Source organism: Triticum urartu, chromosome 6 (assembly GCF_003073215.2).
Source record: "Triticum urartu cultivar G1812 chromosome 6, Tu2.1, whole genome shotgun sequence".
In the NCBI taxonomy this organism is placed as follows: Eukaryota; Viridiplantae; Streptophyta; class Magnoliopsida; order Poales; family Poaceae; genus Triticum; species Triticum urartu.
In genome coordinates, this window is record NC_053027.1 from 540,707,387 (window position 1) to 540,779,475 (window position 72,089).

Below are 72,089 nucleotides of genomic sequence, written 5' to 3' on the forward strand. Positions count from 1 at the left end.
GAGCCCCGGCTACGTCTTCACCGGCGCGAGCCCCGGCTCCGTCTTTGGCTTGACGAAGCGCGGAGGAGGAGCCGATGAGTAGGCGCGCCGGCCGCCCTCGTTGATGACGATGCCGGCGCTGCGAGTGCGCCGGCCGAGCGGCGTCTCTGCCGCGGGCTCGGCCTTGACGCCGAGCAGGGCCGGAGTGCCGGAGGAGTGCGATGAAGATCGGGAGGAGGAAGAAGAGGAGGAGGACCCGAACCTCCTTGGCGCCCATGGCCCGGCGCGTCGGTGCTGCGCCGGGGCGGCCGCCCTCGCCGGGTACGCCAACGGCGGGTCGTTGCCTCCCTCGAGGTACGTCAGCACGCCCTCGAGTGTGCGGCCGGGGACGCCCCACCACAGGTGGCGCCCCTCGCTGCTCTGCCGGCCGCCGGCCACCGGCGCGCCGTTGGTGGACGCCAAGCGCTGCTGCTGGCGGCGCTCGAAATACGCCGCCCAAGCCGCGTGGTTGTCGGCGGCGTACTGGGGGAGGAAGAGTTGGGCGTCGGTGAGGGAGGCGCGCACGACCTCGACTTTCTCGGCGAAGTACTTCGGCTTCGCCACGGCGTCGGGCAACGGGGGAATGGGCACTCCCCCGGCGCTGAGCCTCCACCCCGTCGGCCCGGCGCGCATGTCCGACGGCGCCGGGATGTTCGCCTGGAACAGGAGTCAGGACTCCTGCTCGCGGAGCGAACGACGACCGAAGCCGTTGGCCGCCGCCTCGTCTCCGGGGTAGCGTTCCGCCATGGCGACGGGCTCGGGAGAGGTAGAGAGATAGAGGGAGGGGCTGGGCGGCGGCGCTCGGGAGAGGTAGGGAGATGGAGGAGCTGGGCGGCGGCGAGGGGCGGGGCTGGTGTGGGCACAGGCGAGTGCAGACCACCGGCTATATAGCCGCGCCGCATCCGTGTGTACGCGTGCGAGGGAGTGGAGGCGTCGGCGCGTCGTCCCGTGACGCGCCGCCCGTGAGGAATCAATGGCAAGGCTGACCGGCGGCAGCCTTGCCATTGATTCCTCGCGGGAACCGAGGCCGTTGGGGAAAGACGAGGCGCCGTGTTGCTGACGCGACGGGCCCGCGGCTATTTCGCGCCAAAACAGTTCGCCCCGGCGGGCGCCCCCAGCACGCCGGGTTCGGTCTGGGTCCGCCGGCGCTGTTTTCGGTTCAAGTCGGCGAAAATCGGACTCCTAGGGGTACGATTGAGCCGTTTTTTTTACGCCAGCCCGAAAAAATCGTCTGAAAAGACGTTTCTAAAGGCGCCGCTGGAGATGCCGTCACCCGCCGCATGACGTCCCTGCCACCCTGGTGCTGGTGGGGCAGCAGTGTCGCATCCAACTCGTCCGTGGCGTTGCGTCTAGCACTCCGGCGTACGTGGCGCGTCTAACGGTCTAAGGACGACAAAGTGGTCTGCGGTATCCTCCAATGGTTGTTGTTGACTACCCAAGAGTCAGGCGCCCTCCACCGCCACCAGAAGAACGGGAAGGCACTCCCGAAGGGATTGAAGTTGCCACCGCCGCCCAAGCAAAAGCCCTCGCCGAATAGCAGGAGGAAGACGACGAGTCCGGCATGACTTTGAGCCTTTAACATACACGTCCACTTTGGGGGACGCCGGTGATGTTTCTAGGTTTTAATAAATATCCTAGTGCTATCCTAGTATGTATGTCTGTATGATCTACCCCCTCAGTCAAATCTCTAAAGGGACTTATATTTAAAAACGGAGAAAGTATGTCATGGACGATGTGTATAAACTATTCCCTCCGTATCAAAATATAATATGTTCTACAGTTCAATTGAAATGCATAAGCGAATTATATTTTGGTACGAAGGTAGTATGTACTATGTTCTAGCTGTGTTTTGTATGAACTATGTCCTAGGGTGTGTTTTTGTATGAACTATGTCCTAGGGTGTGTTTTTGTATGAACTATGTCGTTCGTGTGATGGATGTATATTATGTATGTTGTAGATCTCTCTCTGATGCCCATGCAAGATGTCTCCTCTCTCCACTTACGAGGAGAGGAATGAAGCAAAGGGTGTCCATGTTTGCGGACGACGTGATGATTTTTATCAAGACAAAAGACATTGAATTGCGGACCTGCTCGAGAGTATTGCACCTGTTTGGAGAAGCATCAGGTCTCAAGGTAAATTTACTGAAGAACGCGACAATCCCAATCCGCTGCTCTAACGTGGATATGGAGGTGGTGAGTACCACACTGGGCAGCCCGGCGGGATCCTTCCCATGCAAGTACCTAGGGCTACCGCTCACAATCCGAAAGCAATCCGCATCGCAGCTCCAAGGACTGGTGGACCAACTAGCTTCTCATCTTCCCACCTGACGGGCCACCTTTCTGCCGAAGAGTGGTCACCTCCTCCTGGTACAATCGGTTCTTTGTGCAATCCCAATTCACGCAATGATGGCTCTGGATGTCCCGCCAAAAACGATCAAGGCAATGACAAAATTCTGTAGGGGTTTCTTGTAGTGCGGCAAGGCCCAAGCTAACGGTGGAAATTGTGCAATGGCGTGGGAAACAGTTTGCATCCCTAAATGGGCTGGAGGTCTTGATATTCCCAACCTTGGATGGTTAAACTGTGCAATGCAGGCGAGATGGACATGGTTACAGCGAGCCGACCCTACAAGATCCTGGTGCGAGTTTCAGATAAAGGTACCTAAGGAATCCCTGGCTCTCTTTTGAGCGGCAGCGAGAACTACGATTGGAGATGGGAGATCCTCCCTGTTTTGGGAGGACCGATGGCTGAACGGCTACCGGCTACAAGATATCACACCAATGATCTATGATGCGGTGCCGGGCAGGGTTAAGAAGGATAGGACAATGCACTACGCAATTAGGGAGGACTCTTGGGCGCGTGTAACGCCCTCGATGCGGTTATATCTCCCACGTGTCGAAGCACGACTTAGAGGCATAACCGCATTGAAAGCAATGTCGCAAGTGAGGTAATCTTCACACAACCCATGTAATACATAAGGAAAAGAGATACATACTTGGCTTACAATCGCCACTTCACACAATTACATGAATAAAACATTACATCAACCAGATACAATCAAGGTCCGACTACGGAACCAAAATAAAAGAAGACTATCCCAAATGCTACACAGATCCCCGATCGACCCCAACTGGGCTCCACTACTGATCAACTAGAATGAAACAACACAAAGGACAAGATCTTATCGAGCTCCTCCTTGAGCTTGGTTGCGTCACCTGCTCAGTAACATCGGCACCTGCAAACTGGTTTTGGAAGTATCTGTGAGTCACGGGGACTCAGCAATCTCACACCCTCGCGATCAAGACTATTTAAGCTTATAGGTAGGGTAAAAGGTATGATGTGGAGCTGCAGCAAACGACTAGCATATATGGTGGCTAACATACGCAAATGAGAGCGAGAAGAGAAGGCAAAGCACGGTCGAGAAACTATGATCAAGAAGTGATCCTAGAACAACCTACGTCAAGCATTACTCCAACACCGTGTTCACTTACCGGACTCCGCCGGAAAGAGACCATCACGGTTACACACGCGGTTGATGTATTTTAATTAAGGTCCACTTCAGGTTTTCTACAACCGGACATTAACAAATTCCCATCTGCCCACAACCGCGGGCACGGCTTTTGAAAGTTCAAATCCCTGCAGGGGTGTCCCAACTTAGCCCATCACAAGCTCTCACGGTCAACGAAGGATATTCCTTCTCCCAAGACAATCCGATCAGACTCGGCATCCCGGTTACAAGACATCCTCGACAATGGTAAAAAAAGTCCAGCAAAGCCACTCGAATGTGCCGACAAATCCCGATAGGAGCTGCACATATCTCGTTCTCAGGGCACACCGGATAGGTCAAGCTATGAGTAAAACCAGCCCTTGAGTTGCCCCGAGGTGGCCCCGCAGGCTGCCCATTTCGGACCAACACTCAGAGGAGCACTGACCCGGGGGAGGGGGGTGTTAAATAAAGATGACCCTTGAGTTTGCAGAACCCAAGGGAAAGAAAAAGGCTAGGTGGCAAATGGTAAAACCAATGTTGGGCATTGCTGGAGGAGTTTTATTCAAGGTGAACTGTCAAGGGGTTCCCATTATAACCCAACCGTGTAAGGAACGCAAAATCCGGGAACATAACACCGATATGACGGAAACTAGGGCGGCAAGAGTGGAACAAAACACCAGGCATAAGGCCGAGCCTTCCACCCTTTACCAAGCATATAGATGCATTAATTAAATAAAAGATATTGCGATATCCCAACAAAATATCCATGTTCCAACAAGGAACAAACTCCAATCTTCACCTGCAACTAACAACGCTATAAGAGGGGCTGAGCAAAGCGGTAACATAGCCAAATAATGGTTTGCTAGGACAAGGTGGGTTAGAGGCTTGGCTTAACAATATGGGAGGCATGATAAGCAAGTGGTAGGTATCGTAGCATAGGCATAGCAATAGAGCGAGCATCTAGCAAGCAAAGGTAGAAGTGATTTCGAGGGTATGGTCATCTTGCCTGAAATCCCGCAAGGAAGAAGAACGAGTCTATGAAGAAGATAAACGGACGTAGCCAACGGATCCTCACAAACGCAACGTTACCGGAATACCGAGAAGAAGTACACTAGAAAGAAAGCAAACAACATAGTAAACAATCATCACATAAGCATGGCACGATGCGCAAACAAGCATGATGCATGTCCGGTTTAAAGAGGCATGGCATGGCAAAATGCACAAACAATCCTACAAATTAAGTGAAGTTCAACATGCAACGAGTTGCATATTAAATGTTGGTTAACATGGCAAGAGGTGAAGCATAACAAAACTATACTATCTAAACAATTTAAATGGGGCCGGATATAACAAATAACGAATCCGGTAAATCCCCATATGTCTTAGTAATTTATTGCAACAACAATCTAAACATTTAAATGTTATTATCATGATGCGAATGACATATGCAAGTTTATGCAAGTTTTAAGGCAATGTTGACATGAGCATTATGAAGCATTTGTCGCCATGGCGGAAGGAAAAAGGGGTGCCACAGCGGCGAAATGGAAATGTTACCATGGCAACATTCCGGTTCTGGTAATTCGATTGAGATACCGATGCAAAGGAGAAGTGTGCGGATGCGTGCAAAAGATGGTGGGGCACTCCCAGATACCGGGTGTCCCATGAGTCGACGATGGTGACAAGGCAAAAGAGGGTCAACGTGCACCGAAAATTCGAGCACGAAGCAAGCACGAGCATCTCATACATCACACATGCATTCATTCTCGGAAGGTCGTCTCGGCGGTTATACCTTTGAAGCGTGCGTTATCGGAGGGGTTCAGGTTCGATGCGGACGTAGTGGAAGTAGGCGTTCTCGCGACGGTAGAGGAAGTAGGGGTACATGACGGCGGTAGAGGTACTCGTGATCTTGGCGGCGGTAGTTGTTCACGTTCTTAGTTGCACAATTTTCCGTAGATGTTCGGGATCACGGCGAGGGACTTGTCGAATCTAGGGTCTCAGTCGTCGGTAGTGGTACACGTTTCGAAGGTGAACTTGACGAACTCGACTCCCTTCGGGGTTGTCGTGGTACTTGGCGTCTTCGGACCCGCCAGTCTCGTTCTTGCGACAATAATTGAACTTGAAGTTATTGGTTCATGGGTCTTCGGCGTCGGTAGCCGTACACATATCGTAGAGGAACTTGGTCTTGCGAAGAGGTACTTGACGGTAGTGGTACTTGACGCGTTCGAGGGTCGTTCATGTCATGGTACTTGGCAAAATCCTCGGAGAAGGTGCTTGACGGTCCGGGTACGGTTCTTGGTGTCTCATCCTTGCTGATCCAAAACAAACGCGAGACGGAAGGCCTCTGGTGGGCAGCAGCAAGGCAGGGACGGGAGGATCCGACCCAACGCGACCGGATCTGGCGATCTCCGGTGACGAATGTAGCAGGGCGGCGACGTGAGGCTTGACAGCATGGACTTGAAGTGAGGAGGAGGCCACGACAGGAGGTCGGCGACGTGGTGGAGCAAGGTAGGGGCTCCGGTCCACTGCTGTTGCTGATGCCGGCACCGCGGACGAGGCAGGGAGACGGCGCGACGCTCGCCGGAGATAGAGCCGGCGGTGGAGGGCGGTCCTGGTGCGGGCACCATGGCCGGAGGCGGGGAGGTACTTGGGCGGTGGGAGGAGCAGCTCCGGCAGGACGAGGGACTCGGCGACGCGGACTTGGGGCGCCGGCGACGGCGACGTCTGCGGGTGCAGAGGACGACGGCTGCAGGCGCGGGTGCTCGAGGAGCTCCTCTCCTCGAGCGCTCGGCGACGGGGACTTTGCGAGGAGGAGGCGCCGGCGACGGGCGACGTCTTGTGCTACAGAGGGAGGCGCGCGGGAGGCTGCGAGAGGCGGGAGAGAGAGACTGCGAGAGGATGAGGATCGATCGGAGGGAGAGGAAAACGGGGACGAGGCGATGCTCTCTGGCGGCGGAGGGAGAGGGGATCGGGAGAGGTGGCTCGGGCGCCTAGGGTTAGTTGTAGGTGGGCTGGCGCTGCCGGGCCTTAGAGGCCACTGGAGACTGGGCCTAGGCGGCTGCGGGAGAACTTAGAGGAGGCCGGCCTGGGTCGGGTCAGAGAGGCCCAGTTGGGCTGGCTCTCTTCTCTCCATCTTATTTTCTTTAACAGAAAACAAGAGAAGAAAAAAAAGAAAGAAAGAGGGAGGTTAGGGAATGGAGTTGGACTCGCGGATAAATTTCCCGGACTCACAAAAATGAGTTTGACCCAAGAAAAATAGAAACGGCAAGATTGAAAGATACAAATTCAAACTCATTTGAATTTAATTCAAATGGGTTTGAACTAGGACTTGGTTATAGAAGTGTCTAAAAATGTTAAGGTTTTTGGTGGAACTCCGGAAAACGAAGAAAAGATATATGACAAGGTTAGAGACCAAGAGTTGAGAAGGAAAAGGCATGGGATATTTGCAAGTGTGTTATGGTTAATTCCAAATAAATGGAATAATTTATCATAGCTCCCTAATATTGGGATATATGTTGTAAAGAGAATCACCACGTGAATTCCCTCGGTTTAAATGGACCGAAGATCCATGCAATTTATTTAGTTGAGATGCAAAAGATTTATGACATGATGACATGATGCAATGCACACGATGCAAAGATGAATGCAACAGACGAAACAAAACACCCAACGAAACCTGAAAACCCTGGAAGGCATCTACAACTCCGGTCTTGGGGCGTTACATCGCGTAACTTTGGTTTGGAGCCGAGTGAGGACCAATTGTTGGAGTTCCTGACCCTATGGGATCGAATGGCCGAGGTGGAGCTAAAGGGGGGCGCCATGGATACGGTACGTGGACTTGGGAGAAGAACGGGTGGTTCTCGACAAGGTCAGTGTATGCCGCCAAGTTCTATGGCAGAGAAGTCTCTCGACGGCCAATTTCATATGGAAATCAAAAGCGCCACTTCAATGCAAGTTCTTCACCTGGCTGGCTATCAAGGATAGGTGTCGGACGTCCGACTGTCTAGCTAGAAGGGGGCTGCCGCACCAAGATAAATGTCCGTTATGTGACCAATAGGAAGAAACGATTAACCACATCCTCCTTTGGTGCGTTTTTGGGAGGCAGGTTCGGGCGGTCATTGGCGCGGCTCTTGACTCATTGGATTGGACGCCCACAAATGAGGGTGTACTCGCAGACTGGTGCATCAACAAGGCATACAGACAACAAAAAGTAAAAGACATCAGGACGATCATTATACTCTTTTCGTCCGGAATTACTTGTCATCAAAATGAATGAAAATGGATGTATCTATAACTAAAATACATTTAGATACATCCATTTCAATGACAAGTATTTCCGAACGAAGGGAGTACTAGGTATATGGATTTTGTGGAAACATTGGAACACCATCGTGGTTGACGGAGCAACGCCATCCTTAGACTGGCCACAGTGGGAGTAACTTGAGCAGTAACATCGAGTCCAACTCAGCAAATTTACTTATGTGGCAATGAGTTAATGACGAGAGAGGTAGTTAGAGTAACTTAGCTAGTTACTGTAACATCACGTGTCCCAATGCAATATGAGTCGATAACCTAATAAATGAACCTTTGCATGACACTACACTTATATTACTATCCACTATGAAGGTAGTACTCCCTCTGTTTTTATTTAGTTCGCATATTAGTTTTGGTCAAAGTCAAGCTTTACAAACTTTGACCAAGTTTATATACAAAAATATTAAGATATACAATAACAAATCAACAACATTAGATTTATTATTAAATGTACTTTCACATCGTATAGATTTATTATGAGAAATGTCTATATTATTTTTTATAAACTTGGTCAACTTTACGAAGTTTGACTTCAGTCAACTCTAATATGCAGAGTAACTAAAAACAGAGAGAGTAACATAGTATAAAATATGTGTATGTTACTAGTATACGTTACTCTCCATTGTGGCTAGTCTTAGACCTCATTATCGCTGCTATTGAGAAGGAGAGCAGAAGTTGGTGCCACGCGGGTCTGATAAAGGGCGACCTCGGCGCCTTCTTGGGCAGCCTAGCTAGGTGGGTGAGAGTAGCTAGTTTTCAGGCCGCTTGTGGTGGAGTAGTGCTTGCATGTAACATATAACTAACTTGTAACACTACTTGTGCTCTTTAATTACCCCCCTCCTCTCTCTCTCTCTTATTAAGATGATACATATACTCGTGTGTATTTTAGAAAAAATAATAATGCCACTAATAGCACGCTATAGCGTGTAGAGAATTATTTTGTTAAATTAATGAGTGTATAATATCTCGCTAATAGCACGATATAGCATGCTATATCATGCTGATAGCATATTTTAAGGTGCGGCGCTATTTTATATAGCATGCTATTTTTTTCCTTGATGAAAGTTAGGGGAGGACAAATCCCGTCCGTGGACATGTCCGACTCGGATTTCGTGTTTGAGATGCCTTTAGGGCATCTTCAATGGCAATTCACAAATTTTCTCCCGCATCCGTCCACAGACACGGACGCGGGGAGGCCGGCATTCAACCATAGCCGTAAATGTCCTTCTCTGTTAAAATTTAATCGCCAAATTACTACGTGATTTCCTTTAAAAATCTGTGATTAGTAGCTTTTTGTTTGGCAGAAGGCTATTAATCTACGTGCCAGTAGTTTCCGCCAAAGCTAGCTGCTTCCGCCACTGAGCTAGCTTCCTTTTGCCAAATGAGCTTGGTCATTTTCAAACCTTCCACAAAAGGCCAAATCTATTTACAAAGCTTCTGCCATTTCGTCAACGTGTGATAAAGAATCTTAATAGAAAACAAATCATCTTGCCAAATGCTAATCATATGACAAGAAGTAACCTTTCCCCAAATGCCTAAATATATTTGCAAAGCTTTCGCCAAATGCTCATATACTAATCACCTTGTCAAATTCTAATCATATGGCAAAAAATAACCTTCCGTCAAATGCCAAAATATATTTGCAAAGCTTTCCACAAATGCTCATATACTAATCACCTTGCCAAATGCTAATCATATAACAATTATATAGCAAGAAGTAACCTTCTGTCAAATACTCAACTATATTTGCAAAGCTTTCGTCAAATGCCCAAACACTAATCACCTAAACATGCTAGCCTTCCACTAATCAGCGGCCTTCCGCCATCCGGACAAAGAGGTGGGGTACGTGGTGTCTTTTGGTTTGTCATGAGGATGTCTGGACTCCCGCAAAACTCTTCATGTTTGTCTCCGTTTTGCGGAAGAAAGTACGTCCGGACTGCTGAGTATAATGATTAGATTGGAAACATAGGATAGACTAGGATGTATTCCGACTTGTCTTGTACTTCGAGTAGATTATGTACTCCTATATATATGCCGATGAGGCTCAAGCAAAGAACATCTATCGATTCCACCAACCCCTCTCTCTTCATTCTAACATGGTATCAGCCTAACCGATCCAACCCTAGCTGCCGTCCGCTGCTTCCGCTCTGTGCTGCCTCCGGACCGATACAAGACCGCGTTAGATGGCTTCCGTGGTCTGGACAACGCGGGCCGGACGGTTGCGGGAGGTTTGTGGGTCCGCCTTGAAGATGCCCCTTATGCTGATTCAGAGAAATATCACTATGATTTTCCTCTTTGGACAAATATCACTGTAATTTTACCGCACCTCTAAATGCCATTCGTAGAATTTCAAACCGAAAGAGAAACCGGGAAGCTACGGCTGGGGTGGAGAAGCAATCTTGCTACATACAGTATTTTTTTATGGTTAATTTTCTCTTCAAGGGGAAGACCTCGGAGAGCTATCACCTGCACTTCCTAGTTTCGTAATGACAGTTTTATAGTTGCCACACTGTTATCAGTCTTGGTTCTACACACACAGACATTATTTCTTAGTATTTGTTTGTTATAAAGTTCTACTCTAATGTTTTCCCCTTCCTCCTGGGCACTTCTTCTTTTGCATTTAAAAATGTAATATTTCACCAAAAAGTACCAGGTCATAAATGGTAAATATCGTTTGTAGGTATGAATTATTTGGGAACTTTCTGCGAAGAAAATATATTTTGCTGTTTGTTTTTCCATGCCAGCAGCATTGGGTTTGGGATTAAGGAGTTACGAGTTATGCTACGTCGCATCTAAGTTGCTCACAAACATTCTTAGTACAAACTGTTCAGAACAGTAGCTGCGAGATGAAATTCAGCTGGCTAATATTCACTCGAGTGTTGATTCAGTATATATTACTTTTTTTTGCGGGACAGTTTATATTACTTCATGTGAGATAACAACTAATTCAAAAATAAAGAGGACATCAGAATTCTGGAAAGCAACTGCAGTGACAACCGAATTAAATGTCTTACACATCACATGATACTTATATTTACCCCTTCGCTCCTCCTCCTAGCCAACAACAGTGAACATGCGTCTAGGGTTTTGCCTCCCGTCGGCGACGCCGCCAATCCACCTCGTCTTCTGTGGCCTTAGGCCATCTCCAGCCGCGTCCCCAACAGGGCCCCCCAGGCCACTTTTTCAGCACCGGTGCCGAAAAAACGGCCCAGTCGCGCCCCCAGGACGCCGAAAATCGCCGGTTCGGACCTTTTTTCCGCCCGGCGGTCACAGGCCGAACCCGGCGCGCTGGGGAGCCGTTGGGGGCTCCGGCGCTAGGGAAAAGCACACCTGGCCCACACCGCCAGGGGAAAAGTCAAGGTTTTCTTCCCCGACTCGCCTCGCACCCCCCGCGCCCTCGGCCACCACTAGCTGTATCCCGGCGACGGCCGCCGCCCGACTCCGGTAGATAGCCATTCCCCGCCGGAAAATAGCAACGCTTCGCCGCGGCAGCCCCTCCCGCAACAGCTGGGCGTTTCCGGTCGCAGTTTCCGGCCGCGGAGGCGCGGTTTAACGGCGGGTTCACGGCCACCGAGCGCAAGGTGTTCGGCGATTTGCCCGTCTCGGCGATGGACTCGGATGAGGAGGAAGAGCTCGCCGCGCTGCTGGAGGAGGAAGCCGCGGCCGACGTCCAGGAAGAAGAGCATCTGATGGTGCTCGCCGCCCTCGCCCAGCTGCTGGCGAGCAGTGAAAAGCCGCGGCGAGGTGGCTCGGCGCCGGGGCGGGTGAAAGCAAAGAACCGGCATCGTCTGCAAGGCTACTGCATGCTCTACTCCGACTACTTCGCCGATGCTCCACTTCATGGCGAGAGAACATTTCGGCGCCGTTATCGGATGAGCCGAAAGCTCTTCCTCAGGATTGTGAATTCCATCCGGGAGTTCGACAACTACTTCAAGTGCAAGATGGATTGCACTGGCGCTCTTGGATTCACCTCCATCCAGAAGTGCACGACAGCGATGAGGATGCTTGCATATGGAGCTCCCAGTGATTCACTCGACGACTATGGGCGCATGGCCGAGTCCACCAGCATAGAGTGTTTCTACAAGTTCTGTCGGGCAGTGGTGGCAGTGTTTGGGCCACAATACTAGAGAACACCCAATGCGGAAGACACTGCTCGGATCCTAGCCCAGAATGCAGGAAGAGGATTTCCTGGGATGCTTGGAAGCATCGACTGCATGCATTGGAAATGGAAGAACTGCCCATTTGGTTGGCAGGGGATGTACAAAGGCGCCAAAGGCGGTTGCAGTGTGGTGCTTGAGGCGGTAGCCACACAGGACCTCTGGATTTGGCACTCCTTCTTTGGTATGCCAGGAACTCACAATGACATCAACGTGCTGCAGTGCTTTCCTGTTTTTGCCAAGATCGTTGAGGGCCATTCTCCTCCGGTGAATTTCGAGATCAATGGGCACCAATACAACAAGGGGTACTATCTAGCTGACGGCATCTATCCGAGATGGTCGACATTTGTGAAGACGATCTCAAACCCTGTGGCAGGAGGCAAGAACGCCTGGTTTGCGAAGGTTCAGGAGGCTTGCAGGAAGGATGTCGAGCGAGCATTTGGTGTGCTCCAATCTCGATTCGCTGTTGTTCGGTACCCTGCTCAGACCTGGTCGAAAGATCAAATGTGGGAGATCATGACTTGCTGTGTCATCTTGCACAACATGATCATCGAGAGCGAGCAAGAAGACCCAGTGTTTGACACTGAACCATACTACAGGTAGGGTCCTCTAGCCGAAGTTGATCACCAGCTACCGGCAACTTGGACTGCCTATCTCAGTATGCGTCAGGAGATCCGAGACCCACAGGTGCATCATCAACCGCAGAAAGATCTGATTGAGCACCTATGGAGGCTCAAGGGGGACACCGTGTGATGAAATACGAGTTTTTATTTGTTGAACTATATAATTTGTATTGAACTATTTGTTGTTGTAGTATTTTGTTGAAGTATTTGATTTTTCTGTGATGAAATATGTGATAAGAAATAATTATGTTGATAATTGAACACCGAGACACGACGAAACCACGCCGAATATGGGCCTATTCTCGCCCATATGGGCCGTTTATTCGTCGAAATTGGGCTGCAAAGTGGGCCAATTTCGGTGCCTGGGGGCGAGCTGGGGGCGACGACTGGGCGCAAAACCGTCCCCAGCGCCGATTGTATCGCCGGCTCGCCCCCAGGAGGCGATTTTTATGCGTCCTGGGGGGGCCAACGGCTGGAGATGCCCTTAGGGCCATGGAGACATGATGGATCCTGACTCTTGCCGATGAGAGGCCTCCGTTTTTATTTGTTTATTTGAGTTTTGCTAGGATTTATTTTTTGTTCTGAAAGACAAGACAACGACGATGAAAGAAGGAATAAGGGTTTCCTCATCTAGCCCCCGTTCCGGTGGTGGATCTAGCATCGTTGGAGAGCGTGTGAAGATATGTCTCTGACGGATCTCGCATGATTCGGTCGGTGGTCATCTTTGGTGGATCCACCCGGATCCAGTCTTCATTCGCCTACGTCAGTGTGTCCTCAAGTTAGATCCTTTCATTCTACGCATCTTTATCGGCGACGGTTGTTGTTCTGGTCAGCTGGTCCTACAGGGTCTTAGGGCATCTCTAGCCGTTGGCCCCCCAGGACGCATAAAAATCGCCCCCTGGGGGCGAGCCGGCGATGTACTCGGCGCTGGGGGCGGTTTTGCGCCCAGTCGTCGCCCCCAGGCGCCGAAATTGGCCCACTTTGCAGCCCAATTTCGGCGAATAAACGGCCCATATGGGCGAGAATAGGCCCATATTCGGCGTGGTTTCGCCGTGTCTCGGCGTTCAATTATCAACACAATTATTTCTTATCACATATTTCATCACAGAAAAATCAAATACTTCAACAAAATACTACAACAACAAATAGTTCAATACAAATTATATTATTCAACAAATAAAAACTCGTATTTCATCACGAGGCGTCCCCCTTGAGCCTCCATAGGTGATCAATCAGATCTTTCTGCAGTTGATGATGCACCTGTGGGTCTCGGATCTCCTGACGCATACTGAGATAGGCAGTCCAAGTTGCCGGTAGCTGGTGATCAACTTCGGCTAGAGGACCCTGCCTGTAGTATGGTTCAGTGTCAAACACTGGGTCTTCTTGCTCGCTCTCGATGATCATGTTGTGCAAGATGACACAGCAAGTCATGATCTCCCACATTTGATCTTTCGACCAGGTCTGAGCGGGGTACCGAACAACAGTGAATCGAGATTGGAGCACACCAAATGCCCGCTCGACATCCTTCCTGCAAGCCTCCTGAACCTTCGCAAACCAGGCGTTCTTGCCTCCTGCCACAGGGTTTGAGATCGTCTTCACAAATGTCGACCATCTCGGATAGATGCCGTCAGCTAGATAGTACCCCTTGTTGTATTGGTGCCCATTGATCTCGAAGTTCACCGGAGGAGAATGGCCCTCAACGATCTTGGCAAAAACAGGAAAGCACTGCAGCACGTTGATGTCATTGTGAGTTCCTGGCATACCAAAGAAGGAGTGCCAAATCCAGAGGTCCTGTGTGGCTACCGCCTCAAGCACCACACTGCAACCGCCTTTGGCGCCTTTGTACATCCCCTGCCAACCAAATGGGCAGTTCTTCCATTTCCAATGCATGCAGTCGATGCTTCCAAGCATCCCAGGAAATCCTCTTCCTGCATTCTGGGCTAGGATCCGAGCAGTGTCTTCCGCATTGGGTGTTCTCTAGTATTGTGGCCCAAACACTGCCACCACTGCCCGACAGAACTTGTAGAAACACTCTATGCTGGTGGACTCGGCCATGCGCCCATAGTCGTCGAGTGAATCACTGGGAGCTCCATATGCAAGCATCCTCATCGCTGTCGTGCACTTCTGGATGGAGGTGAATCCAAGAGCGCCAGTGCAATCCATCTTGCACTTGAAGTAGTTGTCGAACTCCCGGATGGAATTCACAATCCTGAGGAAGAGCTTTCGGCTCATCCGATAACGGCGCCGAAATGTTCTCTCGCCATGAAGTGGAGCATCGGCGAAGTAGTCGGAGTAGAGCATGCAGTAGCCTTGCAGACGATGCCGGTTCTTTGCTTTCACCCGCCCCGGCGCCGAGCCACCTCGCCGCGGCTTTTCACTGCTTGCCAGCAGCTGGGCGAGGGCGGCGAGCACCATCAGATGCTCTTCTTCCTGGACGTCGGCCGCGGCTTCCTCCTCCAGCAGCGCGGCGAGCTCTTCCTCCTCATCCGAGTCCATCGCCGAGACGGGCAAATCGCCGAACACCTTGCGCTCGGTGGCCGTGAACCCGCCGTTAAACCGCGCCTCCGCGGCCGGAAACTGCGACCGGAAACGCCCAGCTGTTGCGGGAGGGGCTGCCGCGGCGAAGCGCTGCTATTTTCCGACGGGGAATGGCTATCTACCGGAGTCGGGCGGCGGCCGTCGCCGGGATACAGCTAGTGGTGGCCAAGGGCGCGGGGGGTGCGAGGCGAGTCGGGGAAGAAAACCTTGACTTTTCCTCTGGCGGTGTGGGCCAGGCGTGCTTTTCCCTAGCGCCGGAGCCCCCAACGGCTCCCCAGCACGCCGGGTTCGGCCTGTGACCGCCGGGCGGAAAAAAGGTCCGAACCGGCGATTTTCGGCGTCCTGGGGGCGCGACTGGGCCGTTTTTCCGGCGCCAGCGCCGAAAAAGTGGCCTGGAGGGGCCTGTTGGGGGCGCGGCTGGAGATGCCCTTAGGATGATGACTTCCCGACTAACTATTACAAAAAAATTTGTCCGGCTTTAGTAAGGAAGGGGTGATGATGGCGGCGCCTTCAGCTCGCTTTACTGCTTGTAGTCGTCGCTAGGCGATCTACTGATCTAAATGTAATTTTTATTATTTCTGATGTTCTTTATACTACCATGATTGACAATGAATACATAAAAAAATTCCAAAAAGAATCATATAGAGTATATTTTAGTGGACTTACTAATATTTTTATTACTCTATTAGTAGCGGAGAAACTATAGACAAGTACTAGTACAACGTTTGAGGTGACGCAGATCCGTAACCCACGGTATTAACGATGGGTAGGCCCAATAGCATTCTACTTAGAACACAACGTACAGTTGAGGAAATATGTTAGCATACGCAACCTCTGCCTCCACTCCAAAAAAGTTAAGGGCTTTGTTTTAAAAAAAAGAGTTAAGGGTTCCTCTTCCTCGGGCCGGCGCCACCGCTAGTCTGCCTCATGTTCGGTGGTCTTAGGACCATAGGGCGTGGTGGATCTCGGCCCTTACCGATGGGAAGGCTTTGTTTTTAGACGTTTCCTTGAGTTTTATTAAGGTTAAGCCCAATCACATTCTACTTACAATACAAAGTACAGTTGAGGAAATCTGTTAGCATATGCAGCCGTCACCTTCTCTCAAAAAAAGTTTAGGATTTCCTCCTGACGGCGCCGGTGCCAGTCCACCTCATCTCCAGTGGCCTTAGGGCCAGGGGGTGGTAGATGTCTTCCCTTGCTTGCTGGTGGGAGATCTCAGTTTTTAGATGTTTTTTTTGAGTTTTTTAGGGTTTGTGTCCTACTCAGGAAAAGAGATGGCGGCGGCTCTCTAAAGATGGAATCATGTTCTTCCCGCCTAGCCCCCGCCCTAATGGTGCGTCTAGCACCGTCAGAGGGCGTGTGAAGGTGTGTCTGACGGATCACGGAGGATTCGGTCGATGGTTGTCTTTGGTGGATCTACTCAGATCCGGTCTTCATTCGTCTAGGTTCGTGTGTCTTCAGGTTGGATCCTCCTGATCTATGCATCTCTTCATCGGTGGCGGTTGCTGTTCTGGTGCGCTGGTCCTATGGGGCCTTATCACGATGACTTCTCGGCTGTCTACTACAACAAGTTTTTTCCGACTCCGGCAAGGGAGGGGCGATGACAGCGGCCTGCGTTCGGCTCAGTTCAGTACTTATAGTTGTCACTAGATGGTCTAGAGATCTGAATGCAATGTTTACTAATTCTGGTATTCGTTATACTGCCATGATTGAAGGAAATATGTTAGGCATACGTGAATTTATATTCAACGATTAGAGTAGGCTGCTTTTTTTAATGTTTGAATGGACGAAAGATGGATGATACGCTTTGAATTAGACTAATGACTTTATGGAGGATAATATTTTATATTTTAAGAAGTATTTTTTTTCTCGTTTTGTAATGGAAATATTAAAATTCAACCGTAAGATATTGCCAGTTTCTAACAAGATGACGTGGAAAATTTGTGTGGAGGCAATACTGTTCTGTAGGGCTTTCGATAACACATTTCCAAGATGTATTTTCTTACAAAAGCACAGATAGATAATGATCACCTTATGCATAACTACCAATACTTCTAGACAACCATAGGTGTAGAATGTTAAATTGCTGTCAGACAGTCCATCTTTAGGTGTAGCTGTTCCCCCTTTTTTTTTACTATAAATGAGGGTAGAAAAGTTGATTAAGATCATCTACCATTGCTGTAACGGCATAAGAAATTTCAACCGAAAAGAAGAAGATTATGAAGGTAAAAGGAGATCCTCTGGACCTGCCACTCTATGGTGTGAGCTGCCCCGTTCCCATCATCCCAATGTAGTCACCAAAAGTCACAGTCGGTGCATTCAAGCATGACACTATGCATCAAGTTTCTTTTCCAGTTCTTGTTCATCTTTAAATTCGACGGTATACTTTATTTCCAGCTGACCCAGTTTATACGTCTGAAGACTACAGGAAGGTTCACCGAGATGCTGTGCCGTTGCTGCAACGGCACGTCAATTTTGAAATTAATGGCTGTAATGTAAGTAAATAGTACGTTGCTAGTGGCACCCTAAAAAATATACCCTGCTAGTGGTAGATAGATAAAGCTGGATCAAAGCTCTGTTCTGGATACACCTGCTTATGCCACTTTTCATGCCCATGACCAGCATGAAGCCTGTCTCCTTTTTGCTACTCATCAAACTACTCTTTCTTGGCCTTAGTGTGGCACCCTTCATTGCCGGCGATGAGCATCAGTTCAGCTTCTCCGGCTTTTCCAACACCAACCTCACCCTTGACGGTGCGGCCTCGGTCACGCCCAATGGATTACTTATGCTCACCAATGGCTCGGCCCTGAGCATGGGCCATGCCTTCTATCCGAGTCCGCTGCACTTCCACAATTTGTCCGATGGGACTGTACAGACCTTCTGCATCTCGTTTGTCTTCGCCATCGTCCCCACCTACAAGGACTTGAGCAGCAATGGCCTCACCATGTTCATTGCACCGAGCAAGAATTTGCCAGCAGCGATGCCAATACAGTTCTTGGGTCTTCTCAACGACCAGAATAATGGCAATGAAACAAACCACATCTTCGCAATCGAGCTAGACACCTTTCAGAACTTGGAGTTCGAGGACATCAACGACAACCATATCGGTATTGACATCAACAGTCTCTATTCCATAAAATCCCACAATGCTGGCTTCTACCACGACGAGAGTGGCACCTTCCAGAGCTTGGGTCTCGATAGCCAAGAGGCCATGCAAGTGTGGGTGGACTACCACAGAGAGAAGACACAGATCGATGCCACCATGGCTCCTCTCGGCATGGTCAAACCTACAAGACCAACGGTTTCGGCCAACTACAACCTCTCAAGTGTGCTCACAGATGTGGCATACATTGGCTTCTCATCTGCACAAGGCAAGATAAACACGAAGCACTATGTGCTGGGTTGGAGTTTTGGCATGAACAGTCCTGCTCCAGCTATCAATCTCACCATCCTGCCAACACTACCTTCTGATCCTCATACCAAGTATCGACACCGTCTCTGGCTATTGGAGATCATTCTACCACTAGCAACGGCAGCACTCATCCTGTCTGTGGCTGCCGTTGTTTCCCTACTTGTGCGGAGGCATTTCAGGTATGCAGAGTTACGTGATGACTGGGAGGTCGAATTCGGTCCACACCGCTTCTCGTACAAGGATTTGTTCCATGCAACAGAGGGATTTGACGACAAAAACCTCCTAGGGGCCGGAGGATTTGGACGAGTATACAGAGGGGAGCTGCCAAGGTCCAAACTCAGGGTGGCTGTGAAGAGGGTGTCGCATGACTCGAAGCAAGGCATGAAGGAATTCATCGCCGAAATTGTTAGCATTGGCCGCCTTCAAAATCCAAATCTCGTACACTTACTTGGCTATTGCAGGCGTCAAGGTGAGCTCCTGTTAGTGTATGAGTACATGCCCAAAGGAAGCCTCGATAAGTACTTGTATGGTGAAGTGAACAACTCCACATTAAGTTGGGATCAGAGGTTTTGGATCATCAGGGGCATCGCGTCTGCACTGATTTATCTCCACGAGGAGTGGGAGAAAGTAGTTGTCCACCGAGACATCAAGGCAAGCAATGTGCTCCTTGATGATGAGTTGAACGCACGGTTGGGTGATTTCGGTCTAGCAAGGCTGTATGATCATGGTGTTGAGCAAGAAACTACTCGTGTTGTCGGCACCATCGGATACCTTGCTCCAGAGCTAGCACGGACGGCCAAGGGTACTCCTCTTACCGATGTATTTGCCTTTGGTGTATTTATTCTAGAGGTCACTTGTGGACAAAGACCTATCATGCAAAGCACACAAGATGAGCTGGTCATGTTGGTTGATTGGGTGCTTGAGCATGTGCAACAAGGATCACTCGAAGATGCAATAGATGTGAGGCTTAAAGGGCACTACAATGTCGGTGAGGCATATTTGGCGCTGAAGCTAGGACTACTGTGCTCACATCCGTTTGTGTGTGCAAGGCCTAGCATGCGGCAAGTGATCCAATACCTAGATGGGCATATTGAACCACCAGAGCTACCAGCACACCAGAGCTTCCAAGCGCTGGCCTTGATGCAAAATGAAGGGTTTGATCCATACATCATGTCATATCCTTCATCAACGAATGTTGGCACAATATCAAGCATTTCAGGAGGAAGATGAGCACTATGTTTGATGGCATTGATAGTGCTTACTCATCAATGATGTACCCTATAGAACATACAGTGTCTGTAATAAGGCTAATAACAGTATGTAAGGTTTGTTGCGTCATCAACAAGATTGATAGGTCTGGTAGAATGATAAGTACCATCTAAATAAACAGTTTGTAATAGGAGGCTCAACCTCAGGTGCCCAGCTATCAACTCTGTAATATAAATTTCATAGTTTTCTGATTTCTTCATAAAAATGTTTTGTGATTGCCTATTCTTTGTGAATTTTAATATTTACTCATTTGTTTCTCATGCACATCTTTATTTCTGGCGGGGGGATTCTGTATCACCTGGTGATTTGTCAGTGTGCTTCAGCAAAATGACCTTGTTAGCTCGTCCTCCTACCCCCAGAACTGGCAAGCGCCAGGAACGGCTGAACCGGAACCAGAAGGCTGGTGGGGCGTTGCCAAGGACAGAGAATTCTCTTTTACGCTAGTCCAACCTAAACTCGAGTCACCACCCAATGGCCAGCAGAAGAAGCTTCTTCCAATTGCTTGTGATTTTTATAAGAGTTTGTCTACACTGCAGTCAGATACTTCTAGATCATCAGATCCAAATACAATGGCACCTGTATCTTCTTCCTCCTCTGGACATTAGCTCAGTCCAAGCCTAGGAATGGTTAAGGGGAATGGGAGCAGCTCCACGTTGTCGACAAGGTAACTCTCCTTGTACTGGGAACAACACTCGCACCACCTACTTCTATCCGGCCCCTTTCTTTTCCTCCCCGGCCCTTGACGCGCACGCTAAGGTCGCCCGCAGCAAAATTAACCCATACTAGCAAAGAAAAGTTCAATAGTAACTAATTTAAGGAAACAGCTGGGTGTGCAATACTCCATGTATTATTGGTTGCAGCATCAGAAGAGGAACATAATTTTTACCAATGGATAAGAGCATGGAAGATGAAATGAAGTGACATTAGCATTCCATAAAGTATATGCACTTACTAAACAGGCACTAAAACAAACTGCAATATTTTTTGAAAAAATAAAATAAGCTGTAATTGAACTACAGTGCAACAGTATCATCAAACCTTAATGTCACCACTGTATCCAGCACTAACCAGAGAGCCATTTGTAGCATCACAACATAATCCAACTTCTTCTTTCACGTGTACAGTGCATTGCCAGTGAGCTATCAATGTAACTGCCACGACTAATCCCAGACTGAAGATTAAAATTTTCAAGCCAGCCACCTTCAGTGCCTAAAACAGTAAAATTACCACGCCCTGTTTATTGCACAAGACTGTCAGAAAAGAAAATGAATCATTAAGAATTTTAACCTCTGAGTCTTGGTAGTCCCAAGAAAGGTTGGTCTGATCTGGAGCCTACAAAGGAACTCAATACATCCAGATTAGAAAAACAAGCGTTACCTTATTGACTCAGTGCCTGAAGATGGTATCTGAACATGTTAACCAATAACAAAGTTCTGAAGAAGCCATACATGCTGTATATGGCATGTAATAATATTATACCAATCACGTGCACGCATCTCAGCTGAAAACATAGGATTTCATCAACTTAAAGGTCATACTTTTGTAAAGGTAAACATGTAAATAGAAAAAGGAATGCCAATCTGCCAAATAGCAAATGAGTAACAGATACAGTGCTACCACACCTATCATCTACAATTCTACCAACCCATTTAGGCACTAGTTGGTAATTTGGTGCGAAACTGCAGTGAGGGCTGCTGCAATTATGATAGACAATAGCCACATTAGTAAGATTCAATCGGTAAGAAAATGACAAGATAAAAACTTGGTATGTGAAACAGAGTTTTCTTGCATGCACTGCAATGTACCAGCATTGCAATATTCAACTTCCAAGTCTATGAACAGCACAATAGGTAACACCGGAAGGCTCCAATTGAAAAATCATCAGAGGTCCTGGATGTGGCAACATACATGATCAGAACAATTCAAAGGGACCTAATAATTTCTGACATCCATGAGAAGGTACCGGGTCGATGACAAAACAAAAGTACTGGGTCATGCAAGTCACGGACAGCGCCATGAGAATCCTGATCTGTGATCTCAAATCATGTCCGAGACGCTACCAGAGTCATTCATTGCATCAAACAAAATTCTACAAGGAACATCTACTCCATGTTAAAAAAAATCAAGAGCACCTATGTATAGACAGAAGTAAACGATGTCCTACTGTGGAACAATATCATTCCAAGCAGAGTAACGGTGGTCATCTCAAATTCTACAAATTGTTAACAAAAGAACCTGCAGGTCAAGATGTTGTTGGTAATTCTAAGTTTAAAGAGCAAAATTTTGTTGGTAATTCTAAGTTTAAAGAGTAAACTGTGGTTCTACCAAGAACAGTACTTGGGCTGCTGCTGCGCAGCAACATTTATATTCCCCCCCTTCACCCCCAGTGATGTGGGACTAAATATTCTCAGTCTAGTACATATTGTACAGTAGAGGCTGTTCTTACCCGAGCCCGAGCGGCCACGGCCGCCTGCCGCCCTGTCCCCGCCGCGCGCGCTGTCCACCACCACGCCGCCGACGCTGCGCTGGGTCCTCCTGCTCCACAACGCCGTCCGCCGGCGCCGGTGCTCGCCGGCCACCATCGATCTGCTTGACCTATCTAGAGCTGATCCACTCCACTCGCTCCGGCGCGCGAGAGGTCACTGCGGAAGAAGCGGAGGAAGGACGGCGGCGTGGAAGACGACGACGCATGGCTTGGGCCCCGGACCCTCGGTGAGGCGCTCACTTGGGCTTAGCTTGATGCGGCCCATTTCCTGCCATAGAAACTTCGTTTTACTGATGACACCCCGCACTTTGCTATTACTCAAAAAAAAAAACCCGCACTTTGCTCAGAAAAGAAAAGATGACACCCCGCACTTTGTCGCGGAAATTAATTGCTATATACTTGATGAAGTTACGATATGAATATTTCATTATGTAGTCCAGAAAATATAATGCTTAATCATTTCATCTGATAAAGAGCTTTGCTAATTTTGTCTTTATCCAAATGAATATGTACTAAGACTTTTATAATAGACAAATAAAACACCATTCTGGTTTTCATGTAAAATAACAAAAATGTTAACTGGCCAACCACAATTTTTTTTACAATAGCACTAGTGTCTCTGGAACCGTTTCCTCCTTGCGCCAATTACTGGTGGGACATCACCAACGCCCAATCGTCGCCATATTGCCCCCTAATTTAATTTCATATGATGCATTCATCTTAGGGCAGACCTCAATGTAGTTAATATTATGTTTGAAGTGCTTTGTACTTCCGATGATCTGTGTCTTTTCTTAAAGGGCAGTGCTAGGCACTGGTCGACCGACACCAGCACCCCTCTCGCATCACACCTGTTCAATATGATGCCTTCTAGTGGTCAGATCACTTCGTCCTTCCCCGACCCCAAAAAATCACACCAGATGCGCATGAGGAGAGAGCGCCAGGGAATACCGCCGGTTGCCGCCATGGACAGGCGAGGCGACTGCCCTTGAAGCATCGCCATCTCGCTGCCCTCGCACCGCCGCCGCTGGTCCCTGTTGTTGTCGTCGTCTCGCCTCGGTCCATGTTGTCCTTGTCGTCGCCCACATCAATAGCACCAGTGGTCACCAACACAAAAAATCATGTTGTCGATCCTAGCAACTCCGCCGCCGGTTGTAGCATCAACATCACATGTAATGCCTATGCATCAAGACCAAGTACCGATTCAGGAAAACGTGTAGCTGGTCCCAGCAACTCACCTCGCCGGTTGCAACATTGGTGGTCGCGTGGGCCACCTACGCAACATCTCGTGGCATGGTTCCAGCTCGCCGTAGTCATCGTTGTAGCATCCCGAGGTGACAGTTCTAGTGCGAGTGGTCACCAGTTCCAACTCACTACTGTCGTCGTTGCAGCATCCGCGGTCGCGGTTCCAACTTTCTACGGCCATGGTTGCAGCTTCTTGCAATCATGTTTCTTCGTCAGAGGGAAAGGGTGAGGTGGGCGACAGCCACCGGCACCCAAAGGAAAGACGTGCAAAGGTGGGCGGAGGCCATGGCCGGTCGGCACCGTAGCGGTAGTGGCCACGACAACTGCTGGGGAGAAGAGGAGAAGGTGAGCGTGTGGAGGAGAGATTTGGCTGCATGGATGAGATAAGGGAGAGAAAAGAGAGAAGAGGATCCGAGGAATATGAGTGGCTCGCGCTGTTACAAAGAGATAAAGGAGAGGGAGGGCGGTGTGTGAGCCTCATGTGAGACGTGTGTGCGTGATGTGGGCACACGACTGACGTAGTTTTCAGCCTGTCGAAATGTTTACTTTTCTTGAAAGTACTGTGATATTATGTACTGGGAGTGGGTCTTTTGCTCTTGGGCTCCATGGAGACTTATATTTTCAAACATTAAAAAATCAACTATTTAAATATAAAAAAATCTGAAAAAGATACACAAGTAATTATAGATGTATATTAAATGTGTGTGAAATTTCATCACGAAATACGTTTTTACGTGGTCTATAAAAACATCATGTGATTTAAAGTGAATAGTACATTTGCTAGAAATACCTGATTTTTTTAATTTCTGTGTAGCTCGCCTAGAAAGATATTTAATCATCAAACTTCACAGACAACATATATATCGATATGTATATGTATATGTATATTTTTTTCAGAATTTTTTGGAAAACTTTAAAATTTGAATTTTGAAGTTTTCAAATAGAGGGCTCCACGGAGCTCGAGCTCCATTAGGCAATTCCGAGTATGTAGTGCTCAAATAAAAATCCATGTCCATCCTCTTTTTGAAAACATCTTTATCTCTATCTCCACTACTTAAAAAGAATTTAAGATTTCATGTTTCATTTTTTCCCACCAGCTTTTCCTCCAACCTATTCTGTATGATAATCAACCACTTTAATTTATTTACTTCCTGAATCAATTTTACTTTAATTTACTTATCAAACTTCTGATCAAACAATAAGATAAATCACGAGCAGCATTTAATAAACATTTATTTATACAATTATATTAATATAGACAGATAAATCGCAAGCTAACTTACTAGGAGTACAATATTTATATCTCGGCAACGCACGTGCATGATGACACGACATGGGCGGCATCAAACCAAAGGCCGAGTGAGTTCATGTAAAAAGAAGGCCGAGTGAGCCCATCACTGGGAGAACACAGCCACACACAACGCCGACGGCCATCCCAGCTCGGCACCTCCGCCGCCGTACTCCCTCCATCTCCCCAATCTCGTATTTGCTTTCTCTGCACTCCCCAACCTCTCGTGCGCCGAAGCGGACAGGGGACCAGCTCGAGATCGGGCCGAGGAGACCGGTGACCGTTGAGCACCACCGGCGGCAACCGGCGTGGTGGTGGCGGAGGAGGAGGAACATGGGCAGCGTCGGCGGCGCCGGTGGTGAACAGAGCGCGAGCGGCGGAGCGGGCGGGGGCAGGCGGCGGCGGCCTCTCGCTCTCGGGCTTGGGTAAGAGCAACCTGAACTGTCTTACAGTCTGTACTACCCAGAGATACAATAGTAAGCCTGTACTCTGTACCACACTCAGATATAAGTCTGTACTATTATGCTGTCCATAGACATACAAGTAGAATGTTGCAATGCTTGGCGCATTGCGGTGCATCCCAGTAAACTCTGATTCAGACACCAAGTTTTTCTCCGGCCATTTGCTTATTGATTGTGTAAAGAAAAATCTTACTAATGTGGCTATTGTATACCATAGATGTCACGGCCTGCATTGCAGTTTCACACCACAATCCCAACCAGTGCGTAAATGAGTTTGTTGAATTTGTAGATGATATCTGATAGCACTACATCTGTTACCCAATATCTATAGTATTTTGACAGATTGGCATGCCCTTTTCTGTTTACATATTTGCTTGTACAATAATATAACCTTTAAGCTGATGAATAGCCGGTTCGGCCGTTCCTGGTGCTTGCTTATCCTGGGGTTAGGAGGAAGAGGAAGAGCTCATCTCATGCAAGGTCATCTCGCCGAAGCACACTTACAACTTACAAGCTGTGGCCGTAGCCACACCTGTTCTACAGCGCCAGTAATGGAAAGGCCATTCCCAAATTCTGACACCTCAATCTCAATATGTGTACATATCACCAGGTAATAGAGGATGTTCCCAAACAAATGCAAGATGTGCATGAGAAACAAATGAGTAATTACAGAGTTGATAGCTTAGCAGCTAAGGTGATCCTCCTATCGTAAACTTTTTATGCAGATGGTACTTATCATTGTACCAGATCTATCAATCTTGTTCATGAGGCAACAAATCTAGCTATTGACGGTAATAACGTACTTACAGGCTTTCATATCAATGCCTCATTAGCGTACATCATAGATAAGTAAGCACTCTGAGCACCATCAAACATAGTGCTCATCTTCCTCCTGAACTGCTTGATATTGTGCCTGCACTCGTTGATGAAGGATATGACATGATGTATGAATCGAACCCTTCATTTTGCATCAAGGCCAATGCTTGGAAGCTCTGGTGTGCTGGTAGCTCTGGTGGTTCGATATGCCCATCTAGGTATTGGATCACTTGCCGCATGCTAGGCCTTGCACATGCAAATGGGTGTGAGCACAGTAGTCCTAGCTTCAGCGCCAGATATGCCTCTTCGACATTGTAGTCCCCTTTAAGCCTCACATCTATTGCATCAGCAAGTGATCCGTGTTGCGCGTGCTCAAGCACCCAATCAACCAACATGACCTGCTTATCTTGTGTGCTTTGCATGATAGGTCTTTGGCCACAAGTGACCTCTAGAACAAATATACCAAATGCAAATACATCGGTAAGAGGAGTACCCTTGCCTGTGCGTGCTAGCTCTGGAGCAAGGTAGCCAATGGTGCCAACAACACGAGTAGTTTCTTGCTCAACACCACGATCATACAACCTTGCTAGACCGAAATCACCCAACCGGGCTTCAACTCATCATCAAGGAGCACATTGCTTGCCTTGATGTCTCGGTGGACAACTACTTTCTCCCACTCCTCGTGGAGATAAATCAATGCGGATGCGATGCCCCTGATGATCCAAAACCTTTGATCCCAACTTAATGTGGAGTTGTTGTCCACTTCACCATACAAGTACTTATCGAGGCTTCCTTTGGGCATGTACTCATACACTAACAGGAGCTCACCATGACGCCTGCAATAGCCAAGTAAGTGTACGAGATTTTGATTCTGAAGGCGGCCAATGCTAACAATTTCTGCGATGAATTCCTTCATTCCTTGCTTGGAGTCATGTGACACCCTCTTCACAGCTATCCTTAATTTGGACCTTGGCAACTCTCCTCTGTATACTCTTCCAAATCCTCCGGTCCCTAGGAGGTTTTTGTTGTCAAATCCTTCTGTTGCACGGAACAAGTCCTTATACGAGAACCGGTGTGGGCCAAATTCGACCTCCCAGTCGTCATGTAACTCTGCATACCTGAAATGCCTCCGCACAAGTAGGGAAACAACGGCAGCCACAGACAGGATGAGTGCTGCCGTTGCGAGTGGTAGAATGATCTGCAATACCTGCAGACGACGTCGATCCTTGGTATGGGGACCAGGAGGTAATTTAGGCAGCATGGTGAGATCGATGGCTGGAGCAGGACTGTTCATGCCAAAACTCCAACCGATCACATAGTGCTTCGTGTTTATCTTGCCTAGTGCAGCTGAGAAGCCGATGTACGCCACATCTGTGAGCACAGTTGAGAGGTTGTAGTTGGCTGATACTGTTGGCCTTGTAGGTTTGGCCATGCCGAGAGGAGCCATGGTGGCGTTGATCTGTATATTCTCTCTATGGTAGTCCACCCACACCTGCATCGGCTTTTGGTCATCGAGACCCAAGCTCTGGAAGGTGCCATTCTCGTCGTGGTAGAAGCCAGCATCATGGGACTGTATGGACTGGAGGCTGTTGATGTCGATTCCGATATGGTTGTCGTTGATGTCTTGGAACTCCCAGTTCCGGAAGGTGTCGAGCTCGACTGCAAAGATGTGGTTTGTTTCGTTGCCATTGTTCTGGTGGTTGAGAAGGCCCAAGAACTGTATCGGCATCGCCGCTGATAAATTCTTGCTCGGTGCGATGAACACGGCCATGCCGTTGCTGCTCAAGTAGTCGTTGTAGATGGAGGCGATGGCGAAGATGAATGAGACGGAGAAGGACTGCACAGTCCCGTCGGACGAATTGTGGAAGCGCAGCGGAGTCGGATAGAAGGCGTGGCCCGTGCTCAGGGCCGTGCCATTAGTGAGCACAAGTAACCCGGCGGGCGTGACCGACGCCATACCATCAAGGGTGAGGTTGGCGTTGGAAAAGCCGGAGAAGCTGAACTGGTGCTCATCACCGGCGACGAAGGGTGGTGCCACGGCAAGGCCAAGAGAGAGTAGTAGCTCGAGCAGCAGAAGCTTCATGCTGGGCATGGGTGTAGGCATGCAAGAAAAATGGCTGTGGGTGTATGGATGTAATTTTACTTGGGCATTGCGTTACAGAGAAACTTGATGCAAAATCCCATGCCTGGATGTAGTGTATATGATCCGTGACGGTTTGTAATAATACTCGATCTCTGACTGCCTTTTAGCCACTAATAAGTTGGGACGATGGGAAACTGGCAGCTCACACTTTGAGCCTTCAGAGTGCCAAGTCTTCAGAATTGACACAATCTCCACCAACCTTTCCTAGTCCTCTGATGCTTGTGTTAAATTTATTGTGCCGTTACAGCAACGGCGCGTGATCTCAGTCAACCTTTTCTACTATTCTGCCCGGTAAGTCTGGATCGCCCGACTTAAAAGTAAACAGATACACCCAATGATGGACCGTTCGACGCACAGTTTTCAACGTTCTTATGTATTACCTGAAGTCACATTTTCCACACCATCTTGTAAGAAACGGTCAAACTGACGGTTTTTCTCAAGGTCCATTTGTTGTACTCCCTCCGTTCCTAAATATCCCCTCTGTCCAAAAAAGCTTGTCCCAAACTTGTCTTTCAAATAGATGTATCTAGCACTAACTTGATGCTAGATACATCAATTTGAAGGACAAGCTTTTTCGGACGGAGGGAGTATAAATCTCTCTAGAGATTCCACTACGGACTACATACGGAGCAAAATGAGTGATCTACACTCTAAAGTATGTCTATATACATCCATATGTAGTCCGCGTTGAAATCTCTAAAAAGACTTATATTTAGAAATGGAGGAAGTAATTTCCATTAGGAAAAATTGTAAACACGACTTTATGAAAAGTAAACAAATAAGGTCCAATGCCGAAACTTGCATCTCATCTTCTTACTGATAGCATTTCTATACACACTAACTAAAGGAAGAAAAGTGTGGCTAGGATGACTTTGGCACCCTGAAGTGTGAAATTGTGAATTGCCACGTTTCCTACATCCCTGTGTAATCTTCCACAAGTGCAAGCCAGAGAGCAGTACTACGAATAACATCGAGATTATACGACGGATTCAAATTTGAAATTCATAAGAAATCCTTCTTAGTTCTTGTCCATATCATGATGCCGCTGTTTACCTCTAGTCCGACAATTCAAAATTACTTGACTGAAGACTACAAAGTTTATTAAGATCCTCAGTGGTTGCTGCCACGAAACTGCGGTGGAAACGGGTGGATACGATCTCTGTTAGAATGGCGTTGATTAAGATCCTCTGCCATTGCTTTTCAACAAAAGAAAAAAAAATCGACAAACCCCTGTCGTTGTTGTAACGGCATAACAATTCAACACAGATCAGAAGATAGGAAGGTTGGTGGCGATCCTCTGGACTTGGAACCATAAAGTGTGAACTGCCAATTTCCTGTCATCACATGGTAATCGTCAGAAGTCACACTTAGAGTGCATTATGCATACATGCGTGTAATTATGCATCAAGTTCCCCTTTCAGTTCTTGTCTATCTTTAAAATTCAAGAGTGAATTCCAGTTTTTACCCCTAAGTTTAACATTTTTGACGCTAATTACCCTATTTAAGAGAATTTCATCCGGCATATCCCATTTAACAAAAATGTTGCCACAAATTACCCTTTTCTATTTTTTGTGAGTGTTCTGATCTATGGGCCCCGATTACCAGGTCCACGTGGCGTGCCACGTCGTCGGTTTTTTTCCTTGGCGACTTTTCTACACACTGAACCGATTCGCCAGCTTCTGCCGACCGGACTGGGCCGATGGCAAGCACACGCAGACGCATGTCCTCACCGATTTACAGGTCGCTTGAGTCTGATGCACCACGATCCCATCCAATCCCGCCACGCATATCTCGCTGGAGTCTGTTGCACCACGCATGGATCACTAGAGGAGAGGGTAAACCCTGGACTTTGCCCATGGATCACCGGAGCATCATCAAACCAACCATCACAGAATCACTAGAGGAGTTAACTGCACCCTGTATCAAGCGAGAACTATTCACACATACAGTAGGCCAACGATGTATGTACTAGTTCCATGGAGAAACAATTCAGAGGAAGAAAGAAATACCTGAACTTGCTGACAGTGACGGGCGGGGCGGGATAACGCGCCAGCATGGGACTACACGCTCGAGGCACGGCAGCCGCACGCCATTGTCGTCGCCGCCCTTCAACACCCTCCGCCACCGTTGCGGCCCTTAGGCACCCGCCGTCTCCGTTGCCGCCATTCAGCACCCGCAGTTGCCGTCGATGTCATTCAGCACCTGCAGCTGCCGTCGTTTCCCTTCAGCACCCGCCGTCGCCGTCGCCGTCGCCGCCGTAAGCGAATCCCTAACCCTAGGCGCGAGCGAGAGTGGTGCGTGCGGTAAGAAGCCGGGCGACCGGTGCATGTGCTAGGCTAGACGCGAACGCGGTGCGGCCCGGGTCGAGCGTCGATCGCCACGACTGACGGTGCGTGCGGTTCAGCGATCCGGTCGGGCTCAGCGGCGCGGACTGGTTTCACATGAGGAAAAAACCCAGAAAAACCGACGACGTGGCATGACACATGGACTTTGCAATCGGGACCCATGAATCAGAATGCTCACAAAAAATAGAAGAGGGTAAACCCTGGCAACACTTTTGTTAAATTGGGTATGCCGGATGAAATTCTCTTGAATGGAGTAATTAGTGTCAAAAATGTCAAACTTAGAGGTAAAAACTGGAATTCACTCAAAATTCAACGGTATACTCTCGGTTCAGTTGTCCCAGTTTACATGACAAATGACTATAAAAGTTTGTCAGAGATGCCCCGCTGTTACTGCATTAGCACACTAATTTTTAAAGGCAGCTAGTAAGCAAATACAACAAGCCTTATACTCAGCGCCCAGCAACATGGGAACAACCCGGGAGGCAGGAATATGTGATGTTGGATCACTCATCAAAAGATATCCCGATATGTCCAGAAAAACGAAGAGAAATTGTCACCCGCTTGCCCAACGATCGCTCTCCATCTTGCAGAACTAGGAGAGTCGCAGCCGCTGTCGATGGGCATCCCGTCGGCATCGCCGCTTCCCGCCGAGTCGCTCTCATGAGAGCGGCACAGGGCCTTGTGTTGCGGTTGTCTTTCCACACGCTAATATCCAAGTTAATCCAAATCAATATTTTTGTCTGTGACGCAAGCAAACTACCACACACGCTCTTGCCTTACACTGGTAAATCTGGACCAAATCTCTGCTCTGGTGTTTTTTAAAATAAAATTCCATGATGTTCCTCCACAAAAGCATCCATAGATAATGACTACCTTATGCATGTTGAAAAATAGTGCATAGAATGGGCGCAGGATGTTGAAAATTAGCAGCATGGACTTTGAAGGGAGCTTGGTGTAATTATAAAGCATGCTGCTGTGTATAATCTTAAACGAACTTGCAGAGTTGCAATGGGCAACGAAAATCTCATTCGATCGAGCATACCTCATTGAGTAGTTGCAACTTCGGAGCCACAAACAGCTTCCGGCGATGACAAGTAGGAAGCGTGCGTCGTTCCTTCCGTCCCTCCTCCTCCTCCTCTTATTTGGTCTCACCATCGCAGCCTTTGCCGCGGGCGATGATCAATTCATCTTCTCCGGCTTCACACAATCCAGCCTAGCCCTCGACGGCGGTGCCGTGGTCACACAAGGCGGCCTCCTCGACATGTCCAACGGCACAAACAATGTCAAGAGCCATGCGCTTTACCCCACTCCACTGCGCTTCCGCAATTCATCCACCGGTGGTAAAGTGCAATCATTCTCGGCCGCCATCGTTTTCTGCATCGTCGGCGCATTCCCTGGCGTGAGTGCCAATGGCTTGGCCTTCTTCATCGCCCCAAGCAGGAACCTCTCGGACGCACTGCCAACGCAGTACTTTGGTATCCTGAAGCAGCAAAACAGTGCCAACCTCTTTGTTATCGAGATTGACACCTTCCAGAACCCTGACATGCAAGACATCAACGACAACCACATCGGCATCGACATCAACAGCGTTTTCTCCTTGCCATCTCACGCGGCTGGCTTCTATGAAGACTCTAGTGGCGCCTTCAAGAACTTGACGCTGAACACCCAGATAGAACTGCAGTTGTGGGTGGACTATGAGGAGGAGGAAACAAGGATCAATGTGACCTTGGCTCCACTTCATGTGGGAAAACCCTCCAAGCCACTGTTGTCCGCGACCTATGACCTCTCAACCGTGCTCACGGAGACGGCTTATATTGGTTTCTCATCCACGGCTGAAATTATGGACACCCGTCATTATGTTCTTGGATGGAGCTTTGGCATGAACGGGCAAGCAGCTCCGTCCATTGACATCTCCAAGCTTCCAAAGGTTCCTCGTCTACGACAAAAGGGCCAGTCCATGCTCTTGGCGATCATCCTCCCAATAGCCACCGCGGCACTGATAATCTCTATGGGCACCATTGTCACTCTGATGGTGCGAAGAAAAAGGAGGTATAGGGAGGTGCGCGAGGATTGGGAGAGCAAGTTTGGTCCACACCGGTTCTCGTACAAGGATTTGTTCAAGGCTACTCAGGGATTTAAGAGCAAGAACCTAGTTGGAGCTGGAGGGTTTGGGGAGGTATACAGAGGGGTGCTTAAACTGTCCAAGAAGGAGATTGCCGTGAAGAGGATGTCCCATGAGTCAAGACAAGGGATGAAGGAGTTCATCACCGAGGTTGTTAGCATTGGCCGGTTGCGGCATCGCAACCTAGTCCAGCTACTTGGCTATTGCAGGCGGAAAGGTGAGCTGATGCTGGTGTACGATTACATGTCAAATGGCAGCCTTGACAAATATATACACTGTCAAGGGGATGACAAGCCCACCTTAAATTGGGCTCAGAGGTTTCAAGTCATCAAAGGTATCGCTACCGGCTTGCTCTACCTCCACGAGAAGTGGGAGAAAGTTGTGGTCCACCGAGACATCAAGGCAAGCAATGTCCTCCTCGACCATGAAATGAATGGGCGACTCGGTGACTTTGGTCTTGCACGGCTATATGATCATGGCACCGATCCACAAAGCACACACATGGTCGGCACAATGGGATACCTTGCCCCCGAGCTAGTACGCACAGGCAAGGCATCTCCTCTTACCGATGTGTACGCCTTCGGCATGTTTCTTCTCGAAGTTACATGTGGGCAAAAGCCTATGAAGCAAGATGCAGAGGGAAATCAGGTTTTCCTGGTGGACTGGGTCCTAGAGCACTGGAACAATCGACTGCTTAGCAGAACAGTGGACACAAGGCTCCAAGGCGACTACAGCGTTGACGAAGCATCCCTCGTGCTGAAGATAGGACTTTTGTGCCTGCACCCGTTTCCTGGTTCGAGGCCTAGCATGCGAGAAGTCATGCAATACCTCGACGGTGAGACCCCGCTGCCTGAGCTGAAGCCGACGCAGCTGAGCGTGGACATGCAGGGGTTGATGCAGGACAGCGGGTTCAACACTTCTGTAATGTCTTATCCCCAGCTGATGTCAAGCTTCGGCACAGTGTCCGACCTCTCGGGAGGACGATGATCTCCATGGTGTTAGTAATTCTGGCAACTAGTTGCCTGTGCACCCCATGTTTCCTTTTCTCTATTTTTGGACTTTCAAGTTCTCAGAAATTGTGAAATAATTCATGGATGTAAGTTATATTATATAATTCGCTTCTGCTAGAACTCATAACAAAATATACATCTTGTAACCTTTACAAAAAAAAGACAAATTTATATCATGTACATGTCATTAAACAGATGTACAGAACACTATTCATTTGAATCTTGTCACCTTTTTCTAGGTCATATTTTTTAGGAATGAAAAAAAATAAAAAAAAGAGCACGGATGATATTCTAGCTTGACATATGAGTATGATGATCAATTAGATGTTCACATCTCTTCATTATGCTCATAACTCGTATAGCTAGAAATAAATTTCAATCTATTGGATGGGTTATTGAGAAAAACTAGCACTTTTTGAGGAATTTGAGAGGAATCCATCCTTTCGGAAAATACATGGGTAATCATGGTTGTATGTGATCCCAATTACAAAGAAAGTATTTATCAAAAATGAAAAAAAATTGTACATGTACATTGAGTAAATATGTCAGTGTTATCTAAATTTAGTCATTTGTTGTTGTACAAAGGAAGATAGACACTCAACACTAGTAATTAGCAAGGTGCCCTCACAAATGCGAGGGCGTCATCTATTAGTACGTCAAATGTGTTAATAGTTTTAAAGATGAATCTTAACGATGGATAAGAACTGAAAAACAACTGAAAGTATACTGTTGAATTTTAAAGATGGACAAGAACTAGAATATCAACTTGATGCATAATTCCACGCGTGGATGAACAGTGCGCTCTAAATGTGACTTCTGACGATTGCCTTGGGATGACATGAAATTGGCAGCTCACACTTCAGAGTTCCATCAACCTTTCTAATATTCTGATGCTGAAATTTATTATGCCGTTACAGCAACGGCAGAGGATCTCAATCAACCTTTTTCGAGTATTATGTGTAGTAATTTGGATGTTGTGGAAAATCTGTTTGACGCAATACTGTTCTGTGGGATTTTTCAACAACAAATTTCCAAGATATATCTAGAACTGGATACAAATGGATGTATCTAGAACTAAAATACATCTAGATACATCCATTCCCAGGACAAGTATTTCCGGATGGAGGGAGTACTTAGAAAAGGTTGATTGAGATCCTCCGCCGTTGCTGTGACGGCATAACAAATTTCAAGATGAACAACAGAGGATTAGGAAGGTTGGTGGAGATAGTCTGGACCTGGCACTCTGAAGTGTGAGCTGGTAGTTTCCCATCATCCCAAGTTAGTCGCCAAAAGTCACAGCCAGAGAGTATTAATACACACCGTCTTAGATCATGCACTGCATCCACACATGGAATTATATCTACGCTTCCTTTTCAGTTCTTGTCCATCTTTAAATTCAACGGTATACTTCCGGTCCGGTTGACCAGATTTACATGACAAAAGACTACAAAAAGGTCGCTCGCACATCGATGTTCAAGCTAATCTAAATCAATGTCTTTGGTCTTTGACGCAAGCAAAACTAGGACGCAGTAGCTTAGACACATAAAGTTGGATCAAAGCAGTGTTCTAGAGCTAAGTTAACAAAAAGGAAGTCCTACCGTTGGTGAAAAGACTGCATGCAATGCAATGTTGAGAGTCCTCTGATTTGACTGATACACGGCCGAGTAGAGTAAGAGGTCCGGCATTTCCCAGCTATAATAACATCCATACATGCACCTGCTTATGCCAGCCATTTTTCATGCCCATGCTCATGACCATGTCCGGCATGAAGCGTATCTCCTTGTTGCTACTCAAGCTACTACTCTCTCTTGGCCTTAGCGTGGCACCACCCTTCATTGCCGGCGATGAGCACCAGTTCAGCTACTCCGGCTTTTCCAACACTAGCCTCACCCTCGACGGCGCGGCCTCGGTCACGCCCAACGGGTTACTTATGCTTACCAACGGCACGTCCCGGAGCATGGGCCGCGCATTCTATCCTGACCCGCTGCGCTTCCGCAATTCATCCAACGAGGCTGTACAATCCTTCTCCGTTTCGTTCATCTTCGCCATGGTCTCCATCTACAAGGACTTGAGCAGCAATGGAATCGCCATGTTCATTGCGCCGAGCAAGAATTTGTCCACGGCGATGCGGATGCAGTACTTGGGACTTCTCAGCAATCAGAATGATGGCAATCAGACAAACCACATCTTCGCAATCGAGCTAGACACCTTCCAGAACTGGGAGCTCCAAGACATGAATGACAACCATGTTGGTATTGACGTCAACAGTCTCCGCTCCATACAATCCCATGATGCCGGTTTCTACCATGACAAGAATGGCACCTTCCAGAGTTTGAGTCTCGATAGCCAAGAGGTGATGCAGGTGTGGGTGGACTACCATGGAGAGAAGATGCAGATTGATGCCACCATGGCTCCTCTCGGCATGGCCAAGCCTACAAGACCAATAGTATCAGCCAACTACAACCTCTCAAGCGTGCTCACAGATGTGGCATACATCGGCTTCTCATCTGCAGAAGGCAAGATAACGAAGCACTATGTGCTCGGTTGGAGTTTTGGCATGAACAGTCCTGCTCCAGCTATCAATCTCACCATGCTGCCAAAACTACCTCTTGATCCTCATACCAAGGATCGACGTCGTCTACCAGTATTGCAGATCATTCTACCACTTGCAACAGCAGCACTCATCCTGTCTGTGGCTGCCGTTATTTCCCTGCTTGTGCGGAGGCATTTCAGGTATGCAGAAGTACGTGACGACTGGGAGGTCGAATTCGGCCCACACCGCTTCTCGTACAAGGATTTGTTCCGTGCAACAGAAGGATTTGACAACAAAAACCTCCTAGGGGCCGGAGGATTTGGAAGAGTATACAGAGGAGAGCTGCCAAGCTCCAAACTAAGGATAGCTGTGAAGAGGGTGTTGCACGACTCCAGGCAAGGCATGAAGGAATTCATTGCAGAAATTGTCAGCATTGGCCGCCTTCAGAATCCAAATCTTGTGCACTTGCTTGGCTATTGCAGACGTCAAGGTGAGCTCCTGTTAGTGTATGAGTACATGCCCAAAGGAAGCCTCGATAAGTACTTGTATGGTGAAGTGGACAACTCCACATTAAGTTGGGACCAAAGGATTTGGATCATTAGGGGCATCGCATCTGCACTGATTTATCTCCACGAGGAGTGGGAGAAGGTAGTTGTCCACCGAGACATCAAGGCAAGCAATGTGCTCCTCGATGATGAGTTGAATGCACGGTTGGGTGATTTCGGTCTAGCAAGGTTGTATGATCATGGCGTTGAGCAAGGAACTACTCGTGTTGCTGGCACCATTGGATACATTGCTCCGGAGCTAGCACGCACGGGCAAGGGTACTCCTCTTACCGACGTATTTGCCTTTGGTGTATTTATTCTGGAGGTCACTTGTGGACAAAGACCTATCATGCAGAGCACACAAGATGAGCTGGTCATGTTGGTTGATTGGGCGCTTGAGCATGTGCAACAAGGGTCACTAGATGATGCAATAGATATAAGACTTAAAGGGCAGTACAATGTCAGCGAGGCACATCTGGCACTGAAGCTAGGACTACTGTGCTCACACCCATTTGCATGTGCAAGGCCTAGCATGCGGCAAGTGATCCAATACCTAGATGGGCATATTGAACCACCAGAGCTACCAGCACACCAGAGCTTCCAAGCACTGGCCTTGATGCAAAATGAAGGATTCGATTCATACATCAGGTCATATCCTTCATCAAAGAGTGTTGGCACAATGTCAAGCATTTCAGGAGGAAGATGAGCACTATGTTTGATGGTGCTCAGAGTGCTTACTTATATTGCACATGTAATGAGGCATGCACGTACGTTCTTACCTTCGATAGCTAGATTTGTTGCTTCATGAACAAGATTGATAGGTCTGGTAGAATGATAAGTGCCATTTGAATAAAGAGTTTATAATAGGAGGCTCATCTTAGCTGCAGAGCTATAAAGTCTGTAATATAGTTCTGTGGTTTCTTCATAAAACGTTTTGTGATTATTTTTCTTTGTGAATCTGAATATTTATTCATTTGTTTCTCATGCATATCTTCTTGCATTTGTTTGTGATATCCTCTATTACCTGGTGATATGTAGACAGATTGAAATTGATTTGTCAAAATTTGGGAAGGGCTTTTCCACTACTGGTGGCCATGGCCGGGGTTGGAAGTGTGCTTCAGTGAGACGAACGGCCTTTCCAATTGCTTGTGCTTTTTATAGGAGTTTGTCCGCAGCGCATCCGTGCTTCTAGACCACTAGATCCAAATCCAATGACACTTGTATCTTCTTCCTTCTGTGGACATCAGCTCCGTCCTAGCTTAGGAATGGTTAAGGGATCGGGAGCAGCTCCACGCCGTCGACAAGATACCTCTCCTTGTCCCGGGAACAACACTTGCACCACCTCCCTCTTCTATCGACCTCCTTTCTTTTCCTACTTGGCCTAGGAGTGCATGCTATGCTCGCGCGCAGCAAAGTTAATCCATAGTAGCAAACAAAAGCTCAACAGTGGCTATTATTGGTGGTGGATTAGAAGAGGAACAACATTTAACCAGTGATAAGAGAATGGAAGATGAAATGTACATTGGCATTCCATAAAGGAGATGCATTTACTTAACAGGCATTGGAACATATTGTAATCTTTCTTGTGAAAATGAAATAAACTGTAATTGAACTGAAGTGCAACAGCATCATCAAACCTTTATATCACAACTGTATCCAGCACTAATCAGGGAGTCATTTGTAGCATCACAAGCTAATCTGATGGCTTCCCCTGCCACGTCTCATACCACATTGAAGATTAATTTTTTCGATTCAACCAGCTTCAGTGCTCAAAACAGTAAAACTATCAATTCGCACTTATAGCACATCCTGTCAAAAAAGAAAAAAAAATCCTTAGGCAGTTAACCTCTGAGTCCCAAGAAAGGTTGTTCTGATCTATGGCCCACAAAGGAATTCAATACATCCAAATTACAAAAACAAGCATTACCTTAGTTGGAGACTCGATGCCTGAAGATGGTGTAAGAATATGTTCACCAATAACAAAGTTCTGAGGACGCATACATATGCCTTTGGTTTATCCACGACATTACACCAATCACGTGCAATTATCTGAGCTGAAAACATAGGGTTTCATGAGTTTAAAGGTTATACTCCCTCTTTAAAGAAATATAAGAGCGTTTGGATCACTATAACGCTCTTATTTTTCTTTACAGAGGGAGTAATTTTGTAAAAGCAAACATATACACAGAAAAGGCCATGTCAATCAACCAAATAGCTAATGAGGTGCTGCCACATATCATCTACAGATTTAACCAACCCATTTACACACTGGGTGGGATTGTAGATAGAAACTACAGTGCAGTCTGCGACAGTTATGATATACCGTAGCGACATTAGTAAGATTGTTCTTTACACAATCAGTAACGAAATGTCCAGAGGAAACTCGGTATGTGAAACAGAGTTTTCTGGGATCCAATCCACCAGTATTGCAATATTTTACTTGTAACTCTATGAAGAGCATGAGAGTTAATAACGGAAGACTCCAATTGAAAAATCATCAAAGAGGTCCTAAAAAGTTCCAATAACTGGAGAAGGATCCTAAAAAGTTTTCAGCTGGAGAAGGATCCAATAATATGGCAACATACGTGGTCAGAACAATTCCAAGGATCCTAAATAGTTCTGATATCTGGAGAAGGCACTGGGTCGATGATAAAACAACGAAAGGTCGGCATGCAACTCACGGATAGCGCCATGATAATACTGATGTGTGGTCTCAAATCCTCTGTGAGAAGCTACCATTATCATCCATTGCGTCACACCAGACGCTAGCACAGAGGGACATATACTCCAAGTTTCAAAAATCAGGAGCACCGATGCATGAAGAAAACGATCCCCTACTGTGGAACACTAGCATTCCAGGTATCCTCTACTGTTACTTGGTGATGATACCAGTATGGTGGCAAATTTTTATACAGCAGTGGAAATCGCTGAAATCGGCGATGTGGGACTGAATATATCTCAGTGTCGTATAGGTTGTACAGTCCAGATCGTTCTTACCCTAGCCCGAGAGGCCGGCCGCGCCTGCCCCAGCCCGCTCCCCCCCGCGCGCGTTTTCCACCACGGCGCCTGTCCCTCCGCCTCCTCCATCACTCCCGTTGCCGGCGCCGGTGCTCGCCGGCCACCATCGGCCCCCTCGATCCTATCTCCAGCCGGTCCCAGTTCACTCCGGCGCACGAGAGGTCGGGGAGTGCAGATATAAAGAAGCAAAAACAAGCTTCGAGAGACGGACGGCGGCGTGGAGGGCGACGGGAGCGCCGACCGCCGATGGGAGCTACAGCTCTCGCAGGCGTGTTGAGCGGGCCGTGGCCCAACAGCTATTGATTTCGTTCGCTCGCCGTCCTCGCTCAACCGCCTCGCTAGCATTTCTCAGAAAAAAGAAAAACGCTTCGTTAGCTGATTATTCGCCATGGCCGGGAAGGCTCTAGTGCCGCCGTCGCCGTCCTCGTCTGAGAATTTTATGTCCCCTCGCCACCAGCTGCCATCTTGGCGCTGAGAGATTGGAGACCTCGGATCTTCGAGACCTTTATGTTCTTCGTCAACGTTTAGTGATCATCATAGTTTTTTGAGAATACTTTTTTTCCTCGTTCTTTTGGCGGTGCATGTTGTACTTGTCCCATTTTCGAGAAGCACAGCTGTGTTTTTTTTTCCTTCTGAAAAGCATAATTGTGTTGTTCCCTTTTCGGGAAGCACAAGTTGTGCCTCTCGCGAAAGCACAATTTTCATATAGAGACCACCTGCTAATGCCAATGCCTTGCAACGCGCTAGGGCTAAGAGTGTCACCGGATCCAAGTTACCCGGGAGCTCCCATCTCAGATATAACACCATGCACATTGGTCTTCATGACACCACACCTACTTTGAAACTACCCTCATGTCCCATCTCTACCTGCTTAATGTCCTTTTAGCTCATCCAAAAATTGGTTACGAAGTAATGCATCGGTAAAGAACTTTGAAGAGCCCCCTCGAAGATGTCCTTGCACCATCCAGATCGCCCCATGAAGCGTTTATGAACTTCTCTAATCTTAGTGTGCTCTATCATCACATGAATTTGTTGTCTTGTATCGGTTTCTGAGCTCATGCTCATATCTCGAGTGAGCTCCGCATCAGCAATAGCCTGGAACGTTCTGCATGCCTCCATGGTGTGTAGCACTGTATCACTCCTAAGGCCTAGCGTGTGGAGGAGAAGGTGGCATTAGAACGAAGTCGACTGTTGCACTCAGTAGTGTAAACAAGTGTTTTTTTTACACTTGACAACCTAAGTTTACAAGTTGTAGTGTTTTTTCTTTATTTTTTATTGGACAATCCTGGTAGGGAGTCGGTGGGATTTCCTATTCTATGCATGGGTCGCTGGATAGCGACCACACACATACCGTCCTGGGCGTTTGTAGACTGGCCCACTATTCTTTCTGCCATCAGTTTTGGGAAAGTTTGATTCTAGAACCCGGCGGGTGAAAATTTATTTTTCTGATTTTTCTTTGATGATTTTACAAGTTATCTCCATTTTTTATTTTCCTTCCTTTTTTATTTTAAAAATAATGAATAATTTTTGAAAATCATTCATGAACATTTTTTAATTTGCGATATTTTTCAAAATGTTGTTTTTAAATCATGTTTTATTAATTTGCGAATATTTTTTAAATTTGGGAACATTATTTTGAATTCCTGAACATTTTTTCATATCCTAGTTTTTTTGTATACATGAACATATTTTAAATTCATGAACGCCTTGAAAATTTTATGAACATTTATTGGAAACACATGGATTTTTTTGAAGTTTAGAAAACAACTAATCCTAAATATTTTTAAATCACAAAAAAAATCTAAAAATCTAAATTTTTGGGCTTTAAACATATTTAAAAATCACAAAAAATTGGAAAAAAAGTCAAATATTATTTTTCAGAATTCATGATTTTTTTGAAACCCACAAAAATATCTTTTTTTTGCAACGTATTTTAACAGAAACCTTTGGAAATAACCAAATCCGGTCAAGAAATTGTCTCAAGAAAAATCCAGCCAAAAAAAACGCTGGCAAAACACCGAAATCACTAATTAAGGAGTACTCGTTGCAAAGAACACTTCATCTTTTCAGGTCACGACAAATGGCGCACATGAGGGGCCTGTGCGAGTTGTGCGCTCGCACAGGGCCCCCAAAATTCAGGGGCCCCCAATTTGGGTCCAAATGTATGTATTGGTCAAGTGTGTACGTTTCAGTTTTGGGCCCATGTTGCCTATTCGCCTGAATCTCTCCTTTTGGGCCTCATTGCAGGCAATCTCCCTGTCCCGATCTGAATCTGATTGATCGATCGCGAGACGAAAAGGCATCACGTATATATAGATTTCTTGCCTGTCTTTCTACCCGATTGAAATCTGCTATCTGGCTCTCTCTGTAGATCGGAAATTAGCAGGCTACAGGTGGCCGGCAGCGCCGAAACCGCACGGAAATATCAGGCGCCGGTTGACACCGCTGCGCCAGCCGACACCACCACGCCGTTTAGAACACAGGTGACCAGCGGCGTTTAAGTAATCGGTGCCCTACAAGCTCTTTTTTTTTAGAATTTTGATTGATACAAACTGCAAAGCCCTACTGCTCCCGTATCATTTTATTATTATTTCTCGGCAAATTGCTCTGCAGTTGAATTGTTTGGGGGAATATAGTGTCACGCATCAAAGATTTTTAATAGTTGCTCGTTCAAAATCAATCTTTATTCTTTTTTTATTCCGTATAAGCCTATAATCATGAGTTCTAATGGGTCAATATTATTATTTTTGGTTTATAAATAAGAATCATCATGCATTCTAGAAATAAGAAGTACTCCCTCTGTCCGGAAATACCTGTCCTCAAAATGGTTGTAAATGGATGTATCTATAACTAAAATAAGTCTAGATACAACCATTTCAAGGACAGGTATTTTCGGACGGAAGGAGTATTATCCTACTACCAAAAGCATAGGAAGAGACGAAGACTAGAAGCAGAAGCTCAATCTCAAAGGCGTGCTCTTGATACATTTGTTGTGAAAGGATCACACACTAATTTTGAAAATCAAACTCCAAATACTAATATTGTTGAATTTCTACTTGCTTGTACTATGACACATAAAAGTCGCAATGAATTGGGGACAATAGCAATTGAAAATAATGTCTTGGAGAAGAGTAATTATGAAGATATAATTGGAGATTTCAAGGAACACAAGACGGATGACATTTTTCCGCACAATGAGATCAGTTTTATTGCTTTAGTTATATCTTTTGTTTTTGCGTCGATATTTGACAAATTTCTAAGTATTCTATGAAATTACAAATAATTAAAATTTATAATTAAGTGAGATAATGCTTGAGTCATTTTCTATAAAAATTAGGGCCCCATTTTGCTTTTCGCACTGGGGCCCCGAATTTCTAGAGACGGCCCTGCTTGTCGCAACTTGGGAGATTTCCCTTTTTTCGTAGATCCATTTATTCAAAACATTTTATCTCTTAAATCGTGCGTCCAAATCTCAAACCATTTTCATCATTGGATTCCTTGCGTCGAGATCTTCAAAATTAGATCCCATGTTGATAGGTTTTGACGAACTTTTTTTCATGAAAAAAACCCGATGAAAAAACCGGATGAAAAAACCAAACCGGAAGCATGATTTTTTTTTCCTTTCCGAAAGAGGCACACCCGTGCCTCTCGCAGAAGCAAAACCGTAACTCTCGCGGAAGGAAAAAAACAGAAAACGCATTTTTTTCCTTTCCGAAAGAGGCACGCCCGTCCCGTGACTCTCGCGAAAGCACAACCGTGCCTTTCGCGAAAGTAAAACCGTGACTCTCACGAAAGAAAAAAAAATAGAAAACACGTTTTTTTTCGTTTCCGAAAGGCACGGCCGTGACTCTCGCTAAAGCCCAATCATGCCTCTCGCGGAAGAAAACCGTGAATTTTCACAAAAAAAAACACGTTTTTTCGTGCAAACTTTTTTGTCGAAAAGCTAAGGAGGACCGGGGGAAAACCAAAACGTCAAAAAAAACCCGTTTAAAAGCCGAAAACACGTGCGAAAAAATAAAATAAAAAATAAAATCTGGAGAAAGCGTCCAAAGCGCGACATGTGGCGAATGACTGAGAGCACGCCAAATGGCGCTGATCGTTGCGAGGCTCCCGAAGGAGCGCTCATTAACTAGTTGCTCCCGCAAAACGCTACGTAGTAGATTTGTTTTCTTTCGAGGATACTGCCAACAAGCTAGTGGAAAGAAAGAAAGAAGAGATGGGGCCCAGCCCAGCCCAGCCTAGACCACAACGGAAGAGGCCGGTCCGGAGACGGGACCCGAGTCCGACCCGAGGTGGCTCTTGGGCTTGGTTAGGGTTCGCAGATATATACGCCAGCCGCCGCCACCTCTTCCCCACCTTCGTTTCAGATCCAGCGAGAGAGAGAGACAGCGAAATCGCTAATCCACCAAATCCTAACCCTAACCCACAGGGAGAGAGATCCAGCGATGGCCGGCGAGAAGGTGCAGTTTGCCATCCCGATGGCCGCCAGCGAGAAGGACCAGGCCAAGGCGGAGAAGGAGGCGGATTTCATCGTCAAGGCGGTGTGCGGCTCCAAGAGGAAGGCGGAGGAGGACCGTGAGGAGGCTGTTGGCGTGATGGTGCCACGGAACAGCGAGGATGACTCGGAGGCCGAGTTCTACAAGGCGTGCATGGCGGACGACTCGTTCGACGATGACTCGGACGATAGCCTGGATGTGTGCGCCGCCAAGTGCGAGGCGTCGTTCGAGCGCTTCATGGAGGCCTGCTACGCTCGCACCCTACCCTCGGTTGGTGGGAAGGGCAAGGTGCCAAATGCTGATGCCCATGGGTCTCTTGTGGTGTGAGAAGCTGAGATCATTGCTCTTGTGATTCTACCAGCATAGAGATGAAGGAGGTTCACTTCACCAATGCTGCTATGCTATCTACCAACCATGTATCTACCTATACTAGATGGGACGGCGTGCCCTGTGCATTTGTCTCTACGTACACACTCAAGAAGTGACAATTTTGTGACAAGAAATATCAATGTAGTAGTAGCTGTTCCAAGAAAAGAAGTGTTGTTTTTATTAACCACGTCATCCAAATTTTTTATAAGTATTAAAGTAGTTTCATCGTTCAATGTTAGACATAAATAGTGACACTTAAATTGCAGACTGTAAGGAAATATTCTTATTCAAATTGCAGAAGGTAACACATGATTTTTCTTTTCAGAATTGTTGGACGACAAAAGCCATATTTAGATGGAATATAAAATTAGATCCTTTTTGGAGGCATCGTAATGCATACTCCATCTGTCCGGAAATACTTGTCATCAAAATGGACAAAACCCCTTTTTGTCATCATTTCTAGATACACCCATTTTTGTCCATTTTGATGACAAGTTTTTTCGGACAGAGGGAGTACATATATATGAAGTAAAGATCATGCCAACGCCGAGAGGCATGAAAACAAGGTGAGAAAACAGACCATCAAGTCTTGATACAGTACAATGGACATCAATAACTAGTACCATGCCCGTGCGTTGCCATGGGCCTTTTAAATTTTTTTCGGATTGCATACATAAGCATAATGCACTTCCAATTTCACATGTATAGAAAAAAAATTACAGTAACAATCGACAAATGTACTTGGTGTAATGTATTTTCATTATTCCACTTCACTTGCATCTCCTAAAATATCAGGAATATTGTCTTCAGCTTCCTTCACACAGTACTTGAGCAATTATAGTAAAAAAATCTTCATTGACTTGTAACCATCCTGCATGAGTACTTCATACAGTTAGCATGAAGATTTCACATGAAAAATGTAAGAACATGCAAACATAGAGTACTCCACTTTTAAATTGGATGAACCAATTTTTTACCATTCCATGAGAGCATATTAAAATAAAAAACAAAATAACTCAACACACACTGGAATAAATAAATATTTATTATCTTGATTATAATGATGATAAATAATTGTATGTATCTTGAATTTAAAAATAGAATAGACAAATATGAACAGCCTCCCACAAAAAGGAAAAGCCACTCCTCGCCTCTCACCACACAAGCACATCACACATCCCTTATCCCCACCGCGTTGCCACGGGCATTTAAAAAAATCAAAAATCTTACTGGCTCATCATGATCATGTTCTAGTGAAAAAAATCTGAGTTTTATGGATATATGATAGTCCTCATTGCAATTAATGTCACTAAATTTCTCAATCCATCAATCATGAGCAAGTGCAAAAGTTAATGAATCTAAATTGAGTGAAATAAGGAAGGATTAAATGAATGAACAAATGAATCGTCGCTTCGGTACCAAAGGGAAGCTTGCCCCTAGATACGTGGGACCTTTCAAGATTGTCAGCAAGAGAGGCGACCTCGCCTATCAACTCGAGCTTCCTTCAAACTTTGCAAATGTTCATGACGTGTTCCATGTCTCTCAGCTTCGAAAGTGCTTCAAGACTCCTGACCGCACAGTCAACTTCGAGGACATTGAGCTCCAAGAAGATCTCTCTTATCGTGAGCACCCAGTTGCTATTCTTGAAGAGACTGAACGCAAGACTCGCAACAAGTCAATCAAATTTCTCAAAGTCAAGTGGTCACACCATTCCGACCGTGAAGCTACCTGGGAACGTGAGGATCACCTCCGTTCTGAGTACCCGGAGTTCTTTCAGTCCTAGATCTCGGGACGAGATCTTTTCGTAGTGGTGGAGTGTTGTAACACCCCGGATGTAACTTTCCCAATTTGTACTCCAACTCTTACCGTTTCCGGCGTTAAGTTATATTTATTTTCTCGGGTTCGGGTTTTTGTCTCCGTGTGTTGTTTTCGTTTTCATGCATCTCATATCATGTCATCATGTGCATTGCATTTGCATACGTGTTCATCTCATGCATCCGAGCATTTTCCCCGTTGTCCATTTTGCATTCCGGCGCTTCGTTCTCCTCCGATGGTCATTTCTAGCTTTCTTTCGTGTGTGGGGATTAAACATTTCCGGATTGGGCCGAGACTTGCCAAGCGGCCTTGGTTTACTACCGGTAGACCGCCTGTCAAGTTTCGTAGCATTTGGACTTCGTTTGATACTCCAACGGTTAACCGAGGGACCGAAAAGGCCTTGTGTGTGTTGCAGCCCAACACCCCTCCAATTTGGCCCAAAACCCACCAAACTCTGCTCCATGTCCTAGAGCGTTCGATCACGATGGCGTGGCCGAAAACCGCACCTCATTTGGACTCTCCTAGCTCCACTTATGCCTATATATACACCCCTCCGTTTTCGGATCTCTCCCTCTCCCCGAAACCCTAAAAAACCTCTCCGCCGCCGCCGGACAACGTCCGCGCGAGCCGGACGTGTCCGCCCCGCTCCCCTCAGCCTACCGCAGGCCGCCACGTGGCATCCCGCCACCCGCCGCCGCCGCGGCCCGCCGGGCCCACGGCGCGCCCGCGCCTAGCCACACCGGGCCAGAGGAGCCGCCGCCGCCGCCTCCTTCTTCCTCCACGCGCCCCGCCGCCCGGTGCCCGAGCCGCCGCCGCCTGCGAAGATCGCCGTGAGTTAATTGTCCGATCTGCTAGTTCATCTTAGACTTTTATCATTTTTGCCATGATTATTGTGTGCATGCTATGCCTGTGAGTCCTTCATATGTTTTGTTAAGCATTTTGTCTTCTTTCCAGAGGTGCAACCCATGCATTTTTAGGATGTATGTGGTGACTTGTGCAAATTTGCAAAGAGAGGCACCCGGGAAATCTGTTTTCAGAGACTTAGTTAATTTCACTAAGTCTGGGATTATTTAGTTCATGATGCCATATGTTCAGCTTGTTTCCTAGTGATCCGTGCCTCTTTTGAGGATGATCAGTAAAGGAGTTTTGTTAATCATGTTATGCTCTATCCATCCATGTCTTTGTTTGCAATTATGGAGCACCTTAGCTTGAGTAAATCGAGCTCTACTTTTGCTTCATGGTGAATCTGGGCAGATCGTCAACTCGTTTGCGATTTTGCCGATGCTATTGTAGTTGATCCGTGCATGCTATGCCATTGTTCTTGCCATGTCTAGCTAGCATTTTGAACCTTCTTAATGGATGTATGCCTGTCTTGCCATGACTTGCACCGTGGTGAGTGCATCGAGCTCGTTTACATGCCTTCGTGAGTTATATTTCAGCATGTCTCAGTTTTCACTAAGTCTGAAAACTGATTATGTTTTAGCTATGTTCGTGTGCCCGTTAGTATATTTTGTGATCCCTTTTGGCCCAGGTCACTTTGTGACTTTTGTTAAGCTTGTTGAGTAGCTCCATGTCATGCTCTTACTTGTCACAATCAGGTCATGTATCATGTTGTTTTGCTGCTCCGAATAGGGCTTCGTGATCTGAAATTTCAGACAAGTGTTAATTTCACTAAGTCTGGAATCTGTTTTGCATTTGCGTTTTTGCCATGCTTGTTTGAACCTCATAATGGATGAATTGGCCGTGGCTCAGTGCTAGTCTTTTGTTAAGCATCTTGTGTGCATCCCTTCCATGTATTTTGTTCTCATGTTTGGTGGCTGTAGCATGTCCATTTCATTGCGTTTAGATGCCTACTTGCTGTAAATCGCAGACCGGTGTCATATCTTAAATCGCTTGCCATTTCCAAACCGTAACTCCGATTCCGGCGTTCTTTATATCGTTTTCAAGCGATTTCATCTCATCTTTCCAGTGGCACCCTTGGAATTCCAAGTTGAGGCCAGGTTCATGCATTTCCTGTCATATCTTGCATTTTGCATCCCGCATAGCATATCTTCATTTCATCATATTGCTTGGTCTTGCACGTGGTTGATTGTATCCTTGTTGCTTGTTTGTCTTATTTGGGTAAAGAAGGGAGACGAGTTCGCTACCGAGGAGCCCGTTGAGTTTGCTTGTGAGGATCCAGTCAACTCTGACAACTGTGCAGGCAAGATGATCATACCCTCGAAATCACTACTATCTTTGCTATGCTAGTTTGCTCGCTCTTGCTATGCCAATGCTACGATGCCTACCTTTTGCTTGTCAGCCTCCCAATTGCCATGTTGAAACTCTAACCCACCATATCCTAGCAAACCGTTGATTCGCTATGTTACCGCTTTGCTCAGCCCCTCTTATAGCGTTGCTAGTTGCAGGTGAAGATTGGAGGCCGTTCCTTGTTGGAACATCATTTATTTACTTGTTGGGATATCATTATATTGCCATGTTATCTTAATGCATCTATATACTTGGTAAAGGGTGGAAGGCTCGGCCTCTCGCCTAGTGTTTTGTTCCACTCTTGCCGCCCTAGTTTCCGTCATATCGGTGTTATGTTCCCGGATTTTGCGTTCCTTACGCGGTTGGGTTATAATGGGAACCCCTTAATATTTCGCCTTGATTAAAGCTTTTCCAGCAATGCCCAACATTGGTTTTACCTTTCGCCACCTAGCCCCTTTTCTTTCCCTTGGGTTCTGCAGACTCAAGGGTCATCTTATTTTACCCCCCGGGCCAGTGCTCCTCTGAGTGTTGGTCCCACCGAGCGATGTCCGAGGCTACCAGGGGCAACTCTAGGCTGGCTTACCCGACGTCTGGCTCATCTGAGTGTGCCCTGAGAAAGAGATATGTTCAGCTCCTATCGGGATTTGTCGGCACATTCGGGCGGTGTTGCTGGTCTTGTTTTAACCTGTCGAAGTGTCTTGAGTTACCGAGATACCGAGTCTGATCGAAACGTCTTGGGAGGAGGTCTATTCCTTCGTTGACCGTGAGAGCTTGTCATGGGCTAAGTTGGGACTCCCCTGCAGGGATTGAACTTTCGAAAGCCGTGCCCGTGGTTATGGGCAGATGGGAATTTGTTAATGTCCGGTTGTAGATAACTTAAACCTTAATTAATTAAAATGAATCAACTGAGTGTGTTGCCGTGATGGCCTCTTCTCGGCGAAGTCCGGGAAGTGGACATGGTGTTGGAGTTATGCTTGCGCAGGTTGCTCTCTAGCTTCTCGCTCGTGCTTTGCCTCCTCTTCTCGCTCTCTTTTGCGAATAAGTTAGCCACCATACTTGCTAGTCGCTTGCTGCAGCTCCACATATTTTGCCTTACCCTTCCTATAAGCTTAAATAGTCTTGATCGTGAGGGTGCGAGATTGCTGAGTCCCTATGGCTCACAGATACTATAATTCCAGATGCAGGTCCAGGTGATTCCGCTCCAGGTGACGAGTACGAGCTCAAGTGGGAGTTCGACGAGGACTCTCAGCATTACTACGTGTCTTTTCCTGATGATCAGTAGTGGTGCCCAGTTGGGGTTTGATTTGGGGCCTTGTCGCATGTTGGGTTTTCTTCTATTTTGGCGCCGTAGTCGGGCCATGAGTGTTTGTATGATGGATGTTATTTATGTACTTTGATGTGACGTGGCGAGTGTAAGCCAACTATGTTCTCCCCTTTATTATTCATATTACATGAGATGTTGTGAAGATTGCCTAACTTGCGACATATGCCTTCAATGCGATTATGTCTCTAAGTCGTGCCTCGACACGTGGGAGCTATAGTCGCATCGAGGGTGTTACAACATATGTCAAAAGATAGCATGCATAATTTTAACTCATTTAGTTATCTAGCTGACCAGATCAATTGTAAACATTACGTGGTTCTTATTTCAGTGAAAAGGAATTTCGTTGAATAGTGAACTTAATTGGTATAAAAGAACCATAATATGGGTTGTGCTTAAACCACAAAAGTTTTTTATAGGAGATCGGAATAAAATACGTGTAATAACTCACTAAGAATCTTCTCTGTTCTTACTATTTAGGGATACCAACTCTTTGAGTAACAGAGTAATAATAGGACATTGCGTAGCTCAATTCACGTGAGCTTGATTGACACACTATTGCTGCAGCCATAGGTGACATCCAATGCAATGGGTGGGGTGAAATTCTTGACAACAGCCTGCAATCAGGTAATGAAGGACCATTTGATGACTATAAACTTGACAGTACATTCATCTTCAACCTTTGGAAAATTAGATACGGATCAAAAAAACCTATGGCCTCATCCCGGACATTAATATTAAAACCATCATTTTAGATTTCTGAAGTTGCAACATATTTCATGGAAGTTGCTATATGAAGATAAACCTTACAATCAGAATTTTCTTTCTCGTACCATATCAATTGGGCATCATGCAATATAACAGAAGATTGTTCAAGTCTATCATGTGTATTTACGAAAAAGAGCAAATATTGCAGTAAATTTTTGTGATGAAATAATATAAAAGAGGTTCTGGAACATACATCTTCATTTCTTCTAAGCCTTGGTAGAAGCATGGTTGCTTGCATTTGAGATGCAAGGAAGAAGAAAACGACATTCCGAAAGGGCACCACATGCCTCACCTGATTGATAAACTCAGAAGCACGTCAACTAACAATTGAAAAAGGTGTCGCTAAATAGAATCTCGCATATAAAGCTATAAGCATAAATAACAAGCAAGGCAAAATCAAAAGAAATAAAAAATCTGTGAAGCACATTATACTTTTACATTAGATCCTATAGATATTGCAAAGACAAGAGAAATGGTCAGCATGGCAATATTGTCCGATGGTCAAATAATCCCAAAATGATACATTGAGAAATCTATATTGGACTTCCAATTTATAGAAGAATGCGGAAGAAAACTTAGTTAGACTTTTACACAATGCTCATTTAACTTGTGACGGAAAAAATTATGCCATCATAACTCAATTCTAATATATACAACTCCAATGCTGCAGGCAACGTTGCTATGGGCTACGATGTATATAAATTGCCCGTATGTTGCATCGAGGGCTTACATATTCTAATGGGTCAATACCAATGGTGGATAACATATACCTTGAGGACCCTTTCCACACCAGGTGGCATTGTTGACTTCTTTATAATTAACGTATTGTCGTTCTTCTTCTCCCTGCAGAGCTGGCGGCAGACGGCGATGAGCTCCGCCTTCTTATTCTCACTGTTGTGGCCGTCCTTATCGTCCTTGTTGATTGGCTCCATCAACAATCAATTGTTCTTCTCAACCATTCTTTAGCACTCTAGCAACTGTATGGTGAGCTGGTCGTCGTTATTGATGTCGGAGAAGCCAACAAGGCCAAGAGGTTGTTGATGTTCGTGCTCTCCTCCCCATGGTCGTTATCACCGCTGCTGGGGGTGCCATTAATCAACGACAACCACATTACGAACTCATTCTTCATGTTCATCTCCTCCTCCTAAGTACACTATAGTCAAGGACAACCGCTCGACTATACGAGTGGCAGGAGACATATTAGTTTACCTTCGTGTACATTTCATCTGTCATAATGAAACTTTGAAACTTATATTCCATTTAATTCTATTTGGCATCTTAAACAATACATGAACAAACTACTCGAGATCAAAGAGTAGCACAGTAAAAATACTACTTACATCTAAGAGAAAGGCTACATCAAGTAGTAGAATCTGCATGGCATGTGTGCTAACCTGGTCTGGATGATGTGAGTTAACAATATTGAACCCCTCTTATGTCTATGCTGCCCCTCTCAAACATCTGCAGCCAAAAATAGATGAGACCCATATATTAAGACTACAAAAACGAAAGATGAAACATGTAAAGGCATTTGGGCATAGTACAGAAACACGCTGACCAGTCGCTTTGTTTGAGGATCAAGAACAAAACATGAGAGCTTCTCTCATCAATTACCTCGGCAGAAGCTTCATACATCTCTGATTTGTCAAGCGCCTTCCACATTCATGCGGTTGAAAAACTTCCCGCTCCCTCCTGCCCCGTTTTGCGTTGATGAAGACCCAGGCTGAGCTTTGCTCCGCCGCGCACTCACTTCCGGTCAAGTACGCCAACATTGGAAAGGGGAGATGTTGGAGATTAAGAGGGGATTGAGGAAATGCATCCTCACATCAGTGAGGCGCGCGGTGCATGTGCATCTGTGCCGAGTTTGATCTGGCTACAAAAAAAGGAACATAAGCATATGTCAAAGTAAAAGTAAAATGACCATGTACATTATACCTAAATTATATTCTCTCCTTCCCTAAGTAAATAAATAAATATACTGTCCTGCATATCGTCTCACGGGTATTAAGAACCTAGCATTTTCTGCTCATGCATTGGATCTAAAACTTAAATTATGTAAGAAGACAACAGTAAACAAAAAACAAAAGCTTTTCTAAGTCGGTCTTGCCTTCATTACTATTTCTACCGATGCTTCTAGTTCCACACCTCTTCCTACAATATTGAAGCAGTCGTTAAACCCTGCAATATCAGCATCGAAAAATAAATACAGGACAAATAAAAACACAAAAGTGAATCGTTCAAGAGAAATTGCGGTACCAAATTTGAATTTTTCAACACTCAGAGCATGTTTGAACTATTTGTATCACACTGTACACAGAATACAGAACCATGTCATGCATGACGCCGTGCCTTAGCTGTACACTGGCGCCACCTCCTCCATATGTGGTGTTCGGTGGCGCCGGGTACAGGTGTGCGTGTGAGTTAATCATGTGTGAGTGGGGCCTGTGTGCCGGCTGGGTAATGTACTTGGTCTGAACTTGTCACTGAACAAAGGTAAATCTGAATTGAGGAAATACAGTTCTGAATTCCTCCTACTGTTTCTCTTCTCTTCTTGCTCAGTCAGGCAAAAAGGAGAGGGACCTGAAGCCACTCCTCGCCTCTCACCACACAAGCACATCACACATCAAACAAAATAAAATGAACAAATTGATGGATCGATATGGTTGCTTCACTTTACTTCCTAATAAGTGGATTTCTTTTCCTGAACAAATTGACTGCTGATTTCAGGCAGTAGGATAGATGTTAAGCAAGCAAATATATAAACCCGAGAGCACAAGACAAGATCATGCATGTATTGTAACGGGGAAGATGTGAATTACTTAACAACGTATCCAAACGAAGCAGATCGAAGACACACGTACATACATATACAAATCCGATGAGCAACACCAAAATCACTTAAGTACGCATCCAAATTAACCTTGATGGGGAAGGAAGGAAATTGAGATGGAGAAAGCACCTTACCTTGGCGGTGGCTGGAACGGTCACGACGGCGGCAGCTAGCTAGGTATTCGCGGGCGCTCGCTCTGAAAACGGACGGAACCCAGGAGGCGCCTCGCCTTGACGCGCGTGGCGGGTTCCTCACGGCGCGGAACACTCCTCCTGCCCGGCGGCGGGGTCCGTCCACGAGGCCCTCGCCTCGGCGCGTGTGATAGGTTTCTGGAGGCGAAGGGATGGAGCGCCGTACGCTTCACCGCCGGCGACAAGCTTGGAGGGAAGAGAGGGATGGAGCGGCGGCGGCGGGATGGATCTGCGATGGCGAAGGATGGAGGGCGGCGGCGCAGGGATCTGGTGTGCGACTGGTGCGTGTGACTGCTCGCTCGAGGGCAGAAGGCCTCGCTCGTGCGATTCGTTCTCCGATTTTTTTCGCTGGTTAATTTTCGCTGGTTAATTGTCGCCGGTTTGTTCGTATCAGATGGGTGCGATGGGAGGTTAGGCGAGTGGGGGCGGGTGAGGAACTCGGCCCTGAGGGTTTTTTTTTGTTCCTCGCGGCTGAGTGGGAGGTGGAAGCAGGTACCAAAAAAGACCATAGTAGGTGGGACGAAAATAAATTTGAAACACAGACTACCAACTGAGACATTAGGAACAGAGACTATGTTTTCTTGGCTTCAAACGTGTGTCATCCTGATTGGTGAGAAGTCCTCAGTGTAAGCTTATCCTTGCAGAAAAGATGTAGCTGTCCATACATCATTATTTGAAATGGTAGAAGTGAAATCTACTGAATGACACTCACATTTCTTAAAACCCTCGGATTCCAGTTCATGACAAACTCTCATCACTACAAAAAGAAACATAAACATTCAGCAGCCAGAAATATTATGGTTATAATAAGTAACAACCTAGTTTATAAGTTAGCACTGATAGAAAAAGTACCATCCAAAACTATATTATTTCGTCGGACATTTCCAAGATTGGAGAATATTATAGTCATACCTTGAACAATAATAACAATAGAATCGTACAGTTTCTTGTGATGGAATAACAATTACTTCCCAAGCAAAGCCAATAGTTCTGGGAGTACTAAAGAACATCATGTTATGAGAAATTTGCTAACATCTACGACAGAGCGACGCCTGCATGAATCTGAATGATGAATATACTGGCATGTTGTAAATCAAAATCTATTAGCATTTGCATAATGCCATGTTGGCTTTTTGATACAATCTCTAGGAAACAGGAGTATATCCAACTGTTCGAAACAAAACTTGTATGGCCTCATGATGGAGTAACCACTTAATTTGCACACTCTGTTTCTTCTGATAATGTTGTCAATCAATGAATTTTGAAGTTACCTAACCACTTAATTAGACACTATGTTTCTTCTGATCATGTTGTCAATCAATGCTGAATTTTGTAAGTTACTATTGTGGTCCTCAGGACTGCATGACTCGTGTATGGACTCTACTTTCAGTTTGCAACACATCCCGCATGGAAATTCGATCGGGATAGACGAAGGAGGTTCAGTTCAGGAATGCTATGCTATCTACCAACCATGTATCTACTTATGTTTCTACTAGTTGTTCTTGTTCGGATGATCATCGTGTGTGTTATTGATCCACCTCATGTTATCATTACCAAGTTAGCGGCCGATAAACCAGTGGCCTGTGTAACTGATAATCTATTAACTCTGTGTTATATCTACTAATATTATTGTGATTGAAGGAAATATGCCCTAGAGGCAATAATAAAGTTATTATTTATTTCCTTATATCATGATAAATGTTTATTATTCATGCTAGAATTATATTAACCAGAAACATAATACATGTGTGAATACATAGACAAACAGAGTGTCACTAGTATGCCTCTACTTGACTAGCTCGTTAATCAAAGATGGTTATGTTTCCTAACCATGGACAAAGATTTGTCATTTGATTAACGAGATCACATCATTAGTTGAATGATCTGATTGACATGACCCATTCCATTAGCTTAGCACCCGATCGTTTAGTATGTTGCTATTGCTTTCTTCATGACTTATACATGTTCCTATGACTATGAGATTATGCAACTCCCGTTTACCGGAGGAACACTTTGTGTGCTACCAAACATCACAACGTAACTGGATGATTATAAAGGTGCTCTACAGGTGTCTCTGAAGGTACTTGTTGGGTTGGCGTATTTCGAGATTAGGATCTGTCACTCCGATTGTCGGAGAGGTATCTCTAGGCCCTCTCGGCAATGCACATCACTTAAGCCTTGCAAGCAGTGCAACTAATGAGTTAGTTGCGAGATGATGTATTACGGAACGAGTAAAGAGACTTGCCAGTAACGAGATTGAACTAGGTATTGAGATACCGACGATCGAATCTCGGGCAAGTAACATACCGATGACAAAGGGAACAACGTATGTTGTTATGCAGTCTGACCGATAAAGATCTTCGTAGAATATGTAGGAGCCAATATGGGCATCCAGGTCCCGCTATTGGTTATTAACAAGAGAGGTGTCTCGGTCATGTCTACATAGTTTTCGAACCCGTAGGGTCCGCACGCTTAACGTTCTTTGACGATATAGTTCTATGAGTTATGTATGTTGGTGACTGAATGTTGTTCGGAGTTTTGGATGAGATCACGGATATGACGAGGAACTCCGGAATGGTCCGGAAGTAAAGATTGATATGTGGATAGTAGTTTTTGATCTACGGAAAGGTTCTGGAATCCATCGGAAGGGGTTCCGGATGTTTCCCGAAATGTTTGGGCACGAGAACAGTTTATCTGGGCCAAAGGGGAAAGCACATGAGGTTTTTGGAAAGCGCAAAAGGAAGTTTTGCGGAGTCCAAGGGCCAGACGCCAGGGTCCCTGGCGTCTGGGTCCAGACGCTGGGAACCCTGGCGTCTGGCCCTGGAGTCCGAGAAGGACTCTTGCCTTTCAGGTGAAACCGACTTTGTGAAGGCTTTTACTCCAAGTTTCGACCCCAAGGCTCAACATATAAATAGAGGGGTAGGTCTAGCTGTTGGAAATATGCCCTAGAGGCAATAATAAATTGATTATTATTATTATATTTCCTTGTTCATGATAATCGTTTATTATCCATGCTATAATTGTATTGATAGGAAACTCAGATACATGTGTGGATACATAGACAACACCATGTCCCTAGTAAGCCTCTAGTTGACTAGCTCGTTGATCAATACATGGTTACGGTTTCCTAACCATGGACATTGGATGTCGTTGATAACGGGATCACATCATTAGGAGAATGATGTGATGGACAAGACCCAATCCTAAGCCTAGCACAAAGATCGTGTAGTTCGTATGCTAAAGCTTTTCTAATGTCAAGTATCATTTCCTTAGACCATGAGATTGTGCAACTCCCGGATACCGTAGGAATGCTTTGGGTGTACCAAACGTCACAACGTAACTGGGTGACTATAAAGGTGCACTACAGGTATCTCCGAAAGTGTCTGTTGGGTTGGCACAAATCGAGACTGGGATTTGTCACTCCGTGTGACGGAGAGGTATCTCTGGGCCCACTCGGTAGGACATCATCATAATGTGCACAATGTGATCAAAGAGTTGATCACGGGATGATGTGTTACGGAACGAGTAAAGAGACTTGCCGGTAACGAGATTGAACAAGGTATCGGGATACCGACGATCGAATCTCGGGCAAGTATCGTACCGATAGACAAAGGGAATTGTATACGGGATTGAGTAAGTCCTCGACATCGTGGTTCATCCGATGAGATCATCGTGGAACATGTGGGAGCCAACATGGGTATCCAGATCCCGCTGCTGGTTATTGACCGGAGAACGTCTCGGTCATGTCTGCATGTCTCCCGAACCCGTAGGGTCTACACACTTAAGGTTCGATGACGCTAGGGTTATAAAGGAAGTTTGTATGTGGTTACCGAATGTTGTTCGGAGTCCCGGATGAGATCCCGGACATCACGAGGAGTTCCGGAATGGTCCGGAGGTAAAGAATTATATATAGGAAGTGCTATTTCGGCCATCGGGACAAGTTTCGGGGTCACCGGTATTGTACCGGGACCACCGGAAGGGTCCCGGGGGTCCACCGGGTGGGGCCACCTGCCCCGGGGGGCCACATGGGCTGTAGGGGGTGCGCCTTGGCCTATATGGGCCAAGGGCACCAGCCCCAAGAGGCCCATGCGCCAAGAGAAGAGGGAAAGGAAGAGTCCTAAAGGGGGAAGGCACCTCCGAGGTGCCTTGGGGAGGAGGGACTCCTCCCTGGCCGCACCCTTCCTTGGAGGAAGGGCCAAAGGCTGCGCCCCCCTCTCCCTTGGACCTATATATAGTGGGGGAAAGGGAGGGCAGCAACACCTAAGCCCTGGCGCCTCCCTCTCCCGCCCATGACACATCTCCCTTCTCCCGCAGCGCTTGGCGAAGCCCTGTTGGAATCCCGCTACTTCCACCACCATGCCGTCGTGCACAAAACGATAGCTACTCGCAACCAACGCGATTAGGGGTTGTGAATCCCTTCACGGTCTAGATATAATATTTTTTGGTATTTTTGGTATAAAGATGCAAAGTAAAAAGTAAAGGCAAAGTAAAAAAGCAAAGCAAGATTAAAGTATGGAGATTGATATGATGAGAATAGACCCGGGGGCCATAGGTTTCACTAGTGGCTTCTCCCAAGAGCATAAGTATTCTATGGTGGGTGAACAAATTACTGTTGAGCAATTGACAGAATTGAGCATAGTTATGAGAATATCTAGGTATGATCATGTATATAGGCATCACGTCCGAGACAAGTAGACCGAAATGATTCTGCATCTACTACTATTACTCCACTCATCGACCGCTATCCAGCATGCATCTAGAGTATTAAGTTAAAAACAAAGTAACGCCTTAAGCAAGATGACATGATGTAGAGAGATAAATTCATGCAATATGAAATAAACCCCATCTTGTTATCCTCGATGGCAATGATACAATACGTGCCTTGCTGCCCCTTCTGTCACTGGGTAAGGACACCGCAAGATCGAACCCAAAGCTAAGCACTTCTCCCATGGCAAGAACTACCAATCTAGTTGGCCAAACCAAACGGATAATTCGAAGAGACTTGCAAGGATAACCAATCATACATAAAAGAATTCAGAGAAGATTCAAATATTATTCATAGATAGACTTGATCATAAACCCACAATTCATCAGTCTCAACAAACACACCGCAAAAAGAAGATTACATCGAATAGATCTCCACAAGAGAGGGGAGAACTTTGTATTGAGATTCAAAGAGAGAGAAGAAGCCATCTAGCTACTAACTATGGACCCGAAGGTCTGAGGTAAACTACTCACACTTCATCGGAGAGGCTATGATGATGTAGAAGCCCTCTGTGATGACGGACCTCTTCCGGCGGAGCTCCGGAACAGGCCCCAAGATGGGATCTCGTGGATACAGAAATTTGCGGCGGTGGAATTAGGTTTTTGGCTCCTCTTCTGATCGTTTGGGGGTATGTGTGTATATATAGGAGGAAGAAGTACGCCGGAGGAGCACCGAGGGGCCCATGAGGCAGGGGGCGCGCCCTAGGGGGGCGCCCCCCACCCTCGTGACCGCCTCTTTTGTTCCTTGGAGCAGGGTCCAAGTCTCCTGGATCACGTTCGGTGAGAAAATCACGTTCTCGAAGATTTTATTCCGTTTGGACTCCGTTTGATATTCCGTTTGTTCAAAACACTGAAATAGGCAAAAAAACAACAATTCTGGGCTAGGCCTCCGATTAATAGGTTAGTCCCAAAAATAATATAAAAGTGGAAAATAAAGCCCAATATAGTCCAAAACAGTAGATAATATAGCATGGAGCAATCAAAAATTACAGATACGTTGGAGACGTATCAGGCATCCCCAAGCTTAATTCCTGCTCGTCCTCGAGTAGGTAAATGATAAAAAGAGAATCTTTGATCCGGAGTGCTACTTGGCATAATTTCAATGCAAATCTTCTTAATTGTGGTATGAATATTCAGATTAGAAAGATTCAAGACAAAAGTTTATATTGACATAAAAATAATAATACTTCAAGCATACTAAAAAGCAATTATGTCTTCTCAAAATAACATGGCCAAAGAAAGTTATCCCTACAAAATCATATAGTCTGGCTATGCTCTATCTTCACCACACAAAATATTTAAATCATGCACAACCCCGATGACAAGCCAAGCAATTGTTTAATACTCTAACTTTTTCAAAACTTTTTCAATCTTCACGCAATACATGAGCGTGAGCCATGGATATAGCACTATAGGTGGAATAGAATGGTGGTTGTGGAGAAGACAAAAAGGAGAAGATAGTCTCACATCAACTAGGCGTATCAACGGGCTATGGAGATGCCCATCAATAGATATCAATGTGAGTGAGTAGGGATTGCCATGCAACGGATGCACTAGAGCTATAAGTATATGAAAGCTCAAAAAGAAACTAAGTGGGTGTGCATCCAACTTGCTTGCTCATGAAGACCTAGGGCAATTTGAGGAAGCCCATCATTGGATTATACAAGCCAAGTTCTATAATGTAAAATTCCCACTAGTATATGAAAGTGATAACATGAGAGACTCTCTACTATGAAGATCATGGTGCTACTTTGAAGCACAAGTGTGGTAAAAGGATAGTAACATTGTCCCCTCTCTCTTTTTCTCTCATTTTTTATTTGGGCCTTTTCTCTTTTTTATGGCCTCTTTTCTTTTTTTTATTTGGGCTTCTTTGGCCTCTTTTATTTATTTTTCGTCCGGAGTCTCATCCCGACTTATGGGGGAATCATAGTCTCTATCACCCTTTCCTCACTGGGACAATGCTCTAATAATGATGATCATCACACTTTTATTTTTCTTACAACTCAATACTTAGAACAAAATATGACTCTATATGAATGCATCCGGCGGTGTACCGGGATATGCAATATGACACTGATGAATGTGTCATGATGAACTAGATGGTGGAAAGTTGCATGGCAATATATCTCGGAATGGCTATGGAAATGCCATAATAGGTAGGTATGGTGGCTGTTTTGAGGAAGGTATATGGTAGGTGTATGATACCGGCGAAAGGTGCGCGGTATTAGAGAGGCTAGCAAAGGTGGAAGGGTGAGAGCGCGTATGATCCATGGACTCAACATTAGTCATAAAGAACTCATATACTTATTGCAAAAATCTAGAAGTTATCAAAGCAAAGTATTACGCACATGCTCCTAGGGGGATAGATTGGTAGGAAAAGACCATCGCTCGTCCCCGACCGCCACTCATAAGGAAGACAATCAATAAATAAATCATGCTCCGACTTCATCACATAATGGTTCACCATACGTGCATGCTACGGGAATCACAAACTTTAACACAAGTATTCTTTAAATTCACAACTACTCAACTTGCATGACTTTAATATTATCACCTCAATATCTCAAAACAATTATCATGCTTCAATCTTTTCTTAGTATTCAACACACTCAAAAGAAAGTTTCACAAATCTTGAATACCAAGCATATTATTATTAAGCAAATTACCATGCTATTAAGAGACTCTCAAAATAATTTAAGTGAAGCATGAGAGATCAATAGTTTCTTTAAAACAAATTCACCACCGTGCTCTAAAAGATTTAAGTGAAGCACATAGAGCAAAATTATAACGCTCAAAAGATATAAGTGAAGCACATAGAGTAAAATTATCTAGCTCAAAAGATATAAGTGAAGCACATAGAGTATTCTATCAAATTTTAATTCATGTATGGCTCTCTCAAAAGGTGTGTACAACAAGGATAATTGTGGCATACTAAGACACAAAGACACAAATAATACAAGACGCTCCAAGCAAAACACATATCATGTTGGTGAATAAAAATATAGCTCCAAGTAAATTACCGATGGAAGTGGACGAAAGAGAGGATGCCTTCCGGGGCATCCCCAAGGTTTGACTTTTTGGTGTCCTTGGATTATCTTGGAGGTGCCATGGGCATCCCCAAGCTTAGGCTCTTGCCACTCCTTGTTCCATGATCCATCAAAAGAATTCACCCAAAACTTGAAAACTTCACAACACAAAACTCAAAATAGAAAACTCGTGAGCTCCGTTAGCGAAAGAAAACAAAAGACCACTTTATGGTACTGTAATGAACTCATTCTTGATTTATATTGGTGTTAAACCTACTGTATTCCAACTTATCTATGTATTATAAACTATTTTACTAGCCATAGATTCATCAAAATAAGCAAACAACACACGAAAAACAGAATCTGTCAAAAACAGAACAGTCTGTAGTAATCTGTAGCTAGCGCAAGATCTGGAACCCCAAAAATTCTAAAATAAATTGCTGGACGTGAGGAATTTATCTATTAATCATCTTCAAAAAGAATTAACTAAATAGCACTCTCCAAATAAGAATGAAATCAGTTCTCGTGAGCGCTAAAGTTTCTGTTTTTTTACAGCAAGTTCAACAAGACTTTCCGCAAGTCTTCCCAACGGTTCTACTTGGCACAAACACTAATTAAACACAAAAAACACAACCAAAACAGAGGATAAATAATTTATTTATTACTAAACAGGAGCAAAAACCAAGGAATAAAAATAAAATCGGGTTGCCTCCCAACAAGCGCTATCGTTTAATGCCCCTAGCTAGGCATAAAAGAGAGCATAGATCTAGGTATTGCCATCTTTGGTAGGCAATCCATAAGTGGCTCTCATGATAGTTTCATATGGCAATTTTATTTTCTTTCTAGGAAAGTGTTCCATGCCCTTTTTTAGTGGAAATTGAAATCTAATATTCCCTTCCTTCATATCAATAATCGCACCAACCGTTCTAAGGAAAGGTCTACCAAGAATAATAGGGCAAGAAGGATTGCAATCTATATCAAGAACAATGAAATCTACGGGCACATAATTCCTATTTTCAAAAATAAGAACATCATTAATCCTTCCCATAGGTTTCTTTACAGTGGAATCCGCAAGATGCAAGTTTAGAGAGTAATCATCAAAATTACGGAAATCTAGCAAATCACACAAAGTCTTGGGAATAGTGGAGACACTAGCACCAAATCACACAAAGCATAAAACTCATGATCTTTAATTTTAATTTTAATAGTTGTTTCCCACTCATCATAGAGTTTTCTAGGGATAGAAACTTTCAACTCAAGTTTTTCTTCATAAGATTGCATCAAGGCATCAACAATATGTTCGGTGAAGGCTTTCTTTTGACTATAAGCATGTGGAGAATTTAGCACGGATTGCAACAAGGAAATAAAATCAATTAAAGAGCAACTTTCATAATTAAGTTCCTTGAAATCCAATATAGTGGGTTTAGCAACATCTAGATTTCTATTTCTTTCAATCCCACTTTCATCAATTTCATCATAAAGATCTAAATACTCCAGATTTTTAGAACGCCTTCTAGGTAAAGGAAGATCATATTCAGTTTCATCAAGATTCATATTGCAAAACAAAGATTTAATAGGTTACACATCAATAACTTTTAGATCTTCATCTTGATTTTCATAGGAATTGGAAGAACACGCTTTAATAAATGCATCTTTGGAAGCACGCATCCTAGCGGTTCTTTTCTTGCACTCATAAATGGAAATTCTCATGGCTTTGAGAGACTCATTGATATCATGCTTAGGAGGAATAGATCTAAGCTTTAAAGAATCAATCTCAAGAGAAATTCTATCAACGTTCCTAGCCAAATCATCAACTTTAAGCAATTTCTCTTCAAGCAAAGCATTAAAATTCTTTTGTGAATTCATAAACTCTTTAACACTATTCTCAAATTCAGAGGGTATCTTATTATAATTTCCATAAGAGTTGTTGTAGGAATTCCTATAATTATTAGAAGGATTACTAGGATATGGCCTAGGATTAAAATTCCCTCTATAAGCGTTGTTACCAAAATTATTCCTACCAACAATTGACAGAAGGTTTCACTAGTGGCTTCCATATAGGCATCACGTCCGTTGTAGGAATTCCCATAATTATTCTACGGTGGGTGAACAAATTACTATTGAGCAATTGACAGAATTGAGCATAGTTACGAGAATATCTAGGCATGATCATGTATATAGGCATCACGTCCGTGACAAGTATATTGAAACGATTCTGCATCTACTACTATTACTCACTCATCGACCGCTATCCAGCATGCATCTAGAGTATTAAGTTAAAAACAGAGTAACGCCTTAAGCAAGATGACATGATGTAGAGAGATAAATTCATGCAATATGAAATAAACCCCATCTTGTTATCCTCGATGGCAACGATACAATACGTGTCTTGTTGCCCCTTCTGTCACTGGGTAAGGACACTGCAAGATCGAACCCAAAGCTAAGCACTTCTCCCATGGCAAGAACTACCAATCTAGTTGGCCAAACCAAACAGATAATTCGAAGAGACTTGCAAAGATAACCAATCATACATAAAAGAATTCAGAGAAGATTCAAATATTATTCATAGATAGACTTGATCATAAACCCACAATTCATCGGTCTCAACAAACACACCGCAAAAAGAAGATTACATCAAATAGATCTCCACAAGAGAGGGGGAGAACTTTGTATTGAGATTCAAAGAGAGAGAAGAAGTCATCTAGCTACTAACTATGGACCCGAAGGTCTGAGGTAAACTACTCACACTTCATCGGAGAGGCTAGGATGATGTAGAAGCCCTCCGTGATGACGGCCCTCTTCTGGCGGAGCTCCGGAACATGCCCCAAGATGGGATCTCATGGATACAGAAAGTTGCGGCGGTGGAATTAGATTTTTGACTCCTGTTCTGATCGTTTGGTGGTACGTGTGTATATATAGGAGGAAGAAGTACGCCGAAGGAGCAACGAGGGGCCCACGAGGCAGGGGGCGCGCCCCCCACCCTCGTGACCGCCTCTTTTGTTCCTTGGAGCAGGGTCCAAGTCTCCTAGATCACGTTCGGTGAGAAAATCACGTTCCCAAAGATTTTATTCCGTTTGGACTCTGTTTGATATTCCGTTTCTTCGAAACACTGAAATAAGCAAAAAACAGCAATTCTGGGCTGGGCCTCCGGTTAATAGATTAGTTCCAAAAATAATATAAAAGTGGAAAATAACCCTCGCTACTACTAAGTTGATAGCAGTAGCGCTGGTTTTTACCCCTCGCTACTACTAAACGGTCTCTACCGTGCCCCTGGGCCATGCCATAGTAGTAGTGAGGGTTATAAACCCGCGCTACTACTAAGTTTTTACCCCTCGCTACTACTAAGAGGTCTCAACCGTGCCCCTCCGGGACATGCCATAGTAGTAGCGAGGGGTAAAATCCCTCGCTACTACTAAAGGTCCCATTTTGAAACTCTACCCCCCCCCCCCCCGTGGATCGCCTTTTCGGTTTTGTAAAAAGCAAAAGAAAATGATAAAAACTTCAAAAATTAAAATCCTTCGAGATGTAGTTATGTTACTACATCTACTAGTTAGGAAAATTTTAAAACTTAAATTTGGACATGTTTTGCAAAAAGTGTAGGGAAAATGTAAAACTGCTATAACTTTTGCATACGATGTTAGAAAAAACGTATAATATATCAAAATGTTTCAAAAATTAAAATCCTTCGAGATGTAGTTATGTTACTACATCTACTAGTTAGGAAAATTTAAAAACTTAAATTTGGACATGTTTTGCAAAAAGTGTGGGGAAAATGTAAAACAGCTATAACTTTTGCATACGATGTTAGAAAAAAACGTATAATATATCAAAATGTTTTAAAAATTAAAATCCTTCGAGATGTAGTTATGTTACTACATCTACTAGTGAGGAAAATTTAAAAACTTAAATTTGGACATGTTTTGCAAAAAGTGTAGGGAAAATGTAAAACGGCTATAACTTTTGCATACGATGTCAGAAAAAAACGTATAATATATCAAAATGTTCAGCACGAAAATCCGCATACGATGGAGACGGCCTATGGCCTGTTTGCAAATTTTTAGAATCCTTAAATTCTAAAAGGAAAAAAGTTATGCTCAAATTTTAGTTTTTTTTATTTTGGTCAAATCTGGTCAAACTGTGGTCAAACTTCTTATTCAAGAAGTATTAGTGTTACTAAATAATTATTCAAGAATATTAGTGTTACTAAATAATTATTTCAGTTTTTTGGAATTTTGGTCAAATCTGGTCAAACTGTGGTCAAACTTTGGTCAAAATGTGGTCAAACTCCTTATTCAAGAAATATTAGTGTTATTAAATAATTATTGTTTTTAGAACAATAGTTTTAAACTCAAACAACGAAATGTGTGACTTCATACTCAAGCTAAACTCCCGAGGGTTAATAGGATTGACATCTTACTATTGTCAGGAAAACAACAAGTGCAGACTTGGAATCGAGGGAGAATAGAACCTGGAAGTTAAGCGTGCTCAGGCTGGAGTAGTGAGAGGATGGGTGACCGTCCGGGAAGTTAGATGATTTGGAATGATGAGGGGTGATTAGAGATTAAATTGAGCAGTGATGAGGGTGATTAGAGATTAGAGGTTAAAATAATTCAGAAATTTGAAAATTCACGCAAAAAATTCGAAAAAAAATTCCGCGGGTTAGTAGTAGCGCGGGTTTTTACCCACGCTACTACTAACGGACGTAGTAGTAGCGCGGGTGGCACCCGCGCTGCTGCTATACGTTAGCTGTAGCGCCGCCCCCGCGCTGCTAATAGGCCCAAAACCCGCGCTGCTGCTAGGCTTTTCCCTAGTAGTGAAGAGAGGGGGAGAACTTTGTATTGAGATTCAAAGAGAGAGAAGAAGCCATCTAGCTACTAACTATGGACCCGAAGGTCTGAGGTAAACTACTCACACTTCATCGGAGAGGCTATGATGATGTAGAAGCCCTCTGTGATGACGGACCTCTTCCGGCGGAGCTCCGGAACAGGCCCCAAGATGGGATCTCGTGGATACAGAAATTTGCGGCGGTGGAATTAGGTTTTTGGCTCCTCTTCTGATCGTTTGGGGGTATGTGTGTATATATAGGAGGAAGAAGTACGCCGGAGGAGCACCGAGGGGCCCATGAGGCAGGGGGCGCGCCCTAGGGGGGCGCCCCCGACCCTCGTGACCGCCTCTTTTGTTCCTTGGAGCAGGGTCCAAGTCTCCTGGATCACGTTCGGTGAGAAAATCATGTTCTCGAAGATTTTATTCCGTTTGGACTCCGTTTGATATTCCGTTTCTTCGAAACACTGAAATAGGCAAAAAACAGCAATTCTGGGCTGGGCCTCCGGTTAATAGGTTAGTCCCAAAAATAATATAGAAGTGGAAAATAAATCCCAATATAGTCCAAAACAGTAGATAATGTAACATGGAGCAATCAAAAAATATAGATACGTTGGAGACGTATCAACTATTGATGTGTATTTTACTAGTGTTCGTAGCAACCCCTCGGAATTTGATACTGGTTCAGTTTCTAAGAGTAGTAACTCGAAATGGGAGTTGCAGAATGAACAGAAACTAGTTAAGGGTGAAGTGACGACGTGTGTTGGAAATAGTTCCAAGATTGATATGATCATCATCGCACACTCCCTGTACTTTCGGGATTAGTGTTGAACCTAAATAAGTGTTATTTGGTGTTTGCGTTGAGCATGAATATGATTTGATCATGTTTATTACAATATGGTTATTCATTTAAGTTAGAGAATAATTGTTGTTCTGTTTACATGAATAAAACCTTATATGGTTACACACCCAATGAAAATGGTTTGTTGGATCTCGATCGTAGTGATACACATATTCATAATATTGAAGCCAAAAGATCCAAAGTTAATAATGATAGTGCAACTTATTTGTGGCACTGTTGTTTAGGTCATATTGGTGTAAAGTGCATGAAGAAACTTCATGCTGATGGGCTTTTGTAATCACATGATTACGAATCACTTGATGCTTGCGAACCATGCCTCTTGGGCAAGATGACTAAAACGCCGTTCTCCAGAACAATGGAGCGAGCAACAAATTTGTTGGAAAGCATACATACTGATGTATGTGGTCCGATGAATATTGAGGCTCGCGGCAGGTATCGTTATTTTCAGACCTTCACAGATCATTTGAGCAGATATGGGTATATCTACTTGAATTAAAAATAAAGTCTGAAACATTTGAAAAGTTCATATAATTTCAGAGTGAAGTAGAAAATCATCGTAACAAGAAAATAAAGTTTCTATGATCTGATCGTGGAGGAGAATATTTGAGTTACGAGTTTGGTCTTCATTTGAAACAATGTGGAATAGTTTCGCAACTCACGCCACATGGAACACCACAGCGTAATGGTGTGTCCGGACGTCATAACCGTACTTTATTAGATATGGTGCGATCTATGATGTTTCTTACCAATCTACCACTATCGTTTTGGGGTTATGCATTAGAGACAGTTGCATTCACGTTAAAAAGGGCACCATCTAAATCCGTTGAGATGACACCTTATGAACTGTGGTTTGGCAAGAAACCAAAGTTGTCATTTCTGAAAGTTTGGGCTTGCGATGCTTATGTGAAAAGTTTCAACATGATAAGCTTGAACCCAAATCGGAGAAGTGCGTCTTCATAGGATACCCAAAAGTTACTGTTGGGTACACCTTCTATCACATATCCGAAGGCAAGATATTCGTTACTAAGAATGGATCCTTTGTAGAGAAGGAGTTTCTTTCGAAAGAAGTGAGTGGGAGGAAAGTAGAACTTGATGAGGTAACTGTACCTGCTCCCTTATTGGAAAGTAGTTCATCACAAAAATATGTTCCTGTGACTCCACCAATTAGTGAGGAAGCTAATGATGGTGATCATGTAACTTCAGATCAAGCTACTACCGAACCTCGTAGGTCAACCAGAGTGAGATCCGCACCAGAGTGGTATGGTAATCCTATTCTGGAGGTCATGTTACTTGACCATGACGAACCTACGAACTATAGGGAAGCGATGATGAGCCCAGATTCCGCGAAATGGTTTGAGGCCATGAAATCTGAGATGGGATCCATGTATGAGAACAAAGTATGGACTTTGATTGACTTGCCCAAATGATCGGCGAGCCATTGAGATTAAATGGATCTTCAAGAGGAAGACGGACGCTGATAGTAGTGTTACTTTCTACAAAGCTAGAATTCTCGCAAAAAGGTTTTTGACAAATTCAAGGTGTTGACTACGATGAGAGTTTCTCACTCGTATCTATGATTAAGTTTGTCCGAATCATGTTAGCAATTGCCGCATTGTATGAAATCTGGCAACTGGATAAACAAAATTGCATTCCTTAATGGAGTTATTAAAGAAGAGTTGTATATGATGCAACCAGAAGGTTTTGTCAATCCTAAAGGTGCTAACAAAATATGCAAGCTCCAGCGATCCATCCATGGACTGGTGCAAGCATCTCGGAGTTGGAATATACGCTTTGATAAGTTGATCAAAGCATATAAGTTTTATACAGACTTACGATGAAGCCTATATTTACAACAAAGTGAGTGGGAGCACTGCAACATTTCTGATAAGTATATGTGAATGACATATTGTTGATCGGAAATGATGTAGAATTATTCTGCAAAGCATAAAGGAGTGTTTGAAAGGAGTTTTTCAAAGAAAGACCTCGGTGAAGCTGCTTATATATTGAGCATCAAGATCTATAGAGATAGATCAAGACGCTTGATAAGTTTTTTCAATGAGTACATACCTTGACAAGATTTTGAAGTAGTTCAAAATGGAACAGTCAAAGAAAGAGTTCTTGCCTGTGTTACAAGGTGTGAAATTGAGTAAGACTCAAAGCCCGACCACGGCAGAAGATAAAAAAAATGAAAGTCATTCCCTATGCCTCAGCCATAGATTCTATAAAGTATGACATGCTGTGTACCAGATCTATTGTATACCCTACCACTGAGTTTGGCAAGGAAGTACAATAGTGATCTAGGAGTAGATCACTGGACAACGGTCAAAATTATCCTTAGTGGAATAAGGATATCTTTCTCGATTATGGAGGTGACAAAAGGTTCGTCGTAAAGGGTTACGTCGATGCAAGTTTTGACACTGATCCAGATGACTCTAAGTCTTCATCTGGATACATATTGAAAGTAGGAGCAATTAGCTAAAGTAGCTCCGTGCAGAGCATTGTAGACATAGAAATTTGCAAAATACGTACGGATCTGAATATGGCAGACCCGTTGACTAAACTTCTCTCAGAAGCAAAATATGTTCACACTTTAGTACTCTTTGGGTGTTAATCACATAGCAATGTGAACTAGACTATTGACTCTAGTAAACCCTTTGGGTGTTGGTCACATGACGATGTGAACTATGGGTGTTAATCACAGATGATGTGAACTATTGATGTTAAATCACATGGCGATGTGATGTAGATTATTGACACTAGTGCAAGTGGGAGACTGAAGAAAATATGCCCTAGAGGCAATAATAAAGTTATTATTTATTTCCTTATATCATGATAAATGTTTATTATTCATGCTAAAATTGTATTAACCGGAAACATAATACATGTGTGAATACATAGACAAACAGAGTGTCACTAGTATGCCTCTACTTGACTAGCTCGTTAATCAAAGATGGTTATGTTTCCTAGCCATAGACATGAGTTGTCATTTGATTAATGGGATCACATCATTAGGAGAATGATGTGATTGACTTGACCCATTCCGTTAGCTTAGCACTCGATCATTTAGTGTGTTGCTATTGCTTTCTTCATGACTTATACATGTTCCTATGACTATGAGATTATGCAACTCCCGTTTACCGGAGGAACACTTTGTGTGCTACCAAACGTCACAACGTAACTGGGTGATTATAAAGGTGATCTACAGGTGTCTCCGAAGGTACTTGTTGGGTTGGCATATTTCCAGATTAGGATTTGTCACTCCGATTGTCGGAGAGGTATCTCTGGGCCCTCTCGGTAATGCACATCACTTAAGCCTTGCAAGCATTGCAACTAATGAGTTAGTTGCGAGATGATGTATTACGGAACGAGTAAAGAGACTTGCCGAAAACGAGATTGAACTAGGTATTGAGATACCGACGATCGAATCTCAAGCAAGTAACATACCGATGACAAAGGGAACAACGTATGTTGTTATGCGGTCTGACCGATAAAGATCTTCGTAGAATATGTAGGGAGCCAATATGGGCATCCAGGTCCTGCTATTGGTTATTGACGAAAGAGGTGTCTCGGTCATGTCTACATAGTTCTCGAACCCGTAGGGTCCGCACGCTTAACGTTCGTTGACGATATAGTACTATGAGTTATGTATGTTGGTGACCGAATGTTGTTCAGAGTTTTGGATGAGATCATGGATATGACGAGGAACTCCGGAATGGTCCGGAAGTAAAGATTGATATGTGGATAGTAGTGTTTGATCTCCGGAAAGGTTCCAGAATCCATCAGAAGGGGTTCCGGAAATGTTTGGGCACGAGAACACTTTATCTGGGCCAAAGGGGAAAGCCCACGAGGTTTTTGGAAAGCGCAAAAGGAAGTTTTGTGGAGTCCAGGGGCCAGACGCCAGGGTCCCTGGCGTCTGGGTCCAGACGCCGGGAACCCTGGCGTCTGGCCCTGGAGTCCGAGAAGGACTCTTGCCTTTCGGGTGAAACCGACTTTGTGGAGGCTTTTACTCCAAGTTTCGACCCCAAGGCCCAACATATAAATAGAGGGGTAGGGCTAGCACCCAAGAGACATCAAGAAACACCAAGCCGTGTGCCGGCAACCCCATCTCCTCTAGTTTATCCTCCGTCATAGTTTTCTTAGTGCTTAGGCGAAGCCCTGTGAAGATTGTTCTTCACCAACACCGTCACCACGCCGTCGTGCTGCTGGAACTCATCTACTACTTCGCCCCTCTTGCTGGATCGAGAAGGCAAGGACGTCACCGAGCAGAACATGTGCAGAACTCGGAGGTGCCGTGCTTTCGGTGCTTGGATCGGTCGGATCGTGAAGACGTACGACTACATCAACCGCGTTGATATAACGCTTCTGCTTACGGTCTACGAGGGTACGTAGACAACACTCTCCCCTCTCGTTGCTATGCATCACCATGATCTTGTGTGTGCATAGGAATTTTTTTTGAAATTACTACGTTCCCCAACAGTGATCTCCTGAACCCAAGTATGCTATTCGTCTACTATATGTGATTGTCTCTGATGTAATGTCTGCCTGCTGGTTGGAATGTTTTAGCCACATAGTTCCCTTTTCTCCTTTCACTCATTTCACTTGATGTCACAACCTCTTCTTCATGTGTTGTGTAAAGTTGGCCCTGGCAATTGCTCAGTTTGTTATGGCTTATTTTACGAGATACTCTTTTACTTTACAATTAACATATAAACACCACACGCCTCTTGTTTTTTTGCTTGATTGATGTTGTGACCG

General features: G+C 45.2%; 3 protein-coding genes, 2 long non-coding RNA genes and 1 pseudogene across 14 annotated transcripts; 3 read left to right on the plus strand and 3 right to left on the minus strand.

Moving 5' to 3' along the window:
• Positions 1-15,013: 15,013 nt before the first annotated feature.
• On the plus strand, positions 15,014-20,007 carry LOC125515063 (L-type lectin-domain containing receptor kinase SIT2-like). Its single transcript, XM_048680485.1, has one exon. The coding sequence runs from the start codon at positions 17,729-17,731 to the stop codon at positions 19,772-19,774; it is 2,046 nt and encodes a 681-aa protein (XP_048536442.1). The 5' UTR covers positions 15,014-17,728; the 3' UTR covers positions 19,775-20,007.
• A 673-nt stretch (positions 20,008-20,680) lies between these two features.
• On the minus strand, positions 20,681-23,961 carry LOC125515064. 6 transcript variants are annotated; one of them, XR_007286768.1, is made up of 4 exons: positions 23,534-23,960; positions 23,247-23,428; positions 21,191-22,566; positions 20,681-21,046 (listed from the first exon to the last, which is right to left on the minus strand). It is a non-coding gene; the product is annotated as an uncharacterized LOC125515064 (long non-coding RNA). The 6 variants fall into 6 exon arrangements; XR_007286767.1 differs by having other exon boundaries at positions 21,191-21,314; positions 21,436-22,566; positions 23,247-23,960; XR_007286765.1 differs by having other exon boundaries at positions 21,191-21,703; positions 22,260-22,566; positions 23,247-23,957.
• Positions 23,962-25,741: 1,780 nt separating this feature from the next.
• Positions 25,742-28,332, minus strand: LOC125515066 (annotated as a pseudogene).
• A 3,284-nt stretch (positions 28,333-31,616) lies between these two features.
• Positions 31,617-33,771, plus strand: LOC125512775 (L-type lectin-domain containing receptor kinase SIT2-like). Its single transcript, XM_048677858.1, has one exon. The coding sequence runs from the start codon at positions 31,681-31,683 to the stop codon at positions 33,700-33,702; it is 2,022 nt and encodes a 673-aa protein (XP_048533815.1). The 5' UTR covers positions 31,617-31,680; the 3' UTR covers positions 33,703-33,771.
• Positions 33,772-35,475: 1,704 nt separating this feature from the next.
• On the plus strand, positions 35,476-37,509 carry LOC125512776 (L-type lectin-domain containing receptor kinase SIT2-like). The gene has a single exon (XM_048677859.1). It carries the CDS (start codon positions 35,476-35,478, stop codon positions 37,507-37,509), a length of 2,034 nt encoding a protein of 677 aa, XP_048533816.1.
• A 7,840-nt stretch (positions 37,510-45,349) lies between these two features.
• LOC125515068 lies at positions 45,350-54,255 on the minus strand. 5 transcript variants are annotated; one of them, XR_007286774.1, is made up of 6 exons: positions 53,805-54,255; positions 52,455-52,713; positions 52,235-52,301; positions 51,611-52,017; positions 51,034-51,132; positions 45,350-45,557 (listed from the first exon to the last, which is right to left on the minus strand). It is a non-coding gene; the product is annotated as an uncharacterized LOC125515068 (long non-coding RNA). The 5 variants fall into 5 exon arrangements; XR_007286771.1 differs by lacking the exon at positions 45,350-45,557 and adding an exon at positions 50,419-50,689 and having other exon boundaries at positions 53,805-54,254; XR_007286773.1 differs by lacking the exons at positions 45,350-45,557; positions 51,034-51,132 and having other exon boundaries at positions 51,314-52,017; positions 52,455-52,709; positions 53,800-54,254.
• Between the last annotated feature and the right edge of the window lie 17,834 nt (positions 54,256-72,089).

Coding starts and splice junctions, on each gene's coding strand:
- LOC125515063 (XM_048680485.1), top strand. CDS start 17,729: ATGCCACTTTTCATGCCCATGACCAGCATGAAGCCTGTCTCCTTTTTG.
- LOC125512775 (XM_048677858.1), top strand. CDS start 31,681: ATGACAAGTAGGAAGCGTGCGTCGTTCCTTCCGTCCCTCCTCCTCCTC.
- LOC125512776 (XM_048677859.1), top strand. CDS start 35,476: ATGACCATGTCCGGCATGAAGCGTATCTCCTTGTTGCTACTCAAGCTA.